The sequence below is a fragment of the Chionomys nivalis genome, chromosome 20 (genome assembly GCF_950005125.1).
Source record: "Chionomys nivalis chromosome 20, mChiNiv1.1, whole genome shotgun sequence".
Lineage (NCBI taxonomy): Eukaryota > Metazoa > Chordata > Mammalia > Rodentia > Cricetidae > Chionomys > Chionomys nivalis.
Window position 1 is genome coordinate 50559291 of NC_080105.1, and position 72089 is coordinate 50631379.

Below are 72089 nucleotides of genomic sequence, written 5' to 3' on the forward strand. Positions count from 1 at the left end.
GGAAGAAGAGCAGGCAATGCTCTTAACATCTGAGCCATCTCTCCAGCCCCTCAATGTATTTTTTTAAACTTTGCTCAATACTTAAAAAATATTGTAGCTTTATAAATTCAGAATTCAGGGCTAATCACTAAACCTTTTACATGCTAGAAAGCATGTGAACCCTGAGCCATGAAATGTTGGACAGCACAGACAGGAGAGCAACGAGAGCTTTTATTTCCTTACTTTCATCCAAATACCCTTTTCAAGAAACATAAAAGCATGCACAGTGATGGCACTCTTATCAAGGAAAGCTATAGTAGCCCCTAAGCTGCAATTCAACAGTAATATTTATTTATTATAACAGTAATATCTTAAATTATATTATCTGAAAGGATTCACAGGTAAGCTGTTAATTTTCAGAAAATAGTTATGTCAAGTCAAAATTAACATGTTTAAGAGACGCTTCTAGTTTTCCAAACATTTTGATATAATTTATTTCCAATTTTATAGACTGCTCTCGAGAAGAGTAATTACAGTTCTAATGTTCAAAAGACCATATGTAGACCACTTTGCCCTGTTTAAAAAGAATCAGTTATATCCATGTAATTCTAATGGTACTGTCTTCTAAAACTCAAATACACAGCACATACATAATTTGTTTTAATGTGTGTACATATATATGTATGTATGTATGCATGTGCATGTGGCTTCCCACACAGGCCAGAGAATATGTCCGATTCCAACTGAGCTGGAATTATAGGCTTTTGTGAACCTCCACGCAGGTGCCGGGAACTGAACCCTCTGCAAAAATGGCAACTGCTCTTTAAGTGATGAGCTGTTTCTCCTGTCCTCAGCCATGTTTAAAGTCTCCTAGCTTGTACTTATTTTGATCTGGTCAAAATAAGCTCTAATAGGACTGTTTAAAAAATGTATTTAATCAAAATGTGAGATTGATTTCAACTTCACTTTTTTTTTTTTTTTCCCCGAGACAGGGTTTCTCTGTGGTTTTGGAGCCTGTCCTGGAACTAGCTCTTGTAGACCAGGCTGGTCTCGAACTCACAGAGATCTGCCTGCCTCTGCCTCCCAAGTGCTGGGATTAAAGGCGTGTGCCACCACCGCCCGGCTCAACTTCACTTTTTAAGTAAAAGACGATTACAATTTGGCACAGTAACATGACGAACAAGTTTTTTATTTGCTTTTAGGCCACTATATTCTTTGGATGTATGTGTACTGTGTATGAATATACATATCCATATGTGAATATACATATCCATATGTAAATATGCATATTCATATACAGATGTACATACTCATGTGAACATACATATCCATATATGAATATACAAACGCATAGAAACCAAGTGACAGCACATAACTCTTCGAAGATGTTGGCTATGGCTCATTTTCTGGTTTCAGGAAAACAATATAAGAGGCAAAATTTCCCTCAATTAAAAAAATTTATTTATTGTGATTCAAATGGTCTATTTCAACTCAATCATTGGTATAATTTGTGACAAAAATCTGTATGCAGAATTAAAGGACTAGTACAACTAAGAATACAGCAAATCAAACTTTAGAAAGTCTCCTTCCATAGGATACACTGTTGCATACTGAGAAGAGTGTGAGTTGGTCCTGGAAGGCAGCTCTTGTTCCCAGGTGATATGTATCAACAGTGTAGCCCCATGAAAACTAAAGAGAAATAAAATTTACCCAATTCTGATGTTACCCGACATGAACAAATGCAAAACGCTTCTTCAGTAGCCAAGGAGGCTTACCCATAGTCAGGGAAATGCCTCTCTGAGTCAGGCAGCACTGCCTGTACCCCAACAATGAACAGCACCACTGGAGGACACCAAGCCAGAAAGCAAGGGCTGGGAGAAGCAGCAAGCGACCATGAACGCACACGCTCCAGACCAAATGCAGTGCGAAAGCAAAGGGAGACAGGCAGAAGGCACGTGCTAGGACAGACAATCAGGATGCTGGCAGACTTCCATCACTGTGGTTGTCCGTGCTGTTATGAAAATAACAGGGCCCTTATGTTTATAAGCACTCACAGCACAGACACTGGGAGGCGCTAACTCAGTAGCTCAAATGCTGGGCTATTTAAAGCTCCACCAAATGAGACAGTCACAACAGAGCTTCAACTCTACTCTGACACTTTACACATTATTCTCTGTAGAATAGGGGGTATGCAAATTAAGTAATTTTAATAAATATTAGAAATGTTTGTTATTTTGTAAATATAAAGAAAACTAGCTAAATAGAACAATATAATAAAAATATATGCTAGACAGTTTTTTGCCATGAATACTTCTCACCTCTTTCTTTGAACATTAACACATAATTACAGTATCTTTCCATGACTTGCAGAATTTAACAAAAACCCAGTATCACATAGCTTCAAAATATAAAATACTTTAGTGATAAGAGTTTGAGCTGCCAAGTAATCAAGATGGGAGATAACCAATATAGTAAAATATGCTAAAAAGTAATGTTAAAATACAGCCATCTGAATTATAAACAACATCAAATTATACAATCCAAATAGTCTTTGCAAGTGGACATAAGTTCATGAAGAACACAAAAACAGCAAAAACTCCACTTAGCTTTCATTTTTCCAGCAACCCCAGCACCTAAAAAGCCATGTGTGTTTGCCCCAAATCAACTGCCTGTTGGGTGTGGTCACTAATTCTATTTTATCCAGAGTTCAATCACCAAGGCTTTAAAAAAACTTCTTCTTTAATTCAGGAAACAATGTGACGTAATGTGCAGCCATCAGTAAGAGACAATGACTGGAGCCCGCAACTGCTTATGTCTTAATAACAAACCACAGGCAGCCAAGGAGGGTCCCATACAACCAGGTGCCCACATACAGTTTCCGTCCAGACTCTGTCATGAGCATGGCAGCAGTCAGACTACCCAGCATCAACACTGATGGTAAAGTCTTCTTGACACTTATTCTGGAGTGAACACTTTTCCCAGGAAATTTATTTCTTCTTTCTGGATCTGGTGAATCATAGAATTCTATGAGCAACCTATGGCCAGAATGAAAACAACAGAATTGATACTTTCAGTTTTGCACATTTTGGTTTTGAAACAAACAAATAAAAAATCATCTATTGGATACTAATTACTTGCTTGAGCAAGTACAGTTCCTTAGAACTCCATCTGAGTGAGATATTAGAGACAGCGTGGTAGGGAATCCACCACGAGTTTACGGTATCATTGTAGTCTATCCTTACCACATGGGAAGTGAAACTCTAACACTTGGTTTAAGTGTCTGATGAGGACGTTCATGTGGTTGCTGGGAAAGGAACCCAAGTCCTCTGGAAGAGCAGCTAACGCTCTTAACTGGTGAGCCATCGCTCCAGTCCCATTTTTGTTTTTCACCTCTCCATCTGTAAGAACTTACAGCGCCCTGACTCATGTGACTAGTGGCCTACCAGCCTCACTCCTTCCTCTCATAGCTCTCATCCCATCCAGACTAAAGAAAAGGGCTGAGGCTGTAGCTTATTGGTAGAGCACTTGCCTATCAAGTGTGAGCCCCTGGATCCAATCTCACAAAAAGCTTTCAAAGAAGTTAAAGAAAAGAAATTCGTACAATATACATTGAGTTTTCACTCTGTGGCAGTCTGAGTAAGAATGTCCCCACATTTCATATATATGAGTGCTTAGTTACCAGGGAGTGCTGACCATTAGAGAAGGACTGTAAGAGGGGTGTCCCTGTGGAGGAAGTGTGCCACTGGGAGTGGGCTTTGAGGTTCCCAAAGTCCATCCAGGTCGTCTCTCTCAGTCTCTATTGCCTGTGGATCAGAATGTAACTCTCTACAGCACCATGCCTGTCTGAGTGCTCCAGTGCTCCCCATCAGGATGATAATGGACTAAATCGCTGAAGCTGTAAGGAGGTCCTTAATTAAGTTCTTTCTCTTACAAGAGTAGCTTTGGTCATGGTGTCTCTTCACAGCAACAGAACATTGACTAAGACACCTCCCAAAAGTTCATATTCCCATGTAATTATAAAAACAGAAGGGACAAATAAAGAGCATAGTGTGTTAATTCTCCCCTCTGACTTAAACACGTAAGGATACAGCAGCAGGACAGGACCTACAGTACAGGAAGCATTCCCATTGCCCTGTGGGCACATTCATAGAGGTAATGACAAGTACATGTTTGCTGTGAAATATTATTTTAAAATGTGTTACATTTGTTTGTGCTGTGGAACATTTGTTTAATGATGCAAGGATGTGTTACATTCTTTTATGTTGCATTTGTTTAACTCTGTGAAGCTGTATTACTGTGCCTGTCTGAAACACCTGATTGGTCTAATAAAGAGCTCAACGGCCAATAGTTAGGTGGGAGAAAGGATAGGCAGAGCTAGCAGGCAGAGAGAATAAATAGGAGGAAAAATCTGGGAGGAAAAGATTGAGGCACAAAAGACAGGAGGAGAGGAGAACTCCTGGAGGCAGCTACAGCAAGCTACGGAGTAAGAATTAAAAAAAAAGGTATACAGAAGTAGAAAAAGGTAAAAGCCTGGGAGCATAAGGCAAACGGGATAATTTAAGTAAAAAATAGTTGGCTAGAAACAAGCCAAGCCAAGGCTTCATCTTCATAAGAAAGAATAAGTCTCCATGTGATTTATTTGGGAGTTGGGTGGCAGGCCACCCAAAGAGCAAAAGAGTCAAAGAGTAAAAACACATGTTTAGTGTCTATAATACAAACAGGTGGGTATTAAACACTGTTCAGTCCTTTTCTGAAAACACATTTTCATATTAAGGTACATAGGTCTTACACTGATCCTATCACCAAAGCAATCCTGAATTGATGGGTTGAAAAAATTATGTCAGGTACTAACTACTTTTTACTAACTCAAGAAAGGTGATAATTTCACTCTGAAAATATCAACTGCCCCCTCCTCCTCCCACAAGCACACAGTGCTTCACTATCTCCATCTCCACAGTCTTGCTGTTCCCTGCGCAGCTAGCACAGAGGAAAGGCTTCTCCTTTACATCACACAGCAGTCTACTCAGAAAACACTGCAGGTAGGCCACCTGCCCACCATCTTCACAGCAACTCAGGATAGAGTAAGATCTGAGCTGGGCCCGCGGGAAGCACCCCTGAGACAGCAGAGTCTAGTTTCACCGTAGCTGTGCCGTCAGCTGAAAGAAGCCTCCTAGTTGGCCGTGCTCAGTTGTCATTGTACAGAAACAAGAGCCGTGCTGACGCAGAAACGTTAAGGGTTAATGTTTATACAAGAGCAATTAAACATGGCACACAGGAATATGAAAGGTTTTATCTATGTGAGTTTGATTAGTATTTCGTAAATAATGAAACACCTCTTTTTCAAACTGGTTACTATAGTGAAATCGAGTTGAACTGCAGCTTTGAATGCTGGAACTGTTACCACTTACTTATCTTTTATCTCAAAACGCTCATGAAGCCATTTTTTCATGTGTTCTTGTTCCTCTGGAACTTCATTTTTGTCTATGCGATCAAAGTGAATATGAAGTTTGGGACACTGTTTGCAGAGAAACTCTAACGAAGAAGAAAAAGATTTCAGGTCTTACTACTCTAGAATTCATGATTATATAATGTAACTTACAATGAAAACAAAGCGATAAAGACCCCAAAAAGTTGGAAAAAACCCTCTAAACTATGACTTGCAGTATTAAGCTCAGGTTAAAATCTGTATTAACACACAGCACTTGCTAACCCCGAGTCAGCTATCACTGACTTCTAACAGCCGAACTGAAAAAGCAGCCATCTCTCATCTAGGTAGAGAAGTGACAAAATGAAACCTATCACTTTGTATACTAAAGTTTTTTTTTTTTTTTTAATATTTAAAAGTTAAAAATCTCTTATATTGTAGGGCTTTTTCTCTTTTACTGTCAAAGTATGTTTGAAAGCTGGCTGGTTCTGACCATCAAACCACTTCATGTTCCTAGGGTTAGGGTTGCATGATTACAATAGAACTCTTCTGTCTGTGACAAAGTGTGTTTCTTCCCCTCTCTGCTCTCTTCTCTCTCTAAGATGAATACTCTGAAAGGGGCCAGACTCTTCCAGCATTCCTTTGTTCTTCTGTTCCCATGTTCAAATGAAGAGGTTGTGGCTGCAGTTACTTAAACTATTGATTCAAAACCCTTTGGTTATGGCACAGGCAACATTCTGAGTCCTTAAAATCAGTGCATGCTTGAAAAGAGTACAATTTCTCCCTTGTCCAATAATACAAACGTCCTTCCCAAGCATGCTATAAAGAAGGCTTAAGATAAAAAAAAAAAAAAAATTTTAAAAAAGGGTGGGAATAGAGGGAAGCTAAGTGTAGTGGCTTGAGTTCAAGGCCAGCTTGGTCTACACAGTGAGTTCCAGGAGAGCCAAAGCTACACAGTGGGACCCTGCATTGAAAAATAAAACCAAACCAAGTAAAACAAAACAACAAAAACAGCAAAAGAAGTTTCAAGGTGGGTTGGTCAATGGTGGCGCAGGCCTTTAACCCCAGCACTCAGGAGGCAGAAGCAGGTGGATCTCTGTGAATTCGAGGTCAGCCTGGTCTACAGAGCGAGTTCCAGAACAGACTCCAAAGCTACAGAGAAACCCTGTCTTGAAAAACAAAACAAAACAAAAAACAAAAAAACAAAAAAACAAAAAAAAAAGAAAAAGGAAAAAAAAAAGGAGTTTCAAGACTACCACTGACCATGGCTATGCCTCTCGACACTGCTAGCTGAGCAGCTTGTCCTCATATCTTTGTAGATCTTCCCAGTCTCATATGTGAACCTCTGGCAGGAAGAAGCCAGGCTAAAGACCTCCACAGACTCATCAGAAACATAAAATTTAGAATGCTGAGTGAAATTTCAAATGCTATACATTAGTAACCACCAGTAAGTGAAATAAAGGAAGGCCAGCTGCAGGGCTATAAAATCTTAACACAGGGTGGCTGAATCAGGAGGACTGCAAATTCGAGGCTAGAGCTAAATTCAAGCACCACACTTCTTCCACAGAAAGACACTGACTAACTGAAAAAGGAAGAATGAGAGAAAAGAGTTTATGTCTTACCTGTACCATGTACTGCTCAGACTCTAATACACAGAAATATGGACTTACCAGTCATGGACGGTGTATTTGAGTATTTTCCTGACCCTTTCTCATTCCCTTCGTAAACCACTGTGACATCATAAATTGCATCTAAATGACTCTTCATAGAATCAAAAGCAACATGAGTTGCCTTAATCCTTGGTGTCAGCACGTGTTTTAATACTGGAAGGCCTAGAAAGCAGAAGGATTCAGTGTGGTCATGATCGGGAATACATTAAGTTCAACATCTAAATTACTTATCAACTACCGCAAATAGACAGGAATTAAAAGTTTAAAGCCTTAACGTCACATCTATGAGCTGGCCACGGGCTTAGAATGCTCTCTTGCATTTCCATCTTTACTAGGTCAAACTGCACTGAACAAATATTCACTAAACATCTACATGAACGAGACACCCTGATGGAGGCTGGGAAAGGCTGGCCTCAGGAAGCTTGTGACTCCCTTGGACCTTTCTCTTTGGTAAGCCCTGGAGGAAAGATACACAAAGGGCAACGACATCTTGCCAATCGCTCAACTTTTTCTAGAAGTAGAATTCATCATTCCCTCCACTATCTTCTGCTGTTTTCTCTGCTTGACTCGAGTATATACTGACAATTTCACAGGAAACACAAGGTCTCGCTGTGAAATCTGAACAGTGACTAGGGAAGTTTCTACCGCCTCTCTCCAGGGAAAGTGGCTGCATAAAGAACAGTTGCAGTATGGTGGGACTGTCTACAGAAGAATTTTTAAAATGCAGGGTGGTGTGGGAAAGAAAACGATTCCCACAACCACATATCTGACTTCAGTCCCCAGGGCAGAAGGAGTATAATTTATTCACACACTTGTACCAAAGTCTGAAAAGTCAACCAAGTTGAGAAACTTTTCTTGTCAGCTAAGTCCTTTTTTGCCACTAGAGGCCATCCGATTTCAGGACTTTATAGAATTACCCCATCAGACCTGCAGGTTGCATGTTACCTTAACCAGGATTATTAATTTTTTGACAGACCCAGGCTGGCCTCAAATTAATAAGCCTCGCACCTGAGATCCCAGGCACTGGGTTCATGGGTACGCACTACCAATTCTGGCTCAACCAATATTTCTATTAGATGATTAGAACCGGAAACCCAAAAAGCAGGTTAGAAGTGATAGCAACATATAAGAAGAAATGCATGCATGCTTGTCTGTACCTATTAACACCCAGTCCTCCAGCGTCTAATTATTACAACCACACAAACAATGCCCGCAAGTCAGACAAAGCCTAGCCTTTTGTGACTGCCCAGAAGGAAATTACCATCCTTCTGGGATGTCAGAAAGCATATCCTCCTCTAGTCTTCATGCAGAAAGAACTGTGATCCCAACCAAGTGCTTCTCAATTCTGAAGCATGATATAGCTGGCACACACTATCCTGAAACTTGAAGTCATTAACTAACTGATTCTTCCTAGTGTATTTATCCAACTCCTAGATCTATACTCAAAGAACTTGAATGAAAATGTGACAATGAACCCGTATTTTATGGACTAATTTTAAAAATAATTAAAAAAAGAAAATTGTCTAAAATGTAGACAAGAATAAACAAACTCTCCTTGTGGATTATCTAGCACTTGCTCTGGCACTGACTCTGTCTTGTTTTTATCTCCACTTCACAGCGTGGGAGTATATGCCACAGCAAGCATGTGAATCTAACCTCTGCGACACAAATTACTAAGAATCTACTTAACTCTGTAAAAGTTCAGACACTCTCTCATTCAGTTCTTACAAGAAATACATATTCTCACGGGCTGGAGAGATGGCTCAGAGGTTAGGAGCAATGACAGCTCTTTCAGAGGTTCTGAGGTCAATCTCCAGCAACCACACATGGTGGCTCACAACCATCTATAATGAGATCTGGCGCCCCCTTTTGACATACAGACAGAACACTGTATAATAAATAAATAAATGAACAAATAAATAAATAATCTTAAAACAGGGAAAAAAACCCATATTCTCCAGGAAGAACCTAAAGAAAACAAAGATAGTTCTCCCTAAAAAGTACTTTTCTGAATACAGTCAAAATTCTACTTACCCCGTTGAGCAGCAAATGCCTGACTGGCTGAAAGGACTTTTGTCTGTGTTCTATTATATCTCGTTCCCTCTGGAAAAATCACAAGATACATCTGTGGGGCATAAATAAACTTTAGTTTGTGTGAGTCCACTGTTGTAACCACTAACGTAGCAATTCAAACTGTGACTGTTGAAGTAGATCTTCACATGGTGAGAAAATGTGTATTCATTTACAAACAACCTTTACTTTCAGCAAAGTTACCAAAATGCGGAGATTCAAGTAAGGCTGATCACAACATAGACTACAATAAAACATAGCTCTATGTTTATGGTAAAGCAAATCTTTAAAAATCTATAACTATATCAGGTAGTGGTGGCACACACCTTTAATCCCAGCATTTGGGAGGCTGAAGCAGATGGATCTCTGTGAGTCAGCCTGGTCTACAGAGTGAGCTCCAGGACAGGCTCCAAAGCTACACAGAGAAACTTTATCACGAAAAACCAATAAGTAAATAAATAAATATTTTTTAAAAGCTTTAACTGTTTAAGAACTAGTTTTAGAACATGCTAATAGTCACTAAGAAAAAATTTGGACACAAAATGCTGCCTTGTGATTAATGACCCTTCACTTCCCCAAAACAAATCATGACATTTTATTTTTGCACATATTAAAATTTTATTAGCACATATTAACTGTACATGTTAGTGGAATCTGCTGTATATCTCCACAAACACACAGAGTGCACTCATCATATCCAACCTCAATCTTCCACCATACATGGGTGCAGCTAGCAATGTCCTTTAGTGTCAAGGCTAACAATACATCTATTTAAAAACTGCCTATAAAATTTAGTACTTGTGTTTCAAAAGTCTTATACAATATTCCATTTTATAGAGCTCCCGAGGGCATTTTACACCACTTTTTTTTACAGCAACCTTATACTCATTACATAAAACTGAGAATACACTATTTGTAAACAAAATGAGGTAGCCAGATAGATATAAAATCATCAATTGATAGAAGATTTTATGCTTAATATCTTGGGAAAATAAAAATATTAAGACCATATAATAAGAAAACTTCTTGAGAACTGAATAGTGTAAAAACATTTAACTGATGGCCAACAGACAAACTCATCAAGTAAACAGAATAATATAGAAAACAATAGAAGAGGGATTCATGAGAGAAAACCATACCCATTTATCCAAGCTCAAATGACACCTAACAATACTATTTCCCTACACAGCTAGTATAAGCAATGTTTTTTTTCTACGCAATCTGTAGATATAAAACTCCTACTGAATGAACCTATAGGAGAATATAAATTTGTTTATGAACAAGTTCACAAGAAATGCAGTGTCATCTAAAAAGCTGGTATAATGTACAAGAACATCTCTGCAATTCTCCATTTTCAGCTCCTTTTGTCCCAAAGCACTGGCTGGCATTGTAAACAGCTGATCCCCAGCTGTGGCATTATGCTGAGAGCTTGTAGGGCCTTGAAAGTATGGGGCCTAACTGAAGGAAGTCACCAAGGGGCAGCAGGCCTTGAGAATTATAACCCAGTTCCACTTCCTGTCCCACTCAGACAGGAGCCAACAGTATCATCCTCTGGTGGCCTCAGCTCTATCGGAGTACCACCCCTGCATGATGGAATATACCAACAAAACACAGGTCCAAATAAAGCCTTCTCTCAAGCTGCTTATTAGAAATTTAACTAGGGTACTAACTAAGGGGAGGGGTAATACAGAAAAATAATACAAAGAGTGGGGCTACTGAAGTTGGACTAGAAAGGTTCTGCATTATAAGACAGCCATGAACCTACAGAGAGCTAGGGATGAAGTGTGCCTGTTAGGATGTAAAGTATCCACCCCAGGCTCAGAAATGCCAACATTTGGATTCCAGGTGGCAGGTGCTGTTCTGGAACTCATGGAACCTTCAAGACATGGGATCCCGCGAGAAGAAGTAGAGCTCTGTGCAGTGAATCCTGAGATTTACAGCCTGACCCGGCTCCCTGCCCTGTTCCCAGATCTACAGAGACCTGAGCAAGCAGCCTCATGTTCTTGCTGCCACCGCTATGTCGCCACGCTCTCAGTCATGATACTGTCAAACCACACACCAAAAGACACCTTCTTCCTTTACATTGCTTCCTGTCAGGTATTTGGTCATACCTATGAGAAAGTAATGCAGTGCCCATGCAAAATACATTACTTTTTGCTCAACCAGAGAAGACTCTTTAGAATTCATTATTACTGCCAAATTTGTTGTTTGTTTGGGTTTAGGATTCCAGGGGAAAAGGGGTCCAACATAGGGAATTGTGGAAGTAGACAGGAGATACGGCATCAGAAAGAGTGAGAACTCGCATCTCCAACTTTGAGCAGGTAGCAGAGTTTTAACTGGGAACAGTGTGGGGCTTTTAAATCTCAAAGTCCTTTCCCAGTTATAAACTGACTCCGGAAAAACCATGCTTTCTAAACTGATCCAATCAGCACGACTACATGAGAACCAAGTATTCAAGTATCTGAGCCTCAAGGGGAAATTATCTTGCAAACTATCACGTTTTTGTTTATGTGATGTGACCTGGGCATGTGGACCTCTTTTGTTATTTCTGTATTTGGTATGGATGAAGGAAGCTGGGAAAGCCCACAGTATGTGAAGGAGGACTGAGTCTGAACAATGGGCACAGCATAGAAGAGATGAAGTCAGACAGACAAAGGGAACTGGGTTGGTGAACAGGATGTGGATCCTCATATAATCCTGAAGGTTAGGGTTATTCTGGACAAGACAGGTTAGGGTTATTCTGGACAAGACAGGTGGGACTAGGCTTGGGCACAGAGTCTGGCATTCAGGCTAGAACTGTTGATTTAGAAGAATAAATGAAATGGGTAGAGTTATCTGGGTTGTATAGAGTGGAGTTGGTAAGTAGATTATCTTCCCCAGTTAAATATGAGGGCAAGCAAGGGCTCTTCATAAGTGTGCTAAGAGTTAGCAAGGCAAATTACATTCCCTACTATAAATGAAACTGACCAACAGAGGCATGTGAGCATGTCCCCAAGACGTTGGTGAGGGTGTAAGGAGATTCAGGTATGGGTCTAATGGCCCTCCCTGCTGAGAGGCAGTCAGTCCTACAAATTATGGGAAAACAGTCCTCAGATGGGCAGAATCTGGTGTGTGTTTGGAAAAGGAACTCAGTCTTGATTGACGGAATGGTTTTGAGAAGGAGTCCAGGTTACTCAGCTAGGAATGAGGCTGACTGTGTCTGTCCATAAGTTGGGTAAACACACATGTTGGGACTTCCTAGCTTATGGTAGTATGCAGAAAGTGAGACAGAGCCTGCATGGATCTGCACTAGGTCCTCTGCATATATGTTATGGTTGATGGCTTGGTGTTTTTCTGGGATTTCTAACAGTGGAGATGGGGGTGTCTCTCATTCTTCTGTCTGCTCTTGGGACCCTTTTCTTCCTATTAGCTTGCTTCACCCAGCCTTGATATGAGAGTCTGTGTCTAGTTTTATTGTATCTTGTTTTGCTATGTTCAGCTGGTATCCCTGAGAGGCCTGGTCTTTTTGAAAAAGAAACAGAGAAGGAATGGATTGGGGGATGGGGAGGAGTGTGTGTGTGGTGGGGGATAACTGGGAGGAGTTGAGGGAGGGCAAACTGCAGTTAAGGATGTATTGTATGAGAGAAGAATAAATTTAAAAAGAAGCAGGCAAAATAAGTGTTCCTAGGGTAGTTGCCAAGGTTGGGCTAGTTTCAAATCTTATTCCAACAATCTTTTTCTAAGTTTGCCTGTTATACTATATATATAAGGCCAACCCAATTTCCCGGAAAATTAGGAAACAACCTTCCTCAAGACCCAGCAATACCACTTTTGAGTAAATATCCAAAGGATGCTCAATTGTGCCACAACGACATGTGCCCAACTATGTTTACAGCAGCACTGTTTGTCATAGCCAGAACCTGGAAACAACCTAAATGCCCCTCGACCGAAGAATGGATAAGGAAAATGTGGTACATTTATACTTACTACATAGCATAAAAAAAATGACATCTTGAAATTTGCATGCAAATGGATAGAGCTAGAAAATATCATTTTGAGTGAGGTAACACAGACCCAGAAAGACAATTATCATATATACTCACTCATAAGTGGTTTTTAAACATAAAGCAAAGAAAACTAGCCTACAAATCACAATTCCAGAGAACCTAGACAACAATGAGGACACTAAGAGAGACATATGTGGATCTAATCTACATGGGAAGTAGAAAAAGACAAGATCTCCTGAGTAAATTGGGAGCATGGGGGACCATGGGAGAGGGTTGAATGGGAGGAAAGAGGCAAGGAGCAGAGAAAAATAAAGAGCTCAATAAAAATCAATTAAAAAAGCGTAAGATAAAAAAAAAAAAGCAAAAAGAAAGCCATTTAAAAAAAAATATGGCCAACCATTCCAATAGAAAATCATGATTCTCTTTCTGTACCTCCTCTATATTCATAATATTTTTCTTCCCCTCTTTATCAAAAATAGTGGTGGCACATGCCTTTAATCCCAGCACTTGAGAGTCAGACACAGGCAGATCTCTTGAGTTCAAGTTCAGCCTGGTCTACAGAGCAAGTTACAAGACAGTCAAGGCTATACAAAAAAAAAAAAAAAAAAGAAAAAAGAAACCCCAAAACACTAGGAAAAAACCTTAAAATCATTAGTAGCAATCTTTCCTGCCAGCTAAGAGGACAGTTTATCTCAACAAAACTCTGAATTAGTTATTCCACATGTGGTAATATGTTTTTTAAATGACTGAGATTTTAAGTTCTTAAATTGCAAACTGAGTTGAGGAATGGAAGCGGGCACTCTTACTGGTGTTCCTGCATTCACGTAGCTCTGAAGCATGTTTCTCATTTCTTTCTCATTAAATTTGGCACTTCGTTTTACATAAATTCCTCCATGCTGGTACATAAAAAAGAAAAAGAAAAGAAGCAATTACTCTTTAAATAACTAATTGTCATAGTCATCAAAAAGGCAACTTTACTCCCAATGAGTAAGGAATAAAACTACATTTCAGAACTCAAGCTACAGTTAATATTTAATTATCACCATCTATACAATTCCATAAAAATTGATGTGGGAGTCCCCTCTGTATGCTGTGAATATGTTTTATTACCATTGGTTAATAAAGTAGCTGCTTTGGCCTATTACAGGGCAGAATAGAGCTAGGCAGAAAAACTAAACTGAATGCAGAGAGAAAGAAGGTGGAGTCAGGGAGATGCCATGTAGCTGCTGAAGGAAAAAGACGTCAGAACCTTTCTGGTAAGCCACAGCCTTGTGGTGGTATACAGATGAAAAGAAATGGGTTCATTTAAGATATAAAAGCTAGCTAAAAATATGGCTAAGTTGTTGGCCAAACAGTGTTGTAATTAATAAAGTTTTTGTGTGATTATTCAGATCTGGGTGGCCAGGAAACCATAGAACAGTCTCCAATTACAGAAAATTCTATTTCTACAGAACCTGAATAAAACTGTGTGTTGCACTGTGTTGAAAAAAAAACACACAATTAATTTTGTCAGCAGTTAAAATTTTCTTTCTTTAAAAGATTTAATTCAACAACTTTTTGTGATGGATCTTAACTCACTGATTTCTACTGTCATTAACAAAGTTAATTAAAAGTATCTTTAAAATGTCCACACTCCCAGGACTAGAAAGATGGCTCAGTGGATAAGAGCACTTGCTGTTCCTTCAGAGGACCTGGATTCAGTTCCCAGCACCACATGGTTACAACTATCTCTAACCCAGTTGCAGAGGATCTAGCATCTTCTTCTGACCTCCATGATCACAAAGAATACATATATACAAGACACCCAATCACATAAAGTAAATTAAAAATAATAAATAAATAAATAAATAAATAAATAAATAAATAAATAAATAAATAAAAGAGGCCACTGGCCAGGAGGAAAGAGCATAAAATTAAAAAAAAATCTACACTTACAATCTTTGGAAATTAAAATATGGACAAAGCGCCAGAAATACATATATAGAAGACAGTCAGCCACACAGAATAAATTAAAAGGAAGGAAAGAAGGACGCAAGGACAGAAGGAAGGAAAGAAGGAAGGAAGGAAGGAAGGAAGGAAGGAAGGAAGGAAGGAAGGAAGGAAGGAAGGAAGGAAGGAAGGAAGGAAGGAAGGAAGGAGAGAAAGAGAGAGAGGAATGAAGAAAGGAAGGAAGGAAGCAAGCAAGCAAGCTGGTTACTGGCCAAGGTGGAAGGGCATTAAAAAATAATTTTAAGAAAAGTCTACACTTACAACCTTTAGGGAATTAAAATATGGACTCAGCTACAGAGATTTATGTGACATTACAGACTACATTTTATTCCCCCAAAATCTTATATTGAAGCCCAAACTTTCACAGCAACTGTATATGGAAATAAGGTCCTTAAGAAAATAATTACAGTTAAGTGAAATACACTAGCTAAGGCCCTGCTAGAATGTGCATATGTGGGAAAAAGGCCAGCTCAGAATACAGGGAGAAGGCAAGTCTGCAAGTCAAAAACATGGGTCTTGGGAAAAAGCAGCACTACATACACCCTGATCTTGAGGAGACTTCAACCTTCTTAACTGTGAGAAACACATTCATTTACTGAGCTCAGTTTCTGGTTTTATTTCCTACAGATCACTAACTACATTTGAATCAATTTTTTAGCTTTTTAAAAATAATTTATTTTTGTTTTATATGCGTTAGTGCTTTTGCCTTCATGTATGTCTGTGTGTGGGTGTCGGATCCTGAGGAACTGGAGTCACAGAGAGCTGTAAGCTGCTATGTAGATGATGGGAATTGAACTCATGTTCTCTGGAAGAGCAGTCAGTGCCTTTGACTGCTGAGCCATCTCTTCAGCCCCTTGAATCAACTTATTAACATAACTGATTGTCAAATTCTATGTCTTTTAATTTCCTATTTGGCGTCTACGTATTTGTCTTTCTGCTATTTTATTTAACTATCTGGAAAACCAGACATGTAGAGAGTCCCCATTAAGAATGAGAGCTGCAGAGAGCTTAGTTGGGAAAGCACTTAGTCTCACAGCAGTCCACACTTTTAATCTCAGTAACGGCAAGGAGTTAGACAGGTACTTGGGGCTAACTGGCTGGCTAGCCTGGCCGACACGGCAAAGGTCTGACTAGGAGACTGTCTCAAACAAAGAGTGGAAGGTGCCTGACCACGACAGTTGTGCCAAAAATCGTCCTGACCTCCACATGCATCAATAAATGCACACAAGCATGCACGTGCATGCACACAGAATTCTAAATAAAAATACTTAAATTTAAAATAAGCCATTAAAAATCATTCTAAGAACATCTGTATTGAAGCTGTAACTAAGTAGAAGGCTATTTGCCTAGTATGCACGAGGCCCCACGTCCATTCATTAGTACCATACATAAAACAAAGAAAATCAGATATATTTTCACTAAATTGTGTTAAATATGAAATAAAAGAGCAAAGACAAAGGTTACCTGAGCAAAGTAAAACCCATACAATGGAATCCATTTTAACCTGTCTTTCAGCACATAGCGCACATGTCCAAGGGCATTCTGTCGGGCAGCCAGCATGTCTGCAATAATCCAGTCAACTGTAAGACAGAACCCAGTCAGTACTAGCCAAAGTCAACTCCAGCCTTCCCCTCACAGAAATAAAAACTCTTTCTCATAGCACTGTCTTCACAATGTAATTGAAAACATGACTGGAGTCAGAGGTAGAAGGATACAAGCTCAAAGCCAGTCTGTCTACACAGCAAGTTCAGGCCAAGTAGGGCAACACAGTAAGATCTGTCTTAAAATAGCTTTTTGTTTTTAATTTTTAAAAAGAAATAAAGATTAAAATGCTTAAAACAAAGCCAACTCCAGACACATTAAAAATACATAAATAAACCTTAAGTCAAAGAGAAGTTATCTTTTCCCATTTCTTAAAAGGACTTTTATTTCAGGAATAAAACACAAAAGCTATTTTTTACATACGGCTGGTGAGATTTTGCTCAGTGGTTAAGGACACTGCTAGCTACTCTTGCAGAGGACACAGGTCTGGTACCCATACAGTGGCTCTGCCTCTAACTCCAGTTCCAGGGGATGTGACACCCTCCTCTGAGTTCCAAGTGTACCAGGCGTATGTATGTATGTATGTATGTATGTATGTATGTATGTACGTACGTATGTATATGCGGGGACTCACACATCCACATAAAAATAAAAAACAAATGTTTAAAAACATTCAAAATATTAAGTAATCCAACAACAGAATATACAAAGAATAAAGTCACTTTTAATTAAGGCTAAAAATCAGAAATGTTTCTCTTTTAACGAAGAATGGGAGATTATAAACAAAAGTGGCAAATGAAACAAGTGCAGCTAAATATTCTACATACACAAGGTCTGACAGGCGGCCACCACACTGCATCTTCACTAGTGGCTTCCTAGATGCAGTGTGCAATTGTAACGAGGATCTCATGTGACTTACGACAGTGCTGAGTAGATATACACTCCTTATTTCTTATTTTTGAAACTGTGGGTTGCATACCCATAAGGGTTCATATAAATGATTGTAGGGGTTGAAAAACTTTGGGAATAAAAGTTTTTTAGCAATGACCAAAAATTAATTCAAAATCAAATGCACAATGAACCAGGTATCTCTGGCATCTCTCCCGACGCTGTATTGTGCAATGCCACTGCGGCTTTCGTTCTGAACACGAGACACGTGATTCTTACCACGCATGCTGTCACACCATGCAATGCCAACCAATGGTGCCAGAAACATGACTCAGATTCAAGACCAGTAGAATATTGAGTGTAGTGCATTTAAGAGAGAGACAGACAGACACATACATACACAGTTTCCTGCTGACACAAAAATATAATGGCTTAATTACAGAAAATATTTAATATTTCACCACTACCATTCCTCAGACTGTAAGTACCAAACTAGTATATCTTTCAACTATACTGTATTTGAATGTTTGATTTTAAAAACTTGCTTAATTGTTTTTATTTTTTTTTTGTTTTTATTTATTTTTTTATTTATTTATTTTGGTTTTTCGAGACAGGGTTTCTCTGTGGTTTTGGAGCCTGTCCTGGAACTAGCTCTTGTAGACCAGGCTGGACTTGAACTCACAGAGATTCGCCTGCCTCTGCCTCCCGAGTGCTGGGATTAAAGGCGTGCGCCACCAACGCCCGGCGCTTAATTGTTTTTAAACAATTGAGTTTCACTAAACGAATTTTGGCCTAGTAATAGAATGGAATTTCAAACAATTTCTGAAATGGCACTAAACATATTATGCATGTTGTACTGTGTATTTATGGAAACATTCTCAGTAATAACAACTACAAAATCAATCCTGATGAATTCTGAAAAACACTGGAATGGTCTACATCCTGTAGTATCAAATACTCAGCCAAAGTCAACTAATTCCTTATATACAATTCACCCATATCATTAATATGCAGATTGCCTTTCATCTTTAATTATATGTATTTAAAAATAAATTTTTCTACTATTTATTAGTAAATGTTGGCCATATTATACTATGTACTTGGGGGTCATGTAAAACTTTCTCAGGTGAAATGAATAAAGAGAAATAAGAAAGTGTCCTAAAAGGCAAAAAAAATTTAAGACAAAACTAAATGGCTGCTGGGACCATTAAATGGCTAACTCCTCGAGAATGGAAACATCAAGGTGATAGGTAAGGAAAAGTCTGCTGGGACTTAGAGGAATTCAAGGGTATACAACAGGGATGTTGCTGAGAATCTGAAATGAAGTGTATTCGGGGCCATCAAAATGAGACCAAAAGGAGTCAATTAGAGGAGACAATAGTCCATTTAAAGCAACAAATGATTCCAGTCACTCCAACAGTGCAGGTCTGCAGTCCTACCTATTTGGAAGACTGAAGCAGAAGGTTCGTGAACTCAAGGCCAACCAAGATAACTTAGAGAGACTATGCTTCAAAATAAGAAATAAAAAGGACTGGAGATGTAGCAATGGAGTAAGTGCTAATCCTGGGCTCTATTGCAGCATGCAAGTGTGTGTGTATGTGTGTGTGGGGGGGGTTGTGGCAAACTATAGGAAATATTATAAAGCATGGAATTTAAAATCTTATCAAAATGGGGCACTTTTCTACAACTCTGGTATAATTCTTGATCATTTAAAATTCTTTTCTAATGCACACAAAAATGGAATATCCTAAGATTTTTTATCCCTTTAAATGAATAATCAACTTTCTAGAAATGTTTTTTTTTTTGGTTTATTTAATTTTTTATTTTATGTGCATTGGTGTGAAGGTGTCAGATCCCCTGCAACTGGATCTTCAGACAGCTGTGAGCTGCCATGTGGGTGCTGGGAATTAAACTTGGGTCCCCTGGAAGAGTAGTCAGTACTCTTAACCACTGAGCCATCTCTCCAGCCCCTTAATTAAATATTTTTAAGTTAGGGATTATAAAAGTTATTTCTAGTTATATCTTGGAAATATAACCAAGCCTGTGAGAAGAATACTTAATGTATTGTTTACATAAGTACTGAGAACTTACTCTGTGAAGGCTCTATTGCAGTGGTTCTCAACGGGCCTATGCTGTGACCCTTTAACATGGTTCCTCATGCTGCGGTGACCCCAACCATACAATTATTTCATTGTTATGTTACGATTATAATTTTGCTACTGCTATGATTCATAATGTAAATACCTGATATGCAACCCCAAATGGGTCACAACCCACAGGTTGAGAAACACTAATCAATGGTGTTTCCTTGCCAGTGTATATACTGGATTTAGATGAGATAAATAGCTAAAAGCCAAATTTGATATCTTTTCCTGATATTTTGTTTTTTTTAAAACTTAGGGAATAATAAACCCATTTTTATATTTAAATAAGCAGTTATATTTTGGACTCTGGTTCACTTTCTAAGAACTATCAAGAGATTATATAAATATTTCAAAATATGTCATGTGTACAAGATAAATTGCCCTAAACCATGACTTTTAATTTGAAAACTTTAGTAAAAACACTTAAATAATTTACAAGTTGGGCATGGTAGCAATTCCTTTAATTTCAGAGCTGGGGAGGCTGAGGCAGGCAAATCTCTGTGAGTTCAAGACCAGCCTGGTCTACAAGGCAAGCTTCAGGTCAGCTGGGGCTGTATAGTAAGACCTGGTGCAAAATAAAAATGTAACTTAGATAGTCAGAAGATACAGCATAGATTCACCATGTCTATTCACACTGAGGCTTCAGAGATAACACTGGATTAAAACATAGAAGGGAATGTATTACATTCACATACATATTTACATTTTATGCTCTAGCAAGAATAATTTAATTTGGTTAAGTTAGGATTCTTCAGTAGTGATCTAGATAAGTAGAATCATGCTTCCCTTAAGAAGCATGTTCTTGAAGAGAGAACAAAAAATAAATCTTATTCTCCTCATCTGTATAGCTGTGTCTCATTCATTTCTAATTCTTAGGGTTACATACAAAATATGGCATATAAGAGCTTATGCCCATAATCCAGCACTGTGCTATACCCACCATCATCCACACTACTGCTAAATGCCACCCATGTGCCAGGCACTCTACTGGAATTATAAATGTAACTATTTGTAAAGCCTCAATCAGTAGGTATCACTCACACCTAATCCACAGGCTCAGAGAACCCAAGTACTCTGCCCGCTGGCACAGAGTCTACAGCAGGAGCACACAAACACAGGGTCTCCCAAACTGCAAACCCACAGGTGTTTATGACCACCCACTCAACCATACATAGTATTAGTCAAGAAACTGCCATCTAAACTAAATGAGCAGTAATGAAGTTTAAAAGGTAAACAATATCAAAAGCAGACAAGAGGGAGGGGGAGGGTCAAAAGTTTCCATAAGTAAGGATGTAGAGACAGTAGGACATCAAATAAAAGCAGTAGCCGAGAGACAAATGGAAATGTCAACTCTACATGAGCATCAGGCCAGCAAGTGCTAGGTGAGGGTGCGCAAGGCTGGACCAACATTCTTAGATTCTCTTTTCCTAAAGACACCAACCCACACTGGGTGGCTGAGCTCTCAAAGCCTCTGCAAACCTAGAATTACATGCAAATTCTTACAGGTGCAGTTTTCTCAGAGCAGACTCTACACCTTTCTCCATCATACACAGACTAACATGCAATTCTAATGCAATTCAAAGTCATCCCATTGGTATGTTCCCAAATTGTGGGCTTTTTAAGGGTGTCCAAAATGTAGCCTTCTTAGTTTGTGGTATATGTATGTGTGACTCAGCAGAGTTCTTACCTAACATGCAAAGCGCTCTGGGCACTATCTTCAAGTTGACCAAAAAAAAAAAAAAAAAAAAAAAAAAAAAAAAAAAAAAAGAGTATTTGCTGGGTGGTGGTGGCACATGCCTTTAATCCTACCACTTTGGAGGCAGAGACAGGTGGATCTCTGTGAGTTCGAGGCCACCCTGGTGTGTAGAATGAGTTCCAGGTCAGTCAGAGCTACAGAGAAACCCTGTTGGGGAGGGAGGTGTTCTTGTTAGAAAGAAGAAAAAAATCACCTTGTCCTTGGTACTGCCATTCTGACTTCAGACTCCATTTTACCTGAAGGGTGAAACAAAGTTCAGGTTCCCAAGGCCTAGGGGAACTGGGAACCTTCAATAGCTGAACCATTCATTTCTAATCCATAGAAACACTCATTATGTATCTTTGGTTCTCTAAAACAATATGGCTGTCCTTAACAACAGAAGGAACAAATGAATCTGACTGGTTGGACTGAAAAGCTTGCACTGTTTGACAATTGACAATGATGAAACTTCAAGGGAGTTCCTAATCTCTAAATCCTGATTGGTGAAAATTGCAGCTGTAACTTGGCAACAAAAGTCTGTGATTGCTGTGTGTTTAAATACTTGCTTCAGCTGACATTCAGCATAACAGTTTAGCTCCCCAATCTGCAGCCTCAACTGATCAGACCCTCTCCTTCCCCACTTCTTCTATGCTGCCCTATATTAAATCTTGCCTTGCAGTAACCTCTTGTGTCTGCTTGGTTGATTCAGAGCCTCAGACCACAACATTCTCAACCCACAAATGTTGGCTGTTATCAGGCATCAGTCCTAGAGCACAGTCTCTTGGAGGCGGGGTGGGGAAATGTTCCTCTAGACTAAGAAAGGAACTAGCTTGGTTAGTATGGCCTGGCTTAGATCTCTTGCTTCCCAGGTTACCTTCAAATTCTAAACACCAAGTAGGACTTTTATCTGCTGCTCACTTACAATGCTTTTCCTGAGGTCTGCTCTAAAGAAATGCCCATAGAGGCCAGCATGGACAACAGTGAAATGGTAGCTGCACCCTGTTACTGCATGGCCCCCAGGGGTGCCGGACTATGTGGTTTCACATGTCTCTGGTAACACTGCAGTTCCATTAGGAAAAGGTTATTCAGAAGAAAGAAGCTGAAAAAAACCTGCATGGGATCAACCTCTGATCAACAGAAAAGGTGAGGTGGAAGTTCTGGGGACATTTGAATATCTGAGCCAGGTAGAACCTCCCCTCCACAACAACAGGAGGCCAGACTGTGATGAAAAAGGTCAGCATGTCTGAACAGGCCAATTAGAAGCAGACAGTCATCCTGAGCTGTCTTTGGCTTTGCTCAAAGTAAAATGCAGAGTCTGAGCCATTCTCATAAACATGATCCAAGATAATATATTTGATATCAAAGTCCCTATCAAGAGAGACCTTGGAGCTTCAGCCACTGTCCAATCAATCTGAATAAAATTACCAATGTGCCAAGCAAAGAAAAACTCATCTTAATTCCTTTATCTCTGCACTGCTTATGGCACAAGTAGTATAAAAGCAACAAAATCCTGACAAGACGGTTGATGGGCAGGAAATAAGGCCATAGGCACAAGTGACTTTCCATTCAGAATATTAGCATTGTTGTGGTTTTAGCTTTAGGCTTCTAGGTACTGTACTTCCCAAAGCAATAAAAACAAAACACAGAAAGTATGTATCCAAAGCAGCCATGGGTTTGAAACATTCATGAAGTGGGATTTTTGGAGGAAGTGAATTATTGGAGCTTTAAAGCACACTCTAGCCAATCACTGGACCCTCTGCACCTGTCAAACGCCCCATGTTGAGGAACTTCATGAAAGGACTGCAGGGCTCAATGTATATCACAATTTATTGATAATTACTTAAAAATACACACTTTTAAATATTTGACCTGACTGAAACTAAATAAAGTTCCACTCTGGAAACTCGTCTTTGCCTTCTCCGATGGAAATTAAACCACTAGGACTCAAGAGGCAACAGGAACTGCAGATGTGTGAGCTGATTATAACACAACACTGCGTGCAGGAAATGAGGGGTCACACACCAGCACACCGAGAAGCGACTTAGTAATCAAAAATATAAAGTGCAAACAGTAGTGGCATATAACTGCAATCCATTACTTCAGAGACTGAGGAGGAGAATTGTGAGTTTGAGGTCAGCCTTGGCAACATAGTAAGAATATGTCTCAAAGTAAATAAAAGCCTAGACAAAGAATTAATAATTAAAATTTATACACTTGGATCCACCAATTCCATGTCTAGAAATACAACTTACAAGCAGAAAACTCAATATACTAAAGAGCTATCCCAGGAAATGGGGAGAAGAAATGACGTATTCTATGCAAAAGAGAAGCCTAGAAAAAAATCCATACCTTTCACATTATTGACTTTACCAAAAGAAGTAAAAATTTCATAGCCAGACACAATATCTACAGAAAATTCATATGTTAACAACAACAAAAAACCCAATACTCACTTTGTTTAAATATAAAAGATTAATATTTTTAAGGCTGAAGCCACAGTTTAGCTTCCCATACCCACACAGGCAGCTAATAATCACCTATAACTAAGGTTGTGGGGCAGATCTGATGCTCTCTTCTGGCATCCACACGCAAGTGCACTCACATGGTCTGACCCACAGAGACACACACACACATAATTAACCCCCAGCACCACCTAAGCCAGGTGTACGAAAGACCTATAACTTCTATGCTCGGGAGGTGAAGGCAGGTGTATCCCAAGCTTAAAATCATCCTCAACTATTTAGAGTATAAGGCCATTCTGGGTTACATGATTTGGTCTCTAAAACATATGTATGTATATTTTAATGCTCATTTACCATTTGTAGAAAAACCCAAATTTCATGCAAATGAAATACATACCTGTGCTTTGATGATTTGCTAAATATATTACATTTTCTTTATGTTTTGGCAAGTCTCCATATAACAATATCTAAAAGAGAATACAAAAGGAACCATTACTTTGATAATTTAAAGCATGTGCATGAAATTACAAAAAAAATGAATGTGAAAGAAAATTGACAAGCACACAATATAACTAGCTCTTTCCACGACTAACAAACAGCAGAGTTCTCGAGAGCCCCACACATCATAAATAGCTCATGCTTATAAAGTACTTAAATAGAGGACAGTTAATGATCATAAGGTAAGACAGAATGATTGATATCCCCGTAAGAAAATCCACAAACTTATTGATTGCTAATATATAAAACTTCACAGCACAGTGGAAGAGACAGGCATATTCATAATAACTACAGTGAGACATAACACAAATAATATGAAAACACTCTACAGTTTAAGGATCTATAAAATGCAGAGCTGGTGTATTCACTGGGTATGGTTTTAGCGAATGAGATGAGAGGTTTTTGAACATAAGACCAAATGAGTCCTCTGTTAGCACACCAGTGTGTGGAACGATACTCAGGTTGAGGAGCAAGGACACTAGAACAGCGAGGCAAGAAGGGTCCCTCTGAGATGTAACTTCAAGTCAGGGTCTCATGCACCCCAGGCTGGCCTCCACCTCCGGAGGTCTGGGACTGTAGCACGTGACACTATACCCACCTGGCTACATCTTAATTTTAAACCGAGTGATGAGGACAGTTTTCACTGTACTAGTTCTGTTGTGTGCATCTTAAGTATTCGGTGATAAAGAAAGGGACCTCAAGGGAACGAATCAATGTCAATGCTCATTTGTTTTCTCTCTTTGGAGCATCTTTATTTGGTGTTGTTCTCATACTCCATCATTAAGGACTGTGCAAGAGTTAGCTAAGGTTTTGGGGTCTACAATGCCTGAAGGGATTACATTCTTGGTTGTGAAACTACTCACTAATATCTTAACAACAACAAAAAAGAAAAAGGCATTTATAAACCCTTTATGAAAATAATAGAGCTACATGGTATAAAGTTAGAATGTCAAGGACTTAGACTAAGGTTTCTGCTATCTTTCTTAGAAAACTGTAATGACTGTCCACATTTGTCCAATTATGTCTAATGAAGTTTACAAAAGCATAAATAAATAAAATAAATAAATAACCAATGATCTGTCAGGGTTAACACTGAGGTGCCAGCTCATGACCACCCACCCTCCTCTTAGCAATAGACTAGAGCTATTTGAGTACTATTGGTACACACTGGATTTAGAACTACAGATAGTCAGCAGTGTTTTGGGTTTTATTGTTATTTTGATCAGATATCTATGATTCTTTAGAGATAAGCCTGCTTCCATGCTGAAAACAGCACCCAAACCATCCAAAGGTACCTTTCTACCAGTTGTAGTGGTGCGTGCCTGAAATCTCTCACACTTGAGTGGCTAAAGCAGGAGGATTAGGAATGCGAGGGCAGCCTGGGCTACATAGCAAAAATCAGCTATTCACCCAGTCTGCTTACCTGCCCCCCACCCTTCTCTCTCTCCACTCATCCCTCTCCATTTCCTATGGATGGTTTGGTTGAGATTACTAAAATCTATCTTTTGAGCGTAGATTGCAAACAAGCTACTAAAAGGCAGTTCTCACAGGATTAAAAGACATAGAACTTTAAGGCCGTCCTTTATGAGACGATCTAGTTTAAAAATAAAACAAGCATAATGAGGACTAGAAAGGAAACCACAAAGTGAGCGCTATCCCCGCTACATCATGAAATAACACCACAGCTGTGGCTTTCGCTCACTGGTTGAAAGCTTGCCGTACATGCTAGAGGTCACCGTCCAGCAACACACACACCCCTCTTGCCATAATATATTCAATACATTCAAGGGCACTAGGAGAAAAACGAAGACTACCTGATCCAGCACCGATTTTACATGCAGGCGAGCTAAGGCATTAAAGCAAAAAGTTTCTTGCAGGAAAATGAAACACCAACCTCATGATCAGTTAATGGCACAGGTTTCTTATTGAAAAAACAAAACAAATCCAAAGATCAGTTCATGGCAAGGTCAGTTTAAGATTCCTCACCTTACCGGAAAGTGGTGGCACACGCCTTTAATCCCAGCACTCAGGAGGCAGAGACAGGCGGATCTCTGTGTGTTTGAGACCAGTCTGGTCTGCAGAGTGAGTTCCAGGACAGGTAGAGCTGTTACACAGAGAAACTCTGCCTCAACCTCCACCCCTCAAAAAATAAAGATTCCACACCTCTACCTTTAAAACACACAAATATCTACTACTGTCTTTGGACACAAGCATGATTGTAAAGCTTGGCAGAAAAGGCCATCTATTCTTAGATCAGTTTCTACAATGAATTTCCTAATCTTAAAGAAAGAAAACAAGAAATAAAAGTAGCATCAAGAACTTAATTCATGAGGCTGAGAATGTAGCTCAGTTGAGTGCTAAGTCCAGGGTTCAGAAGGCTCCTGTTTACCAGACACAGTAATACACACCTGTAATAGCAATACCAGGGGGATGAAGATGGGAGCATCAGAAAATGTCAAGGATATCCTCAGCTTTATATATACTGAATTTGAATACAAGAAACATAGGATACAAGAAAGCCCATCTCTCAAACGAACAAAAAAAAAAACCAGAACTTAATTCACATGCCTTTAAGAGATTTTATCTGTGTACTTATTTATATAAACATACAAGAAACTCAAGTGTGTCTATGTGTGTACACATAGATTTTAGGGTTTTTGCCCATAAGCACAACAGCTTACTGAAAGGGCAACTGTTTCTGGCTGAAACATGAAAAGAGGCCAAAAACCATTATCTAAGGAAATATCTGAGCATTAGTCTCTTCTTTTAACTATTTCATTTAGACTACAGTTGCTTGGAATCTACAGAAATAAAAAGTTAGACCACAGAGCAGTCCTTGATGTGCAAAACTACAAAATATCTGAAAGGAAAGTGAAAAAACAAATTGCAACTCTTACAGAGATGCAGATCATTACAAATACTTTGAACAGACATTAATAAATTAAGAAAATACAAAAATAGCACTTATATATCTAATATATACAATTTTAAAGATTCTATATTTCTAAAGTTCCAAGAATGAATAAGCGCCTCTATCTAAAATAATTCAAATTTCTTCCATTCTTTGAAGACAAAGGTTAGGATGTGGTTTTACATTTATTAATATGAAGGGGGAAACTATTTTAAAGATTTATGTTTAATTATATGCACGCATATAATTACATATACATGCAAATGCTGTTGACAGTCCAGAAAAGAACACCCATCACCCAGAGCTGCAGCTATGGGTGGTTCTGAATTGCTGGAAATGGCTTCTGGAGACTGAACTCTGATCCTCTACAAACGTGTTCTTAATCACTGAGTCATCTCTATAGCCCTAAAAGTTTTCATTTCAAAGTTAGAGATTTTAGCTAGGGAAGGGTGTTGGGGTAGTGCACTGCTTTAATCCCAGCACGCAGATGGCAGAAGCAGGAGGATCTATAGAGCAAGTTCCAGGTCAGCCAGGACTACACAGAGGAACTCTATCTTGAAAAACCGAATAAATAAATAATTCATATATACATACATAAAAGATTGAGAATTTTATAGGTGAGGCTCAGTGGGTAATGCACTTACTACTGCATATGGACTAGACTTTAGATCCCCAATCCACTCATAAGAGCAAGGCAGGCATGGTGGCCTGCCTGTAATCCCAGCTCTAGGAAAATAGAGACAGGGATCTCTAGAGCAAGCCAGTTAGCTGTATTAGCCAAATGCTTAAACTCTGGTGTAGAGAGCTGCGTGGAGCTGCACCTGATGGCGATGTGTAGAGAGCTGCGTGAAGCCACACCTGATGGTGCTGGCTTCCACCCTCCGCGATCCCGAAAGTGAGTGCTCTCTGTAATAATCAACTCCTTATATGGCTAAGACCTGACTTATGCGCTATTATCACGCAATGATCGTCAGCTGCTTGCATATGCGTGGACCTATGGACAGTGCCCACGTGGCAATCCGGAGTTGGCGGCCCGTGCCTTTTAAGGGCTAGGAGAGGTTTGCCCGAAGGGAGAGAGAGAGAGAGGGAAAGAGAGAGAAGCTGTAAATAAGGTCCTGAATAAACTGCTTGCAAGAAGAGCTCCGGTGTTGCGTCTTCCTTGCTGGTCGAGGTGGACGCGACACTCTGGGTTCAAATGAGAGACCTGTCTCAACATATAAGGTGGAGAGAAATGCGGGAAGACACCTGACATCAACCTCTGGTTGCCACGTGTGCCTGCATACAAGTACCCACATACATGAAAACATGCTTATTATATACATGTACACCATATATATGCAAAAAATATAAAATTTCAAGATGTTATCACTATCATTTTTTAAATAGTTTCATGTATGTGGATGTTTTGTTTGCAAATGTCTATACACTTTTGCATGGTGCCTGCAGAAGCAAGAAATGGTCATCAGATTCCCCTGGAACTAGAGTTGCAGATGGTTGTAAGCTACCATGTGACTCATGGGAATTGAACCTGGGTCCCTCTGGAGAAGCAGCCAGTGTTCCTTATCCCTGAGCCATCCCTCCAGCCCCAGTTACTACTATTTTATTAACAAATATATAGCTAATTAGATGGTTGTCGTGTTTTCAAATTTTAAAAAGCTTAGAGCCAGGCATAGTAGCTCATACTTGTAATCCCAGCACTTGGGAGGCTGTATCAAAAGGGTTATATGAATGTGAGGCTGCCCTAGGCCTAGAGTGAGGCTGGGAAAAATTCTTTTTAAGGGTTAAGAACTTACACCTATCTACATATAAGAGCTGGAGGTCACATGAGGTTGCCTATGCACCTGACTCTATGATCCTCTCTGGGGTGGCTCTCTAAGGTACTCACTTCTCCCTGATGTCTTTCCACCTTCAACCCAACCACAGGCTTCATTCATCATAGCTGTTTTGCACCACAGCCTGACCCGTTCACAGTCCTAGGAGGGTCAAGGACACCTTGTACAGGCTGACTACAAGTCACAATCCCTGTGGCCTGTTTTCTAGCCTGGACTTGAGCACCCGGATAGTTTCCAACAGACAGATGTTCACATAATTAGTAAGTTTACACTTTTGTTTTGCACCAAGTAAAACTGTCTCTTTTTAAATATAAAAGACATTTTAAAATCAACATAAATAAAACATGCTAAATATACTGGAGACTTCTAAAGACTTTATTCTGTGAACCTTCTAGCTCTCATTTACTTTACTAACTCTAACCAAAATATTCCACAAAGCATTTTGAAAATACGTTTTTAAATCTTACATAATTATTTAAGTAACTTTAGATTCATCCACTTTTTTTCAAAACTTTGTATAAAGATATCTGTCACTAAGCTTGATGACCTCAGTTTGATCCCTAGGGCTCACATGGTCAAAGAACCAACTCCTGAAAGCTGCCCGCCCTCCCTCCCTCTCTCTTTCTTTCTCTCTCTTTCTTTCTCTCTCACACACAAATACATATTTACATACATAAATCAGCAAACATAAAGTTCATCCAAAGTCCCTTTAGAGAAAGGATTTATTCCTTTTTTTCAATTAATTAATTAGATGGCAGACAATCAAGTACTTTAAAATAATTTTTTTTTCTTTAGTCAAGCCTGTTGACCTGCACGGAATCTCTTCATCTCACATAGATCAGTTTTCTACAGTTTTAAATTTGTTCCATGACATGTAAATTACTTGGGGGCTCTCTATCTCCACATCCCACGCCCAGACAGTGTTTCTCTGTGTAACAGTCCCGATGGTCCTGGAACTGGCTCTGTAAACCAGGCTGGCCTTGAACTCACAGAGATCTACCTGCCTCTGCCTCCCAAGTGCTGGGATTAAAGGCGTGCGCCACCACTGTCCTGACTCTATCATAAAACAGAATTTAATACCCAAGATCTCCATCTAACACCACATTTTTGCTTTACTACTGTCATGATTTGAGTCTGGTATGGTCCCCACCAGCTTATGCTTTGGGTGTTTGTCCTCCAGTTGATGACATTGTTTTGAGGGTGTGGTGGGGAGGTGGAAGGGGGGACCTTCAACCTCTGAAGGTCATAAGCTGGCCCTAGTTGAGGCTTTGCTCTCCACTTCCTAGTCTATCACCATGTGAACGTACTCCTGTTGCCATTGCCAGTCTTCTCTGCTATAAGGGACTAAAATCATCATGATTGGGAGCCAAAGTAAATCATTTTTCCCTGTCAAGTGTTTTGGTCAAAGTGACATAAAAGTTTAAAAGTAACTTCTTCATTTATCTCTGCAAGGTCCATTACTTTCAACATGCAAAAGTTGAAATATAATACATATTGAGAAAAAAAAGTCTCATTGTTCTCAAATTTAAATGATGTTGAAAGAAATCATAACTCATCCCAAAATATGCTCCTTTAGCATAAGAATAATTTGAGTGAAGACTAAGCTAAGAGGCACAGGTAGAGTTCTCTGCCCTCAGTCTTCTGCCTAGAAACAGATGATAACTTCCTATTAAGGGGACGTAAAGTTCCCATAACTAAAGCAGTTCCCCTCCTACAGCAGAAGCCCTGAGCTGCCAGTATGAGCATGTATGAGAATGCAGGTCCTCAGACTCTGCGGGCGCGGAGCATTCCTTGCAGCTCGCTGTCCTTGTAGACTCTCTCCTCCACACCAGTCACTGTTCATTTCATCACTCCCGGACTAGGGTTCATTTCTTCCAAGCCGCCCCCCGCCCCCGCGACCATGTAAAAATACTAACATCAGTAAAACTGACATTTTCTACAGTTCACCCGCCTTTGGCCGTTTAATTCATAGGTCTTGTGTGAAGAAGAGGTTGCCCTTCACGTACATGATCAGTGAGACCACAGGCTGCAAAGTATTGGACAAAGACTTAGATTTGAATTCCAGTCTTCCAGCTTGCACAAGCATTGATGTATCTGCTTTCTCCACATCTATATCATTAACTAAAGTATAACATACTAATTGCTCCTCATAGGATTACACTGACATAAATGAGACTACATAAACTACTTTATACACACCTGGTACACCTGGACAGTTATCATCTGGCAAAAATCAATGGTTAATGCTCAGTAAGGAGGCATGCGGGGACGGGGAAGATAGGTCGTTAAATTATTCTTTGTATCTAACATGCTTTCCATTCAAAACTGTTAACAAGTGAAAGAAACAGCTAACTAGTCCACATCCCTCCAATTACACTGAAATGCAGCAACAAGGACAATAAGATAGTGTGCACAATTTAAACTCTGTTACACGATCATTTGAAATGAAGTCTTAAAATGTGCTTTTATGTCCATGAAGCAGTCGTGCACCATGGACAACATAGACAACTAGAGCAGTAGTCCCCAGGTGTCAAAAGAGCTGAAAATCTTCCAAAGCCATCCTCTAGAGATTGTTGACGTAAACAAACCTATTCTGCCTCTGCCGGTCACACAAAAGAATGGCCCATGCTACTGCACAACATTTTATAGCAATAACTTACTGGTTTGTGTACTTACTGTACTAGTTAGAGAATTCCTACATATTAGAAGAAAACATGCTCATACATTGCACTTATGGCTTTAAGAAACCATGCTGACTGGTTAGGCTAACGGGTGCAACCATACCTCCTCCTGTTTGCTTAATGAAATCACCGAAGAACCTGTTCTAGGCATGTCCTTGTAAAGAAACATTGGATTTTGACCTCCTAGTTAAAAGATTTCTACTGTAATATGTACAAAACCTGTAGTCTTTTTCTGAGCCCAATTTGAAATGTTTCATTAAGTAAATAGTAAATTTACTAAATTACTAATTAGCAAAATCATACTTTGCAACAAGACTAAATTAGTAAACACAATTATTTGATTAATGATCAGAATGCAAAGCAATTGCCCTGTGATGTGAGTAGAAACTTACACATCACAAACTCATACGATCAGCATGCATGTCTCTTGACTCTGTCCTTCAGAAGAGTTCATTTTTTTATCATCTATGTATGACCTACTGTTAAGTCTCTGAACTAGACAATATATTATCTCATTTAATTTTTTATTTATTAGTTCTCTTTTGGTTGTGTTAAAGTATCTTACAGGAGAAATTTAAGAGGGATTTATTTTAGCCAGGCATCGTGACACAACTCCCTTAGTCCCAACACTCGGGAGACAGAGGCAGGTGGCCCTGAGCTCCAGGCCAGCCAGGGCTACAGAAGGCTGTCCAAGGGGATGGGGTGTGTTCTAGCTTGAAGTTTAAGAGGGGATAGAGTCCACTAAGGTAGAAAGGCCCAGCAGCAGGAGTGTCCGCGATAGGGAAACAGATGAATGCTGAATGCTGCTGCTCACCGGCCTTCCCCACCCTATGGGATGAGATACTCAATAAAACCATTCTAGAAACAGCCTTGCAGGCAGACCCAGAAGCATATCTCCTAGGTGATCCTAAATCCAGTCAAGTTGACAATGCAGATTAATCACTAAAGTCTTCAAAACAGCATGACAAATATATTTAATTGAAGGACAAGAACACCAAGATTGAACTGACTTGATACAGTGTGATAAAGGAAAAAGAATAAGACACAGGCTTCTCCAAGGTTTGTAAGTCTTACAAAAGTCTTCTCTACAAAGGTTCACATATGAGTCCTGGAGATAGTTCAGTTGGCTGAGTGCTGGCTTAGCATATATGAAGCCCTGGATTGGATCCTAAGCACCACAAAAATTCCAGCACTCAAGGGGATCAGATGTTCAAGGTCATCTTACATAATAAGGACAACCTGGGCTATCCTATCTTAAATAAAATGTTTTGTTTTGTTTTTAAAGAAACTTATATAGTTGTTTTCACTCTGGATGCTAACCATTAAGGATAAGATGTAAGAAACCCTTCAGAATAAAAGACTAACATTAAAAAATGTCTTACGGCAAAACATTCTCAGAAAAGGAGCAATGCATTCTATAGGTGCACAGAGAAGTGGCTTTCACCACAATCCATCCAACTCAGAGAGTTATCAAGTAATGCAAAGAACAGCCCCAATCCATTTAAAGAAACTCGGGGATTCAGTTGCATTACTCCTTATTTCCAACGTTATTTGTCTATGTCTTTATTTTGGTCTTTATCTCATTACACAGTTATTGTTTTTTCTTATTAACTGACTTCTTTCTATCCCAAATAACAGTTATTTTATCAGTGTAAAACACTGGTCCCTAGTTGCGGTTAGTACCTACTACACGCATGGCTGGAACTTAACGTAACTCTTCTAGATGTGAACTCGTTTATTTTCTATCCTTGAATTCCCGGCCTACGATGTGACAGCGAAGCTGTTTGCCTGTGAACTACGTCTCATATGTACACACAGGTGTCTTTCACAAAACTTTTATCTGTAGTTGCCTCTAATGCTGTGGGAGAAAAAAAAGCAAGTATTGGTGTATTGCAGTTTTAAAAATTCAAAAACCACAGGCTTTCAAATCAGCAAACAAATGTTTTTCTGTTCCTTGAAGTCCCCGAATTCTTTTACACTGTCTTGCTTTACCCATTTCATATTCCTGAGGGTTCAATAGTCTAAGTAAACGTGAACCTTGCTAGATAAACATTTAGCCACTTTAGCAGTCCATTCTAGAATCCCCATTCCTTCAAAGTAAGGTCTCTCACATGGCCACAGAACCTCTAGAGTATTCCCTGAGGGTATTCTGCCTTTACTGTCAGTTCCAAGGGACTACAATCTTGAAAAAGAGACAATATACACATTACAAAATACTAATTTCCTGTCAAATGATATGTTAATGATGCAAAAGGTAGGGTGTGATGACGGCTGATGAGGACTAGCACAGCTCTGAGCTACACCCTAAGAGAATAAAAAGTCCACTCTAGAGATTATTTTTATAATGCACAGCAGGGCAGGACAGAACTGAGATGGCCTTAAATGCCATGTCTGAAGTCTTCACGGTAATTCTGCTATCACATTCCCTCTGGTATCAACTGAGAACCACCTTGCCTATCTCAATCATATAACTAAGTGACTTGTATTGGTAATGAAGACTCAAAAGAATTTGTCATCAGCAGTGAAACATAGCTGAATAACCCAAGGAAGAAGTTTTTCTTAAGAGTCCCTTTCCCTCTATTTGGAAGAGCTAGTAAACAACCACCCAACACTTTCAAATATCAAACATTTTTCTGCAATTGTTTCTCCATGCTTTTTATGGCAGGAACACCCCGAGAACAGGGAAGTCATTTCAGTCACCACTGAAAAAGCATCTTCAAACTGGGCTGCCACGAAGACTACACCTGTGAACTGCCTGGACCTGTTTTCTGTCTATGAAAAGCTAAGAACGGTGCCTACTGTGTAAGGATGAATGATCTTCATAAACAACACTGGTATACAGCAGTACTCAGTAAAGCCTTTGCTACTAATCACAAAGTCATACCTGCTTTCTTCAAAAGATTTTTTTTAAATTTATTGTGTGTACAAATATTCTGGCATGTGCACATTAGTGCAGGTGCGTGAGAAAGCCTGAGGCACTGGATCCCTGTGGAACTGGAGTCACAGATGGTTGTAAGCACCTGACATGGAGCCTAATCGGGTCCTCTGGAAGTACAGTACCTGCTCTTACGCTTTGAGCCATCTCTCCAGCCCCCATACTGGCTATTTTTGAAAGGAACCTGGGAGGACTCTTGTCATTCTCTCCACATGTACTTTCACTTCCCTGACCAGCATCTCTAGCTGGAAGACCCTAATAGCTTCCAAACTGATCCTTTTTTAGAGCGCCACACACAGGTGCTTGTTCCCTCTCCCTCTCCCTCTTTCTCTCAATGGCACTTGCTCAGAAAAGCTTTGTAAACCCCTCCCTCCACCCACTAGGGTAAACAGGATCACACAGCAGTCAAGGAGAATCATCTTGTTATGCTTGTCTCCCCACCAGAATTCGAGCTCCATTCTTCACCCCTTAGAGCCCAGCCCAGCACCCGAAACAAAGAGCACACGTGAATGGTGATGTATGGACACCCAGATGGAAACCCAAGTTCTGAGAACCCTTTGGGAATATTACTTAGTGCTGGATTCTCTAGCTATCAATATCAACTACTGCCTAAGAAACTGTAAGACGAAAATACAGAAAGAACCTCTAATTTCATTCAAAAGTATCAACTTCTCAAGCACACAGTCATATGCAACGACACACCACCATAAAAACTTATCCAAGACATCACTGTCATGGAGGCAACTCCCCCAACTCCCATATTTATTTAAAGTTCTTGGAAGAAGTCTAAAGTTTCACACCAATCTAGTTACAGACCTAAGGAAGATAGATATGTGTAGGGTAAGCAGATGTGTAAACATGGCTTTCTCAAAATGTCTCAATGTTTCATTGCATCTGTGGTATGAAAGAAAACAGCCCGAAGAGTAGCACTATAGGAGGTGAGGCTTTGCTGGAAGAACGTGTCCTTGTGGGGACTCGGTTTTGAGTTCTATGCTCAAGCTGCCTGACTTCCTGTTGTCGTTTGATCAAGATGTAGCCAGCACCATGTCGGCCTGCACACTTCCATGACTGTAAGGGACTAAAGCTCTGACATTGTAAGCTGCCACCTCAATTAAATGTTTTCCTTTATAAAAGCTGCTGTGGTCTTGGTGTCTCTTCACAGCAACAGAAATGCTAAGACAGCATCTGTTATTTAAAATAGAAAAATGAGGTGTTAAAGACTACACAAAGGCAGAGGATCTGGGAAGAACTGGGAAAGGAAAAATATGGTCAAAATGTATTATATGAAAAATTCTCAACGAATAAACAAAAACATTGTTTTACAAAACACTCCACAAATGAAACATTAAATATAAAATTTGTTTTATGTTTATAGAATGTATAAAAATAAAGTTTTAGTTACATTTTTCTAAAATTGTCTTATAAATCTCTTAAGTCTAGCCAATTTCTTAGCCAGATTTAGGTGTGTTAGACTAAAATTACAACTTGAGAAATGTTTAATTTCCTGAACCAAAGGTTTTGCTCATTCTGCTTAAGCAAAGGCACACCCAGGTCCATCTAGTTCTATTGCTCCCAGCTAAACAAAGCAAGTAGTTTAGTGTGTTTAAGAATCACAAGAAACAAACTGAAGCATAAACAATTAGCATTTTTTTAAAGATCACTGATAGTGGAATGTGGAAACAATTCAGACCCAATACAAGGGTCAGCCTGGATGACCTGTAAGTCCCCTTTAACTCTAAGTAAATATATTTCATACCAGAAGCTTAGCTGCCTTCAGCAAGATTCAAGGCAAACTTGACTCAGAAGTTTAGGATGCTTGATAAGCCAGAAAGAACAAACCAGCTTTCTATGGCCTCCAGGTAGAACGCCTGTTTTTCTGAGGACTTGAAAGAAGCTTCTGTGCAAGGTACAAAGCCAAGACATCGGGAGTCTGCACATACTGAACAAACAGCTGCAACACATACCTAAACACCATCTGTTTCCAGTACCTTCAAACTATTCTGTAGCGTAAAACAGGTCCATTGAAAATTTTAAACTTATTTTACATAAAAGATCTCAGCCAAGAAGTGGTGGGTGGCACAGCCTATAATCCCAGCTATTCTGGAGACCCGAGGAGGATATTCAGATTCAAGGTTAGCCCGAACCAACCGAGACTCCATATCCCAAAATAAATTCGTAAGTAAATAACCTAAGACTTATTGTTTTTACAATTTTATTATTACAATACTAGTATTTGAACCGGAGATTGGCAGTCAAGACCACTAGTGAGAAATATATTCTAAAATAAATTCTGTTAATAACAAATTTAAGCAGAAATACAATGGTGACAAAAACATCCACCAGGTATTAGAAGACACATGCACCATATCACTAGATGGCTGGCCTGCAAATACCATTAACCAACTTCTACTGGATTTCACTGCAATGAGAAGAGAAATACTCTAACACTTGAAAACATGAATTAATTTTGGGATGTGGGTGTGAGTGGTGTATACACACGTGTACATGCATGCCCATGCACACTCCTGGAGGCTAGAGGGGAACCTCTGGTGCCCTGTTCTGTCATTTTCTACCTTATTCCCTTGAGTCAGGACCTTTCACTAAAATTGGGAGCTAGGGTGGCAGCAAGCGAGCTCCGATGATCCTCCTGTCTCCACCCATCACAGTGCTGGGGCTACAGGTACACACAGCCACGCCTGGCTTTTTGTGTTGTTCCTAGGAATTTGAACTCAGGACTTCATGTGTTAATTGTCAAACCCTGGACAAATGGCTGAGGTGCCTATTTAACATATCAAATTGGACCTGGCCTCCAGGTTCTCCCAGCATCCCTCAGTCCCTACCTGTTACAATGGTATGTTTGGCATACTCTTCCCTCTACCCTGAACTCTCCAGCCTGGTCTGGGCTGCCCTTCCCCCAGAGGCTCTTCCCTATATAATCCAGATATTATGGTTACTCACCCCTTTTGTACCTTTGGCCTCCAGGCTGCTGCACCTATTTCCCCCTCTCCCTTACCCCACTTCCCCCATGGCCCAGTTTAGTGTGATTATGTTCCCATAACTAGAAGCAGTCATGCCCTTTTCCTTTTTTTTCATCCACTCGGTAAGCACTCTTACCCACTACGCCATCACTCTAGCCCCATATCTGTTTGCTTGTTTGTTTGTTTATGGGGAGGGAATGGAACCTGAGCTTGTGCTTGTTAAGGCCAGAGACGACTTTCAAGAATAGTTTTCCTGTGTTGTATGAAAGGAGAGAAGGTTAGTATTCCCCTTGACAAGGATGGAAGGGGCCCTTGGGCCTAACACGTATACGGTTAAGGCATTACCACCTACTTTGTGGCATCTAACCACTGTTTTAAAAACAACAATATATTAAAAAAAAAAGAATAGCTCTCTTTTTCTACCTTGTGGGTCCTGGGAATCAAACTTAGGTCATCAGACTTGGTGGCAGGTGCCCTTGACCACTGAGACATTTGGCCAACCGACTCATATTAACTTTTAATAACTTCAAAAAAATATGGGGTGATGATTCAACAGGTAAGAGTACTTGCCCTGCGAGAATCAGGACCTGAGTTTGAACCACAAGTTCCCACGTCTTAAAAAAAAAAAAAAAGTCAAACATGTCTGCACATGCCTGTAATTTCAAAATTTATGGATAGGCAGGCAAATTCCAGGAGTGTGCTGGCTAGCTAGCCTAGTTAAAAATGGCAAGCTTCCGACTGAGTCAAGAGACCCCATGGTAAAGCAAGAAGGGAAGAGCAACAGACTAAGACAATGCCTTCTTTTGGCCTCTGTAAGCAGGCACATGGTATACATACATACATGCAAAACAGTCATACACACATAAAAAAATTAAGAGAGCACCAAAACATGAGCAAGAAGTCAGTTGATATTCAGAAGTCAACTTGATCTGAAAATTAGACAACCAATCATATGTTCTGCTTAAGGAATCTGTGAGGTAAATTTACAAATTTATAAATATAAGAGATTAAAGTATTATAAGAGATTATTTAAGCTAACCAGAGCAGAGGAAGCCAGCCTTTTACTTGTATATCAAAGAAAGCAAAAACAAATGCTAAGCTACAAAGCTAGACTGAGAAACAACAACAAAATATTGAGTATTTAGAACTCATTGTTGTAAAGGACTGAACGGTGGCCCCCAAGCCAACACCCACACCCTAAGCCTTAGAAGCTGTGCACATTCCCTTTTGAAAAGATATCTCTGAGGCTGGCTAAATGGCTCAGCAAGCAAAGGTGCTTGCTGCTAAGCCTGACAGCCTAAATTCAACCCCTGGGACTTACATGGTGGAAGGCAAGAAGGGACTTGTGAAAGCTGTCCTCTGGTCTCACACACAGACACCACGGAACATGTGCACCCACAGAGTAAATAAATGCCTTGTTCAGTCGAGAGGATGTAATTAAGACTCTCCAGGATATCGAAGTTATCCTAGATTATCCAGGTGGGCCTAAAGGTTACAATCCAATGACAAATGTCACCACAATACAAAGGAAGATGGAAATTGAGACAGAAAAGGGGAAACGACACTATGAGGCAGATATGAAGGGGCCGCTAGTCAAAGAAAATGGCCAGCATCCAGAAACTGAAAGAGACAAAAATCCTAGAAAGAATGAAATCACAACATAAACCGTGATTTCAAACTTCTGGTCTCCAGAGCTGTGAGAATAACCTGACCTGTTTAAGCCACTCAGCTCAAGGTCATCTGTGGTAGCCTTAAGAAGAAATGAACTTTTTACAACGTTAAAAAGACTCCAGGCCAGGCGGTGGTGGCGCACGCTTTTAATCCCAGCACTTGGGAAGCAGAGGCAGGTGAAATCTCTGTGAGTTTGAGGCCAGCCTGGTCTACAAGAGCTAGTTCCAGGACAGGCTCCAAACGTACAGAGAAACCCTGTCTTAAAAACAAAACAAAACAAAACAACACAACAAAGACTCCAGCTGCTTTCATTTCCCTTTTTTTTTAAGATTAAAAATAATAATGTTAAAGTATGTACACTGACATGTGCATGTGAGTGCTGGCACCCAAGGGGGTCAGAGGTATCAGACCCCCACCCTGAAGCCAGAGTTACAGGTAGCTGTGAAACAGCCAATGAGGGTTCTGGGAAGCAAATTCGGGCCTACACAGCAGTCCGTTTACCCACCAATGTCTCTCCATTCCTCCAGTCCCTTTACAGTGGATTTTAGATTAGTAAAACGTAAGCATCCCATTACTTACCCTAAAGGAATAAATGGTACAGGGGACACACTGCTCACTTTCAGTAGTGATAGACTACCAGAACCTGAGCAGCTCTACATGGTGTGGGCAGATGACTCAGTGGGTAAAACACTTGTCACAAGCATGAGGGCCTAAATTCGGATCCCCACATGAAGCCAGACATACCACTGTGCAATCCATTGCTCCTTTGCTCCTACAATGAGATGGAAGCAGATACAGGAGAGGATCTGGAAACTCAAAAGCCAGCTGAGCCGGCACACATGGGGAAAGCAAGAGACCTTGACTCAAAGTACAAGGAGAAGCTCAATAGCCAGGGTTGTCCTATGACCTCTATATGCATGCCACGTATCCCCACAATTATGAACATGAATACCTTTGTACATACACACGTACATGTACACAGATTTTTTAATCTGAAAGGATGCACAAATTATTCAGAATTTTAGCAATGAATATGATCTCAGAAATGAGAATGGGAAAGAACCTATATTTACATAGGATCCAATGTAATAACCATACAATCTGCTTTTGGACAGCAAAAGAAGCCCCCTCATCCTCATCTTCTCCCTCCTCAAATGGAATTGATTGACAAGAGTTTGGATACAGGCTGGGCGGTGGTAGCGCACGCCTCTAATCCCAGCACTTAGGAGGCTGAGGCAGGGGGATCTCTGTGAGCTTGAGGACTATGAGGTCTATGTAAAGAGTCTCAGCCCACCGGGACCACACGGTGAAACCCTGCTTTGTCTTTAAAGCTGGATATTGAGAAGGAGTAGAGGAATACATTTTTTATTTCCCTTAATCTTAGCTTTAAGATTTCCTCCTTCAAACCAGTAACTCCAAAAGCCCTAAAATCGCCCCAACAGCAGCGGTTGTAGCGCTGGTGCACGTTCCACTCTGCTGTCCTCAAACGCATGTCCTCCCTTCCAATCAATAAACTCGCTAACTCTGCTTCACTCTGACTCATCCCGAATGTCTCTGCAGCAAGAATATGGACTTGAGCAAAGGTCCCTGAGGCTCTGAGGGGTCTTGCCATGTGCAAGGTCAGCAACTTTAAGGTACATTCCCAACTGTCCCAACTGCTACTGAAAATATGCGGAATTAAATGCTTACCCACAACTAAACATACATTCACATGGCAAACTTAGTAAAGTAAAAGGGAGGGAGGAAGCCATCAGCCTAGAATTCCTGAAAATTCTATATGAAATCCCATTCTAAATGTCAATTGCTCAGAAAACCTGGACGTGGAAAAGAAAGTGGTTTTTGTGATTCCTAGCCTCTCCTAATTCCCCTCCTCAGACAATTTCCTACAGGAGCAAACTCAATAAGGGAGCTGCCCCCAACTGCATCCCCTGACACAGAAAGCGCTGCGAAATGGGGGAGGGGGGGAAGAACATAGATGATACAGCTCCATTCTGCCCATTCTGAACATTGGGGAGAGCCCAATCAGCGCTCTTCTCTCAAACTGAAAACTCAAAGGGAAGCAGATCTGGAAGTTTGAGACTTCACATAACTTAAGTCACGTTAGGAGGGCTTCTCTACTTTTGCTGTTTTCCGAGTTCAACCTCCCCAGGAAAAAGAAACAGTAGCAGGCAGAAAGCAATCTGACATGAGATCAGCCCCACATTGAAGCCCAGGCGAAGCTGGCGGAGAACTGGAGTCACAGTGAGGCTCCTATTGTAACCAATGTATTCATTTCCTCGCCAGGCTCTCGCTTTTCACCCGGGAGGAACGCGAGGCGAGAGGTGTCCTTCAACCGCTGTCACTCCGGTCAGCGTCTAGAGGACTTCCTAATCTAAAAGCCCTCGGAAGTGCAGATGGGGCCAGTCCCACCATCACCACCTCGGACTCCATGCTCTACTTTGCCGGGCACCGAGACGGACAGGAACAGCCGACCCGGGGCGGGGGTGGGGCGCTCCCGGGGACACACTCAGCCTTCAGCAGGACCTTCCAGAAGGAACCCCAAAGTGAGCACCAGAAACTCCTCCCCCTCCCCACCGCTGCCCGCGGCGGGAGGCCGGGTGCTGGGGCACGTGCTTGCGGGGGGGGGGGGGAGCTGCAAAAGCTGCGCCGTCCGGGCCGGACCTCACCTGGACCCCGGTGTAGTTCTCGAAGAAGAAGAGCACCATGTTCTGGTAGACGCAGTAGAGCCGGTCGTCCACGCGCTGGTACAGGCGGGCGGGCAGCAGCGCCGACAGCACCCGCCACAGCGCCCAGGCCAGCAGGTAGGTGGGCGCCGAGCCCAGCAACACGACGCCCGGGAGCAGGTAGCGCATAGAGTACGTGTGGAGCACCAGGGACAGCAGCATCCTCTCTGCTCGCCGGCCGCCGACTCCGCCTGCGCGGCCCGCGCCGCCGCCAGGACCTCAGCGGCCGCCGGCCGCCCGCCCGCCAATCACCGCGCGGGGGCCGGCCGCGCCGCCGCCCTCCGGCCTGGCTCCGCCCCCAGCATGGGCCGCGGGGCCCCGGGACCCGGCGGGGACTGTGGCGGCCCCCGTTCGCCGCCGCCACCGCCACGGAAAGGGCAGGCCTCGGCTTGCCCGGCGCGCTCGCCTCGGGGCGCTCGGCTCCGTGCGCTCGCTCGGCTCCGCGCGAACCGCGCCTGCCTGTCAGCGGCCGGGCGGCGGGAGGCGGGACCGAGGCAATAAGACGCCTCCTGATTGGCCGATGTACGGACGTAACGCGCGCTCTGATGGGTCCGGATCCGTTTTCGTCACTACGCATGTGGGGCTGCGGATGTTGGCTGTGGATGAGTCCCGGAAGATGGGAGAAGATGTGTTTAGGCCTCTGCGGGCTTTCGGCTTCGGTCCAGCCTGAAGAGAGCGGCGTGGGGACATGAGGGTGCTCCCTGCAAGACGCGCGTGAGCCGACTCGGGTCGTGGAGCTCAGGAGGAGCTCAGCGCCGCAGGTTACGGGCTGCTGCAGCCCCTTCGTGGACCGGGCGCCACCGGTGTCCCCAAGTGCAGAGGAAGCGTCCTTCCCGCCCGGCTGTTGCAGATGAGGCCGGGTCTGTCTCCCGTAGCCGTGGTTCACCTTCCGCAGGACTGTCCCCTCCTTTTATTAGACCCTTCAAACCTCCACTCTTGCTTCACTTTAAATTGTTTAAGCTGCTTGCCCTTGGTTTCTGCTTTTTTTTCCCCCAATAGCCTATGTTTCTTCTTTTTTTCAATGTGTAGGAAAGTACTTTCCTATACACGTAGAATCCATAAGTTCTGTTCCCACCAAAAACTAGAAAGGTTAAGGAGCAGTTAAACTTATCCAGAGGCCCAGGTTCTTCTGCCCTAACTAGTGGAGACCAAGCAACTCTCCACGAGAAGGTATAGAAGAAAACAAGCCCTGTGCAGATTTAGATCTGTATTTTAGATGTGTGTGTGTGTGTGTTGATTTCTATGAATGACGCTGAGGTAGTTACTGGCTGTTTTCTCCCTTTCCGATCCAGACCCCTAAATCGTTTTCCCACCTCTTGTCTCTTCCTCCGTGTCTTGCATTTTCTTTCATCCCTTGCCCCAAGTTACTCCCCATCACCTCCGTGATGTGCTTAAGGCAAACAGGTGACTGCTGTCGTGTGCATGCCATGTCAGAAACAGATGGGCATGCGTATGTGTGTTTAGAGTGTCGGGATTTATTCAACTAGAACAAATTCCACAAGTACGTGGTTTCGCTGGGACCAAAGAGTCCCACTTTACGTGGTAGCCCTGGCTAAGGCCAACCCAGGTTCTTTTATTGCAGGAGTAATTACTAATATTAACTCTCAGATCACACACCACTCAGTTTATCATCTATGTTTTTGTTTGTATATATGTCATTATGTACGGTTATATGACTACCCGGGCTTCAAAGAGGGCAAGGAGTTTAAAAAGCCTTGGGAAGCCAAAGCTTGGGAAACTGATAAGGATACAAGAGTCTCTGCATTGATAACATGCAGCCACAAACCCAGCAACAGGGAAGAAGCTACTGTGCTTGGGCCATGGATTTGACAAACTGTCCAGTTTACAGATGCAGAGATGAAAGGACAGAACTTAGTCCAGACAGGAACTGTTAGGCAGATGGACAGCAGATTCAGACTGGCAGACCAGCAGTTGAATAAACCACATCAAAAGCAGGGACTGAGCCAACCTGAAGGTCCCTGGAAGTTCGGGGTTCTCTGTTGGCCAGTGATATACACATGATAGATGACCATCGGTAGGGACATTGGCATCTCAATGTCAGATGTCAGCTTTGTCGACAGAGACACAGGATTTCCAACACAGTTATGTACCTGAGGCCCTCTCTTCCCAACCGTAAATTTCCACTTCTAGGAATCTCACTAGAAAAGTCATTTATAGAGAAAAGACATGTATTAAACCCTTTATGTAGCCTTGGTGGCTTTTTCCCTTGTCAGAGTATAATCCTGGCTATCTCTGTAGCCCCAAATTGATACAACCTAGATGTCTTGATCAGGTTTGTTGTGGTATTGGAAAAATCTCAAACACCACACAGACAGAATCAGCAGTTAAAAGGTGCTATTGGGGATGAGAACATACATGCACACAGCAGACATACAGAGGGAAAAACAAAAAGACACTACAAAGTAAAGCAGAGACTCAGCCAAAACAAAAAAACAAAAAAATAAATCTCTTCTTGGAGATGGTATTTTAAGTCTTAAGAGTTTTCCTCTCCTAATTTAGGGTTGATCAGTTTGAAGAAATATAGGATGGTTGATTGGCCAGCCGCCACGTAGTGTAACACGTCATAAAGCCTTGAACTTGGTTGAGCTAATCCATCAGTAGGGACTAGCTGTTGCGGGACAAAGCCAACAAGGCTTTTATTTTCAGCTTCCAGACTTCCGTTTCAAACTAGAAGGGCCAGGAAGAAGCCAGCCATCTTGGAAATTCTCCACCTTTAATATCTAGCCATGGTCTTTCTCCTTATCTGTTTACCAGGGAGTCTGTCTAATTCCTAATCTCTTCAGCTGTGTCTTTGACTCTGTTTCCTCATTCCTGAGACAGTAACTGTGTTTGCTCCCACAAGCCTGACACCTTCTGTTATCACTGAGGAACACAGTATTTCAAAGCGGACTCCGGGAGGAAATTCAAGGACAGTTAGGTTTGGAGGGGGAAAAAAGGTAGGCAAACAAGATGTTTTCTGAGTTAGAGGTCAAGAAAACACGCATGCTTCAGCAATGGAACTGGGGTGGTATTGATAGAGAGGGTCTTCAGGAAGCGAGAAAACCTGGAGTGTCATGTTGTAGGCTGTTTTACTCTTGGCTTTTTGAGGGGCCCACTGCCCAGCTCCCAAATAAACCTCACACGCAGAGGCTTATCCTTAATTTTAAATGTCCGGCCTTAGCTTGGCTTGTTTCTTGCCAACTTTTCTTATATTAAGTTATCCCGTCTACCTTTTCCCTCTGGGGTATCTTTCTTCTGTGTATTTTTCTTTCCTTCTTACTCCGTGGCTGGCCCCTGATGTCCTCTTCTCCTTGTTCTATTGTTCCTCATCCTCTCTCCTCTCTATACTCTCTGCCTGCCAGCCCTGCCTATCTTTGCTCCTGCCTTGCCATTGGCCATTCATCTCCTTATTGGGACCATCAGGCATTTTAGACAGGCACAGTAACACAGCTTCGCAGAGTTAAAGAAATGCAGCATAAACAAAAGTCAAACACCTGAAAATAATATTCCCCAACAGTGTCAGAGCAAGCAAGTGTAGGAGTTTGGCTGGTATCTAAAGAAGCTAGAGGAAAAGAAAATGTTCTGGTTTCAAGTGGGCAGGCTTAGCAGTGAGGGGCTATAAAGAGTCGAGGGAAGGGTTTATGAGGTGCACGTCCATGTCAGGACATGCTTTGAGGTGTACCATGATTTCTTTTCCCCTCTGGCTTCAAGCTGTCTTCCCCAGATTATAAAACAGATTTTCTGCTCATCACAGGAAGTCTTTGGCTTTGCCCGGCCAAGGGAAGCTCCTGCTGTCTGCATGAGAATGTGTCATCAACCACTGACCACTTACAGAGAGGGTTTAGTGACCTTTAAGATGCTCTTAGCGTCATTACCACACTGGTACTTACATGTCCCAAATGGAGCCCGGGAAGCAGCTGACTACCAATGGCCCTTTGATTCCCCTTCTCACTACCTAGCATCCCCTGTTACCAACACTTGAACTTTTTTGAATAATGTTGCCATAGCAACTGTTGTGACTTTCAGAGATGTGTGATGAAACTGCCTAACTCAGTGAATAGTGTCTAAATATCCCAAGCATAGTGTTTACAGACAATACTTGAGTGCATGGTTTTTTCTGAATGTCTTTCTTACATTTGTTAATTAGCAGTACCAAAATTACCTCATCTTGAAGAAGCTATGAGTTCCTGACTTTGGTACAATATAAGAGAATGTTCACATTATTTGAAAAGGCTACTAAAATGTTCTCTCTCCATTTTTTTTTCCGAATCTGCATCCATATCTGAATGGGGCCAGATTTTATTCATTGGCTCCCACCAACTGTTGCAAAATCCTCCACCCTCACTTCAAAGGGAATAAGAGACAATTTATTCTAGAGCCAAATAAGAGTGACCACAGCAGGGAACACAGATTTGGGTTACTACCAAATAGCATTCTTCAACATGGTAACCGTTTCCTGATGTTTTTATAGTACTCAAAAAAGGAAAGTGGTCAGTCAAGTTATTTTTCAGATAATTTGGTGGATGCATGATGATGATGATGTCAGGTTACAGGGAAGTGGGTAAATCTGCGGCATGCTTCAGATGTTATCTGATGACATTCATAGCCTTTGAGTTCTGGAAACTACAGGTCATGATTGTACATTACAGAAGTATTTACCTAATCATCATGAGGGTGTTAGGTCACACGGGTGGGCAATAAACGGCTATTTAGAGAGCTAAGGATAACTCAAGATAATGGGCTCTAGACCTGCAACATTCCAGTTCCCCACAATTCAAATAACTTCTAATCAGTCAATCAGACTTGTAGAATGTTTCACGTAAGTGTGTTCCCCTCCCAGTGTCAGTTCATAACCAAGGAACAACACACCCAGTATCATCTTTTACACCTGGCAATAGGGAGATTGGCAGAAATAAAAACATAAGCAGAACCATCCTTCTTACTTTTTGCTGTTTTAAAAATATAGTTTATATACATATATGTATATATATGCTATTTAAAGTATAAAAGGTTTATTATTATTTTTAAAAGAATAAATGACATGAAGGAGGAAGCCATTTTGGAGGTCCTCTTGTTTTAGGATAGTCTCACTGTGGCTAGTTTCTCATTCCTGAGCTCAAGCAGTCCTCTCACGTTCTGGGACTCTAGGCACATACCAGTGTGTCTGGCTCAAGTCAGGGTTTGTTTTGTTTTTTTTTTTTGGTTTTTTATTTTTATTTTTCGAGACAGGGTTTCTCCGTAGCTTTTTGGTTCCTGTCCTGGAACTACCTCTTGTAGACCAGGCTGGCCTCGAACTCACAGAGATCCACCTGCCTCTGCCTCCCGAGTGCTGGGATTAAAGGCGTGCGCCACCACCGCCCGGCTCAAGTCAGGGTTTTTATTGTTGGTTTGTATTTGGTTTGTTTGTTTGTTTCCTCCAAAACAGGGTTTCTCTGTGTAGCCCTGGCTGTCCTGGAACTCACTTTGTAGATCAGGCTGGCCTCAAACTCACAGAGAGCTGCGTGCCTCTACTTCCCGAGTGCTGAGATTAAAGGCACATGTCCCCATCACATGGCTCAGAAGTCAGTTTTTTATTGAAGACAAAAGGGAAAAATGAAACCTTTGATGAAATTCTCAAGTCTGTAATTTTACCGGCAGGAGCCCTAACAACACAAGAAACAAGGCTACTGTGGAACCCACCCTCCAGTTACACACACACACACACATGCGCGCACAAAAATGTTATTATGTTATTTGTTTATTTTGCATCAATTTGATGAAGTACTGGACAGAGACAAGTGAGTAAAGTTTTATTTTGGTTCCTGGTTTCAGAGGATTTCAGTCCATGGTAATAGGGAAGACGGAGGCTGTCACAAGTGAGGAAACAGCAAGTAAAGCCAGACACAGGGCAAGGCTATAGTCTTTAAAGGCCTGTCTGTATTGATACACTTCGGCCAAAAGATTCAGGAGCCTCCCAGAATAGTACCACCAGCTGAAGAGCAGGCGTTGCAGACATGACCCTGCGGGGACATTCAAATTTAGGCCTGAATAATTCATATCAATTATTAATCCCTGTTTGAAGTAGGATTATTACCCATCTTACCATCCACGATAAAACCTCCAGCTTATTCCGTGTCGTCCCCTAATTCCTTACCTGCCCATATTTAAGCCAGCACCAGAGAGAATTGTTAGTTCTTATATGCCTGATACTGATTGGGAGTCTAGTAACAGATTTCTAAAGTCTGCTTGGCAGAAATTAATGTCAATGGTAAGAGACAAAAGGTGAAACTATGAGAATCAGTGATTTGAAACTGATGTGTACAGTAGAGTTTATACAGTGGCATCTTTAAACTCTAATACTAAAGGATGTTCAGAATAGAACACTGACGTTAGGAATGATATGATCGTCACACAAAGATGAAAGACCGTCTTCCCAACTGAGGAATCACAAGTGTTGAAGTCTTGAGGAAGAAAGGAGGTCAATGAGCAACATGCCCAACTCTTCACCCAACCCATCAGCAAGCTCTACTGGTTTCACCATCACCATACACCCTATCCACCCTGTATCAGTGACCACACTTCCCAGACACTAGTTGGTCCTATAGGCATAAGTATAACCACCTCTGAACTAGTCTCCTTGGCCCACACCCATGTGCCTGTTGCACTCGGTTCACTAGATCCTCTGGATAGTAGCTGGTGGGGGCTAAACTGTGCTTTCCCAAGTTCATGTAAAATTCTCCCTCCTGCAACTTGGAAAGTGGCCTTATGTTTAGAAGGCCTTCATAGAGGTAACCAAATTAAAAGGAGGTGAAGAGGGTAACTTTAACAACAAAACTTTGGACTACAGACTCTCAAAGCAGATGTCTTCGAAAAGAGGACAAAGAACAAAGGCATCTTTAAGCCAAAGAGAGAAGCCAGGAACAGGCCCTCCCCTGCCAGTCCTCAGAACTCTATCCTGCCAGTCTCGCTTTCCGCCCACTACTCCCAGCATGGCAACAGTAGACCTCTGTTGTTTGAGCCCCAGTATGTGGTACTTGGTTACCCACACCGAGCCAACAAATACAGGAGGCACAGATCCTGTGACTTCTCTGCTGGAAATGCTCCTGCCTCAGTAAAATCTCCAAGTCCTGACTCTGATCTGCAGTGCTGTGTTGTGGACCACATCTATAGCTGCATGGGCATGGGACTGTCAGATTCAGGAGCACAGCATCCAGCCATTCAGAACTGAGCCACTTTCCACTCTTTAATTTTTGTCCCAGGAGTCTGCTCCCTAGGAAGATCAAGGTGTAAGCAGTGCATGCATGATAAGGGGGCATGTTTGCTACAATACGTGTGTGTGGATCAGAAGATGACTTCATGGAGTCAGGTCTCACCCATCTTCACACGGCTTTTATGAACTTATACCTACTGAGTCATCGTTTCAGCCTAGAACTAGAATTTGTGAGGCAGAGTATCATATCTATGCCTTCAGGATAAACTCCCTTCTTCTGCTTCTGTCTTACTACATGTCTTCTGTGTGACATGATGGCGAGAATGGCGGATCCTGGTGAAGCGCTTTATTTTGCTCTTGCTGTCTTTCTGTAGCCTGGACCAATGCACAGCAAGTAAGTCTATAAAACACATTGACCAAACTTCAGAGGAAATCTGCACTCTAGGAAGCTGTGCTTTCCTGGGAGTTACTTAAGCCCTTGGCAAACAGCTTTATTTTCTGGGAATGAAGTTCCTGGAAGAAGTTGACTCAGTCTGACAGGTCAGTTGCTGCACACCTAAAATGCTAATCCCGACTTGTGAGATATTAATGGAGAGTTTCTCTGTCCATGTGCCTTCTTTTGGAAGGCATTCTACAGGCACTGCCAAGCAAGGCAGCACTACAGTCATCCTGTTCTAAAGACTCCCTCCCCTCCTTCCCAGTAACTGGATCCAAGGTGATTAAGTCCTGGGCCAGCTGAGACACCGTTGATGGCCACACACAGCTAAGCACTGGATCTCAGTAGGGACATGACTCCAAATCATGAACAAGGCCATGCAAACCCAAACCACAAATGCCACAGAAGGCCAGAAGAGACGAGCTTGGAGAGAGAGAAACAGCCTGTGTGCCTGTCAGGAAGGAAAAAGTCAAATGCTCTGAGGCATCCCATTGACCGCCAGCAAGGACATTACATGGAAGTTATTGATTCTTCATAAAACATGACCTTCTCCTGTTGTACTAGAGTGGCCTTAAGATCTTTGCACAGAAGCGATCCCTCACCAAGCAAGCCCCTTAGGACAGCACTCGGCTTTCTGCAGCCTATCTGAGCTCTCATCCTTGCTGGCTTTCCAACACTGATGCTTCACACAGACTTTTTTGTTCTCTAGAAAAACAACAGACTGTTTCATCTTGTAGTATCTGAACACATACTGTCATGTTAATCCCACAGATGCAAGGAGAAAGACCACTGGCCCAAATGAGGCCAATAAAATTGATCATTTTTTATTCCTGTACATGGGCTGTCTCCCACTAAGGCTGGGGTTAGGTGGTCAGCATTGGATGTGAGGAAGATAAGGTTTTAATAGCTCAGTTATCCTGAGCTATAAATATTTAGATTTTAATAGTTAATATAGATAATATATAATATAATAATATATGGCTAATATAATATAGAAAATAGGGGGTTTCCAAATGGGAAATTTATCAGGCAAATAAGCAGGGATCGCAGAAGTAGAACGTAAGGAACATAAGCATAACAAGTTGGTCATAGCAACCTTTTTTTTTCACAAACCAGATTTTGTTTAATATTTTGCAACAACAGAAAACAAACCCAAGCACTAACAACATAATACAACCCCGGAAAGAGGGAATGTAGAGGCTACAGGCATAAGCTAAGTCTTTAGAGTGGACCACAGAACTGCCTGTGACCCCATTGGCGGTGACAGGACAAGCAGGTCCTACATCTGGAGATGCCATATTCCCGCCCCAGGACCCCCTGGCAGCAAAGCCTATGGTAGGACACTTTCCTGTTTTCACACAATAGTAGGAGGCATAGCCACTTAAGAGTATGCAGTCCCCACAATGAGCAGAGGTGGACCTGTTGCATTTTGGTGGCTTCACTGGCTCTTTTTCCAAGCTGCTTGTACTACAGCAACGACTAACAAACAAGGTCCCATAGTTTCTGGGTTCTTCGGGCACCTTTAAGTGCACAGATGTGAATTTCCATCAGTCTCAGTCTTAGCTACAGTTCCGTAGACCACTCACAAGAGTGGGTGATGACAGCAGCTAGCCCAAACCTGAGATCCTCCCTTATACTTAGAGGCTCTTATTCAAGCCCTTGTTCCTGTGAACACACGTGGGGCACAGCACATTGTCCTCCAGGTGGGTGTGGGGGAGGGGGGGGTTGGAAAGGTGCAAGCTGGCAGCAGGAAGAGAACAATCACTTTCCCTTCTCAGGTACCCAGGCTCGTCCAGCACGGAACTGCAGCCGAACCCAGTCACTTGAGTCTGCAGGAAAGCTTCCCCCGTGGACCACACATCACAATTTCCCATAGGTCTCTGGTGTTGCCATGGACTGCAGGGCCTTGTTCTTCTTAGCATTGGCTGCAGTTCTGGCCCTAGACACCAACACTGCCTCAGAGGCAGTTGTCACAACAGTGGTGCTGACCTCTTCAAAGAGGACAGAAGGTACCTGCTCCTTGGCTTCAGGGACCACTTCAAGGGGAACTGTCACCTGAGGACAAGGCACTTGTCCCTCCTCTGTCTCTGTCTTCATATTTTTCTGAAATGTTTTCACCCTGGCTTCTTTTGGTGTGTCAGGAACATTTTTTAAATCAGGCATTTGGTCGGGGAAAGTCCCTGCAAGGGGTCGTTTATAAGCCTCCAATTTCTGATCTTTGCTGTTCAGCTTCATCTCCTGGCACCATGCCCACAAAACATCTTGGTGAATCAGGCTCAACGGGGGCTCGGGGCGGGCAGATGAACCTGTAGAGCAGGAACTGGTACCTTCCTACGAGTGGGTCTTAGAGTTTCAGCATCTCCCGCTTCCTCTTTTGGTCTACACCTGCTCTCCTTTGCTGTCTTGTTTTGTCTTTTCCCTTTGCAGGGCTCTTCACAGAGGATGTTCTTGGCTGACCAGACATCTGGCAGTCCACTTCTCTCAGCTCTCCTGTGCGGCTCAGATCCTTGTTTCCAGCATGTTCCATCTTCAAATTAGATGAAACCGCCGAAAGAAAATTCTTCCTGCTTCCAAATGACCTCTGGCCTCAGTTGACTTTTTGGTCGTAACAACCTTTTGAAACAAAATCATGGCTGCAAGGTGGTTATAACAATCTTTTGAAACAAAGGCATGGCTGCTGTCTCTGGAGCAGGCAGGCAGTACAGAACCATTTGTAAATTAAGGTGACGAGACATAGCCCAATCCTTATGAAACAGATTTAATTATAAATAGTAATAAACCTAGATTGTCTTTAGTATAATATGGCTTTCAAACCCAAGATGGAGGCAGGTTAGTTTATCAATCTGTCTTGGCAAGCTCTTCCTCTCAGCCTTGTACTCTGCCGCCAACTTCACACTGTTTTTCTTCCTGCCAAGAGCATGCCCAGGCTTGTCTGTTCTGGTTCCTCTGCTTGCACAACACTGTGGGGGTCTCCACTAGAGGACTGACCATAACTCCCTGCAACCGACTTAGGAAAGGCTAAGTTCATTCTTGAAAGTCTCCAGCTGTTGCTGCTCTCCGCCACACCTGCTACTCAGGTGTTTTTGCCTGAGTCTAATTCTCAGTGTGGGTTCTGATGCTCTGATAATTGATGCCGACTCTCCGATGCACAGATTAGTTCTCTCGAGTTGCTAATGTTTATAAAAGAAATCTTCCTACCAGACATCTAAACCTGGAGTGTTTAGAAAAAAATGTTAAGGTTCATAGCAGAATGTACCACTACAACCTACAACTTCCACCATGTTCCTTCTGAATCAGTGTCAATCTCTCTCTCTCTCTCTCTCTCTCTCTCTCTCTCTCTCTCTCTCTCTCTCTCTCTCTGTCTCTTTCTTTCTCTGAGGCTAGAGAATTGGCTCAGTGGTTAAGAGCACTGACATGTTCTTCCAGATAGGCCTAGGTTCAAGTCCCAGCATAGACATAAAGGTAGGCAAGCACCCATATATAAAAAAATAAAAATGAGGAAGTTTCTAAAAGCCTTCTCTGTTCCTCATCATTAGCATCCATCCTATGTATGATTTAATGGCTGGCAGGAGTTGTCAACGCCTCTGTCAAAAGCACCTATGAAAAGTACCCTTCAAAAGCAACTCAAGGGAGAAAAGGTTTGTTTTAGCTGACAGTGCAAGGTACAGTCCACCACAGTTGGGAAGTCAAGGCAGCAGGAGCTTGAAGCAGATGGTCACATTATATCCACAGAGAAAAAAACAATGGGTGCAGGCTTGCCCGTGTTCAGCTACTTCAAGCCTTCAGCAAAAGATCTGTTCTCCCAGCATCGATTCAGCTTCAGACTCACGGCATGAACTGAGTTCAATTCTGGTTTTGATCACTTTTATGTTTTGTTGTTCATTCTCCCTTTGGCAGTGAAAATCCAGTATTTGTGTGTGTGTGTGTGTGTGTGTGTGCATGTGTGTGTGTTACCATGGAGCATGCAGTTGCCAGGGTCACCATGGAGAAGAGAGGGGTGCTCACCTTCACAGACTCAGTGCCTTCACCTCTGTTTTTCATTCAGCAAGCATGTTACTACCAACCTGGTTCACTGGTTATGAGTAACATGGAGGGAAGCAGCCACTACCCGGAGACTTTAAGAGATGAACAACAGGCAGGTAGAAAAGAGGAATAAAAGTTTCAAAAATAGGGGCCAGAGAGATGGCTCAGCAGTTAAGAGTGCTGGCTGTTCTTCCAGTGAGAAGCCCTGAGTTCAATTCCCAGTACCCACATGGTGGCTCACAACCATCTATAACTGTAGCTCAATGGGATCCAATGACCTTTCCTTATGTGCAGACAAAACACCCATATACGTAAAATACATAAATAGATCTTAAAAGCCTATTTTTCAAAAATAGGGCTTGGGGGTGATGGCTTATCGAGTACAGACACTTGTTGTGCAAGCCTGATGAGCTGTGTCTGATCCTTGGGATCCACTTAAAAAGCTGAGTGCAGTGGCTCTCCTCTGTAATCCTAGCACTTCTAGTAAGAGATGGGAGAGAGAGTCAGGAGCATCGCCCAGCGGTTCACAGGCTCGCTAGCCTAGAGTAAGCAAAGGAGAAGTAGAAAGAACAGGAGAGATGCAGCATCACAGGCTGGGAAGAAAGGATGGACTCCTGCAAGGTTGCCTCCGACGTCCACATGCATGGTTGGTACATGTTCGTGTGCATATTCTCTCTCTCTCTCTCTCTCTCTCTCTCTCTCTCTCTCTCTCTCTCTCTCTCTCTCTCATGTTCGTGTGCATATTCTCTCTCTCTCTCTTTCTCTCTCATGTTCGTGTGGATATTCTCTCTCTCTTTCTCTCTCTCTCTCTCTCTCTCTCATGTTCGTGTGCATATTCTCTCTCTCTCTCTTTCTCTCTCATGTTTGTGTGCATATTCTCTCTCTCTCTCTCTCTCTCTCTCTCTCTCTCTCTCACACACACACACACACACACACACACACATCCTAGAACCCACCACCATTTTTTTCTTAATTACCAGAACCTGTGGGTAGTACTTTTGGTACAGAATCACTGTATTTCTCAGGCTAGCCTTGAATTTGGGGCCCCTTGCCTCCTGATGGCTGAGCTTACAGATGTATGCCACCAAGTACAGCTTGAGTTTTCATTCTCGCTTTTACCCACAGTTGCCCTGGCAGATTGAGGTACAGAACCATGTGATGTGCATAAAAGGCACAAGGTTCAAGTTTCGGGAAGAACCTCTTGTTCCCATTAAAGAGCCTAGCAAAGCCTGCTGTGAGCAGAAGATTGTGAGGGGTAAATCCAGCTTTTCCTTCCCCTTCATCCTCACCCCTTCCTCCTCCACTCTCCTTTCCTCTCAGCCTCTCCCTCTTCTCTTTCTCTGACATCTCCCCTCCTGCTCTCTCCTCTCTCCCACTTTCCTGTTCCCTCCCTTCTCCTTTCCTCTCCTCTTTGTCTCCTCCTCCCTCTTCCTTTCCCCATTTTTCTCCTCTCCCAGCCCCTCCACCTTACACATCTACACAATTGCAGTGGAGACACAGACAGCGAAAATGCCAGTGGAAAATGATTGTTATGACCAAAGACCCTGGAAAAGGAGTTTGGGAGATCAGCAATGTGGGAGAGTTCAGAGAGAGGGAAGTCTTCTGGAGTCTGAAAGCATAGAATAGGCCCAGAGGAGTATAGAAAAGATTTGGAGACAGGCAGTGGTGCCGCATGTCTTTAATTCCAGCACTCAGGGAGGCAGCGACACACAGATCTCTGTGAGTTTGAGGTCAGCATGTTCTACAGAGTGAGTTCCACAACAGCTAGAGATACACAGAGAAACCCTGTCTCAAAAATAATTTTTAAAAAAGATTTGGAAAACCAGACTTCCTTATAGAAGCAACAATTTCAATTTATGGAAACAAACCACAGACTGTGTTATGTCACAACACCAAGTGTCCCATGAGATAATGCTCAATTTGCCCAAGATACAGTGCAGAATTATTTGGCAAAACAAAACATAAACAAGACACAGTGGCTGTAAATGCCAACCATGATAAGGCTCAGATACTGAAGTGAGCAGACAGTCTAAAGCATCTGTTCCAACCACGTCTGAAATAAAAGAAGAGATGGGTCTAGATTCCATTTCATTTTTGTGGTACTGGGCATAAGCTGGATTTTTGAACCCAGGGCATCTCAGATGCCAGGCAACAGCTCCACCCCTGAGCTATACACACCCTCTGCCCTAGGAAAAGATTTCACCAGAGAATAGGAAGATGGAAAAGAGAAACATACTCTAGGAGTGAAAGACTTGGCATAACCGGAGAAAGAAAAGTTTACTCGGTGGCTCAGAAATAGATGCAAATGCCAGAGAGACCCTAGGAAAGGGTCTGCAGAATTTGTCAAACATGGAGGTGCAGAAAAAAGAATTCCAAACAATAAGCATGGTGTCGGGCAAAGTCAGTAGTCAAAGTCATACATCAATACAGTAGAGAGATGGTTGAGCATAGAAAAGTTATTTGAGAAGTAATGCCATGCTCAGAATTTAACAAATTTAGGAAAACATAAACCCAAGTGAACCTCAATCAGAACAAACTTGAAACTGCTAAGAAACCACATACGCGAACTGCCACAGGGAAAAGGAAGAGGAGGAGGGTCAGATAAAAACAACCAATTACATAGTAGAATATTGGGAAAGAAAGATTTGAAGCTTTTCCTCAGAAGAAAAGCTCAAAGACAGAAACACAAAAGCTAGTCAAGCCCCTGAAGCACACCCCTCAAAAGAACAACTTCCTGCCACTCCCAAATTCTATGTCCTTCAGGTCACGTAATTATGGTGAGAGCTTTCCTGTACGTGCCTAAGACCAGGAGACCCAACATGGCGAAGAAAGAGCCCTTCAGAAATAAAGGCAAGGTGCAGTTCTGCCAGGGGAGGCAGCATCTGAAGCCAGACACCTGACCCCATGGTGCTTTGACCCTAGACATTCCACCTGCAGAGCCATGTGCCCTCTTCACAAAGTCCAGCCAGTCTAAGGCACTCTGTTACATCATCCTAAAAATAACGAGCCAATTCTGATGCCTTCTGCTACTGCTTTTGAAAAACAGGGTGTCAGTCTAGCCCAGGCAGACCTGCACTGTGTAGCCAAAGACACCCTCAAATTCAGGCCAATCCTCCTGTCTCAGCCTCTCAGCTGGGATTACAAGTGTGAGCCACTATAACTAGTTTCCAATACTTTTTTTGTGAAGAAAAAGGAATTATAACATTAAAAAAGATGTGCATATATGTATGTGCACACATGCATGTAGGTGCCTGTGCAGGCCAGAAAAGGGTACTGGGTCCCCTGGAGCTGGAGTTAATAGCCAGTTGTGAGCTACCAGACATGAGTGCTGGGAATGGAATTCAGGTCTTCTGAAAAAAAAAAAAAAAAAAAAAAACAGCAAATGCTCCTAACTGCTAAGTTATCTCTCTCCAGCCCACCAAATAATTGGAAATAAAAGGGCAGGAGGCCCTAGCACTTGATTCCAAGACTTCTGATAAGTAAATGAAGATGAAGGCATGACCACTCCAAGGGTATGCTTGTGGGGAAGGTTTTTATTGCAGATATGAGGAAGAGAACAGCCAGAGACATCAGGAAGAGTACAGACTGAGCATAGCCAGCAAAATAGACCAGACCGTGAGAGGAGAGAGAGGGGAAAGAGAAGAGACCAAGATCCAAGAATAGAGAACCAAGAGGGCAAAAAGAGAGTATGTGGCCAAAACGGCGGGTTTTTTATAGGAATCAGATGCTGGGGGAAGGAGAGCAAAGCTCAGGAGCTGGAGAGGTTTAGAGTTGGGGGTGGGGGTAAGAAGAGCAGAGAGGAGCCAGGACTCTGTAACAGTGCTTGTGATGCAGAGGAAGCCTGGAGGCCAGTGTGAACCTCAATGTGTTAAATAGGCATCATTGTTACTAGTCATTTGTCGTGGGTTTCTTTGGGACCTGACAATAAAGGTATGTAAGACAGTGTAGTTTCGGTGAAAGAGTTAAAAGATTATTTGGACAGACTGTTACTGAAATAAAGTCATGTTGAAATGATCAGTTAATTGTGTGCAAAAGGGTGAAGTAGTTGGAGAGAAAATTATGATGTTGCAATAACGGAGCATCCATACTGAAAATAATGAGCTTGGCCTCTGTCTCACAGCTTATGCAACAACTAATTTAAAAAGTATTACGGATATAGTGATGAACCATCCTGCCTCCATCTTCAGCTTAAAAGACATTTATAGTAAAAACAAAATAGGGTCATTCCTGTTTATGATGAAATTTCTGCTTTTCAAGGACTGGGAAATGCCCTGCCTATAACCTTAACTACAAATTGTTCTGTGCTGCCTATTTCAGGCAACGGCAACCATATCTTTGCTCCAAATAACCATCTTGCAACCTCATCTTTGTTTCCAAAGGTTGTTATGACTACTAGTTGTAATGCCTACTTTGTTATGACCATTTTGTAATCATGTCTTTGTTTCAGGTCAAGGTTGTTATGGCCAACATATTATGCTTCGGTTCTGCTCCTGTAACCTATTGTGCCTGCCAGATCCCCATTGGAAACTACCTACCCCCGAACTGTAAGAACCTTGTCTTCTTCACATCCAGTGCTGACCACTTGAGTCTCACTTTACAAGGACGGAGTCCATGTACACAAATAAAAAAAAAAACTGTTTTAATAAGTTGTTTGTTTTAATTAATTTGGCCATGATGATTGGGACAGTGGTATTTCTCCTCCCATCTTTGGGATTAGCATTATGGCTTATAAATGTTCATGGAAGCCTTATAAGCATCTAATTCATTAAACCATGAGCAACTGTGATAGTCATAAAACAGAATTCTGCTTTCAAAGCAAAACTTGGGTCTCATATATGAAGGGATACGAAAGAGCTTATTATGAATCAAATATGAGTGACCATTGGCTGGGAATGGGATGCCTCCAATAACATGTTCCAACCTGAGAGTGGTTACATGAACCTATGTAGTTACAAAACAATAGCCATAATGAAGGCATTTCTAAATACATTATGGGAACATCAGATAAGTGGGTTTCAACAAAGTGTAGGAGTCTCTGCAATAGGGGTTATCTGATGACACCTTTCTTTCGGGCTTGTCTTAATGAGAAGTTAGTACATTCCAAAGATGCTACCAGATAGGAGGCTATTAGGTCAGATATAGAAGTGTGCAATAAATGGCTATTAAGAGGGTTAATGATATTCCAAGATAAATCTGGTTCTAGTTCTGTATATCCCTAAGCATAGAAAAGTCTCCTTCTAGGGTTTGATGAAGTTGAGGCTGGGCACACAGGAAAAATCTTCGTGGGCAGAGGCAAAAGCCTCCAGATCTTGTTAGCATTATTAATCTTCTTGATCTGGGTCTGATCTTGTTTTCTATTTCTATCCTCCTTATCTGACATACTATTTACAAGTATTTACCCAATGTTAAAATTCTCAAGAACACAGTATCACCTAAAGTAATAAAGATAGGGGCTGGCGAGATGGCTCAGTGGTTAAGAGCACTGACTGCTCTTCCAGAGGACCCAGGTTCAACTCCCAGCACCCACATGGCAGCTCGTATGTCTGTAACTCCAGTTCAAGAGAATCTGACATCGTTATACCAATGCACACAAAATAAAGTTAAATAAAGTTTTTAAAAAAAGAAGTAAAGATAACAAATGAGGAAACCATCACTTTTAGGAAGCAAGAGTCAAAATCAAATTCTTGAACCAAATTGGAGAGTGGTGAAAAATAAAAATACTAGAAATAAAAAATTCAATGAACCAAATATGAAACACAGTAGAGAGTATAATAGGCTCTGTCAAACAGAAGAAAGAAGACTGAAGATTGGAGTTCAAGGTTGGTGAAATACTATATTTAAATATCAGAAAAAAATAAATAAAGGTCCATGGCTACAGTGTCCAAGAATTCTGGGATACAACAAAGACACCAAACCTAAGAATCTATAAGACAGAAGAAAGAGCTAAGTAAACATTAAAGTAATAGATTCTATAGAATTATAGCAGAAATATTCCAAAACTATGAAGAAACAAATATAATTTAGGGCATTTAGAACCCCAAATAGAAATTGCCAGAGAAAGGCATTTCCAAAACATGTCAAGATGTCAAAAATACAAAGAAAAAAAAGGGAAAATACTAACTCACCTACAAAGGTGAAAACAGCAGAATAACATAGATACCCTGTCATCGACCTTAAAAGTCAAGGAATGAAGCCTCAAAACTAAACAACTGCCAACAACATTGAGACATCCAGCAAAACCATTTTTCAAAATTCATAGAGATGGCTGGTGAAATGGCTCTGTGGCTAAAGACACTGACTGCCCAGGCTGATGAGCTGAATTTGATCCACAGCAAACCCTTGGTAGAAAGACAGAACTGACTACTACAAGCTGTGCTCTGATTTCCACATGCACACCATGGGATGTGTGGTATATTAATTAAAAATTAACAGGAGGAGGAGGAAGAAGAAGAGGAGGAGAAGAAAGAGGAGGAGAAAGGGGAAGAGGAGAAGGAGAAGAAGAAGAAATACAAATGGCCAATAAATATTTTTAAATGTTCAGCTTCACTAGATATCAGAGAAATGCATGTTAACACTACTTTGAAATTCAATCTCACCTCAGTCAGAAAATAAAACCCAATCAAGAAAACAAAGGGAAAAGCAAATGCTAGTGAGGATTTGGGGAAAGACAAACACTTACTGTTGCTGGGAATATAAACCGGTGCAGCCACTATAAAAATCAGTGTAGAAGTTTTTCAAAGAGCTAAAAAGAGGACTACCATCTAGCCTAGCTATGTCACTTCTGGGTATTTACCCAAAGGACTCTATACTATATGCCACACATCGGCTTTCTTTACAATAGCTAGGAAATGCTGTCATCCTACAAATCTATTAACTGAATCATGGGGGATGATAATGTGGTACATATACAATGGAATTCTGTTTGTCTCTAAAGAAAAATAAAGTTATGAAAATGAATAGACCTAGGAAATATACCAAGTGATGGACCTGGAAATACAAAATACTATTCTGTCTCATATAAAGACACTTTGAAATTCTTAGATTCATGTGTTTAAGTAGGAATGAGTACTTGTAAAGATCAGGAAGCAAGAAAGTGTCCTTGAGATACTGAGGGGAGCATCTGGGGGTTGAGGAAACCAAAATACATATGATGTGAAAGTAGAGGTGAAGAGAGCAGAGGGGTTTGTATGGGTATGGGGTAGAGGGATAGTTGGGTAAAGGTCAAACTAAACTAAGAATGGATGAAAAGACAATGTGGAAACCTGATTCTATATAAACTAGAACATACAATTTTTAAAAAGAGTTTGAGTGGCAGTAACCTACATGACTTGATAATAATGATCCCAGAAGGCGCCTTTTTAAAAATGAAAATCCCAGGACCAGATGTAGAATACTTGCCCATGAGCTGTTAGCCAGAGAGCCCCAGAGTCTCCCAAAACAAGATAGGCTATCATCACTGTTCTCAGTTACCTACTAGAACTAGATGGTAAGACCATATTGCCGAAGACTACAGATACTTTGGATAAAGGATACAGAGAAATCAACCTAGAACCTAGCTGAAAACTTTCACCCTGCTAGCTAGGATTTATAGGCCCAGAAGGTTCTCTGTGGGCTGCTGGGGAGAAAAATCAATCGTGGTCTTTCCCAGCTGTTTATCCCATGTGCTAAAGTACTTAGTCTGCCAGGCAAGATGTACCCTGCTGTAGGATAATGCTCTTGTACACTGTAAAGATTTGTCATTCATATTGGTTTAATAAAACACTGATTGGCCAGAATCCAGGCAGGAAGTATAGGCAGTGTGACCAGACTAGGAGAATTCCAGGAAAAGGAAAGGCAGAGACACAGCTGCAAGCTAGATGCAGAGGAAGCAAGATGAGAATTCCTTACTGAGAAAAGGTACCAAGCCACATAGATAAGAATTATGGATTAATTTAAGTCATAAAAGCTAGCCGAAATAAGCCTGAGCAATAGGCCAAACAGTTTACAATTAATATAAGTCTCTGTGTGTTTATTTAGGACTGAACAGCTGCAGGACCAGGTGGGACAGAAACTTCTGACTATAGTACCCACAGGTGGAGTAGTGAGAAGAGTGTTTGGGGTTAACCAACTGTTATAATAAGGAATGGAATCTGGGCTGGTTGGTGGTTTAAATGAGAATGTCCCCCGTAGGCCCAAATATTTGAATGTTTGGTTCCCAGTTGGTAGAACTGTCTGGGAAGGATCGGGAACCATGTTGTTGAAGGAGGTTTATCATTTTGAGGTTTCAAAAGCTCATGCCAGCCGGGCGATGGTGGTGCACGCCTTTAATCCCAGCACTCGGGAGATAGAGGCAGGCAGATCTCTGTGAGTTCGAGACCAGCCTGGTCTACAGAGCTAGTTCCAGGACAGGCTCCAAAGCCACAGAGAAACCCTGTCTCGAAAAACAAACAAACAAACAAACAAAAACGCATGCCATTCTCTGTTAACTTTTTCTGTCTCCTACTTTTGGATCAGGATATAAGCTTTGCAACTACCACTTCAGTACTATGCCTGCCTGCCTGCCTATCTCTCTGCCTGCCTGCTGCCATGATAGTCATAGACTCACTCTCTAGGGCTGTGAGCCCCAATAAACTCTTTCCTTTGTGAGGCGCCTTGGTTATAGTGCTATGTCACAGCAGTAGAGAAGTAATGAAGACAGCTGGAGAGATGGCTGAGCAGTTAAGAGTGCGTGTAACTCTTGCAGAAGACCTGGGTTCAGTTCCCAGCTTGCCTATCAAGCATCTCAAAACTGCCTAGAACTTCAGCTGCCGATGACCCCAGTGCTCCTGTGGCTTCTGCTGGCATCTGCACTACTGAACATACTTCCAATATATGCACATAATTTAAATAATACATCTTTTATTTATTTATTTATTTTATTTATTTATTTTTTTGGTTTTTCGAGACAGGGTTTCTCTGTAGCTTTGGTGCCTGTCCCGGAACTAGCTCTTGTAGACCAGGCTGGCCTCGAACTCCCAGAGATCCGCCTGCCTTTGCCTCCCGAGTGCTGGGATTAAAGGCATGCGCCACCACCACCCGGCTATAATACATCTTTTAAAAAAGAGAATAGGTGCTACCATTAAGTGGAAATGTGCTATTGCCTTCTTCCATAAGAGTTAATCCAGTTGGGTGGGCTCACCTTAAGCCATGCTCAATAGACAGGCAGAATAACTATTGCTTTACTGATGTGAGGTCAAAGTACCCACCTTTGAAGAGAACTGACCCAAGGATAGGTTACTTATCTTTGAAAGACCTGACCAAAAGATAGGGTGCCCAACTTTCAAAAGACATGACACAAGCACAGGGTACCAGGCTTTGAAAAGGTCCATGAAATGAGGCAGAAACAGAGAATAGGCCAGTATTAATCCAGATTACCCAGGTATAGATAGCCACAACACAGGGCAGAAGCTATAAGAAAAAAATATAATTTGACTTAGGGTATTGTGACCAGGTGCAAAGGAACCCACAAGAGTGGAAGACTGAAGGAACAATCCAGAATAGGTCCGTGGTTAGACACCAACACATGGCAGATACATGGAGATACACAACACATAGCAGAGGTGACAGAGCAAGGAGCAGATTGGAGCTGACCTGTGATAGGGTAGGTTCCACGGTCATAGGGAGCCACACAACACAGCGATGATGAAAACACGGACTGGCCAAGGTTAGGCTGACTCCTAGTAAGGGGTTGTTATTCCATACAGTAGCTGCCTCTCTTGGGATGACTAGGACAGAGCCCAGAGCCTGGAGTGCCAGTCTGTCATAGGAAAATGACACCTTGGTCCCTCTACAACTTAGTACTATGATTAAAATAGCAAACTATTCAATGGAAAAAAAGAAGAGACGCTTGGACAAAAAGAGACAGAAAACAATAAAAAAAGAAACTATGATTCTCATAGTTACAGATTTTAATGAGAATGACTTAGAACTCCAAACATTCAGAAAGCAATTGTGAATATACTCATATTCACAGATGCATTCCAGGAAAACAAAACAAAGATCTGAATGAAATAAAGAATTTGATTCAATCCAAGATATAATAGAATTCAGTAAGAGATAGACTTGCTGAAGAAAAGCCACATTGAAAAGATTTTGGAAACCAAAGTCAAGGAGAGGCAAATAAAAATATCAGTGAAAAGTCTCCCAGATTCAGCAGAACATGTGGGAAAACAGAATGCCATGGCTTGAAGACAAAGTACCAGAATTGGATGATTAAGTAAGGTCAGCATGAATCTTTTTCCCTTAAAGATAAACAGATCACTTTGTTTCTGAGATTATAATTGAAATACATTTCTCCTCCCCTTTTCTCCCTCCAAACCATATACCCCCTCTGCTCTCCTTCAAACTCAAACTCAAGGCATATATTTATTCATATAAATGTATTTTTCCTAAATATAATATATTGAGTCCTATAAGTGTTATGTGTATGTATGTTTTCAAGACCAGTCTGTTTGGCTCTGAACAACTAATTGGTTTGCTCTTCACTGGGCGGGACAACCTCTCCCCCCCGCCTCACCTTTCCTCCATTGCCCAGAGTTCTTTGTGTAGAGTTGAGGCCTTGCGGGATTTTCTGTGTCCAGTTTGACATGTTTACTGGTGTCATCCTTGTTCAGCTCATGTTTGGGTGGTCACGTTTGGGAGACTTTATGGGTATAGTTTTTGATGTTACTAGGAAATATAATCTCACACTAAACTCCCTAATCTCTGGCTCATAGAATAATTTCACTCCCTTTTTCTACAGTGTTTCCCGAGCCTTAGGTGAGGGGGTACTTTTTAGATGTACCCATTAGGACAGGGAAGTCTAGGGCCTTTGGAGAGGTGTATTATCATATCAAGTGGTATAATATGTATATTCATATATGCCATATACATATCACATACATATTTTAAGTAAATATAAAACGTTTCCATATAGCTCTTTTATACATCTTTAGTGTTAGTTTTTATTCCTCTCCTCTACATTACCTTTATTTCTTATTCCCTGTTAACTCCATCCAGTCTTTCCCAAATCCCCTTTCCTAGCACCTGTGTCCTATTGTCCTCTTCTCTCGAGCTCCTCCCCACCCTCATGATCCATTTTTAGGTTCATGGCTTCAGTGATTAGAGACATGATCCACAAAGAAGACAGGCCATGTGACCATTTCCTTTCTGGGTCTGGGTTACCTAAATCAGTATAATACTTTCCAGTTGTCCATTTACCTACATATTTCATTGTTCACTTTTCCTTTGAGCTGAATATAATTCCATTGTGTATATTTATTACAGTTTCATTAGCCATTCACGATCTAAAAAACATTTAGGTTGTTTCCATTTCTTAGTTATCATGACTAGAGCAGCAATTAACAAGAGGGTTAGGATGGGCGTAGGGTGCTGTGCCCAGGCCATAGACTTCTAGGTATCTTTTAGTTATCAGATTTGGAGTCCCATCTGATTCCAGGAATTAGGTAAGCTTCCAGGAGATTCTATCACATCACCTACACGAGAGCGAGGCTTCAAAGTTCAACATTATTCTCATGAGAACCAGCTTGTCCCTCAAGTAGTGAGGCTTGCGTGGGATCATGTCATAGAATCAAGGCTGAGTCCATGACCAAAGAGACCTCTCCTTGGCCAGGACTGCATAAAATCATGATTCCTTTCCCATTTTTCTCTCATATCAATACCCTGGACAGACTTGGGGTTATTGGACCCCTCTCTCTGTTCCACCCCCAACATGGCCACATTGATTGAATATCTTTTCTTTAACCCTTGTCATTATTCTGTCTTTTTAATTGGCATATTGGTCAGGTAGCTAAGTCTAGCTTGTTGGACTGCATGAGTATACTATGCAAAAATATGCTATGAACTAAAGAGAATATCTGTACTGATTTTATACTTCCAATTCATGTAAGTAGTCACTTAGCCTATTTAGTAGCTGTTACCAGTACACAGACAAGCACACACAGGGACTATGTATTGATGCACAGGTGCATATAAGACCCAATATTACTGCGGATGTCATTTAGCTTTACGATTTGCAAGTTTCAAAAAATTCTTTTTTAAAAATATTTATTTATTTATTACGTATACAATATTCTGTCTGTGTGTATGCCTGCAGGCCAGTAGAGGGCACCAGACCTTATTACAGATGGTTGTGAGCCACCATGTGGTTGCTGGGAATTGAACTCACGACCTTTGGAAGAGCAGGCAATGCTCTTAACCTCTGAGTCATCTCTACAGCCCCCAAAAATTCTTTATGTGACAAATTTACATATATGTAGCATATTGATCATATCTACCCTGGCTCCCTCATTTGCAGGTCTTAGAGTTATATTACTGATCAAATTATACTCCCTCTCCAGCACTGAGCTAACCTAATCCAATATCTGTAGCCGCAAAAGCTCGGCTCTTCTCAGAGACAAAGTAGAAAATGTGTGTCTCAAAGACATAAAACCCAACCCGAGAGCTGATAAGATTCAAGCTAATGCCCTGTGAAAGCCAAAACATGACGTTTGTTGTCAAACTTAGGCTGATATCAACCTCCAGTTTATGAGGCAGTCGATAGAGAGAAAGAAATCATCCAGAAGATCTCATTTTGTAGGGCAGAAGGTGTTCTGAAATTCTCTAACAAATCCCACAGTCCTGGTGACTTTGGAAACCTCAGGGTCAGAAGTTTTCAACCAGAGATGACAGATAGTGTAGATCACTTCTTATCTAGGTGTATCCTAAAAGAGACCATAACAATCCTTGGTTTTCATACAGAATGGTGACCCATTTGGGGAATACTACAGAGAGGATAATAGAAAGAGATGACGTCAGGAAAGAACAAATGAAAGTAGGGGGACGAGAGAAGCTGACACAATCTCTGCAATTGTCTTGTTTCCTGTTTTTTATAACATCTATTTTTCTTACCTTTGATAGAATTTTTCAGAACATTATTTCCAAGCTAGCAATTTCATTATTTCCTTTCTTAGATGCTTAAAATTTCAATGAAAGTAGGCTAACCATTATCTTTTGCTTTATTGTGTAGGAGTTCTAGGATACTGTGAATAAAGCAAAAACATACATTAAAAAACTAAAGAATCCAATTTAGGAACATCAGTTGCGTCCTGTGGAAGAAAATATAAAGCCAAGTTACCTTCAGAGTCCCCCATTTTCCCTTGGAAGCTGAATTATAATTACTAATGCCACATTTTCCACCTTGGAATGTCTGTTTTCTCTTCTGCTAGAGGTATCTTTTCTTCTGAAATCCGGAATCTTCAATGACAGCTGGTGGGATCTGGATCAGATTTTATCCTGCTTAAGGGATTAGACCCTTTGGCTCTCATCCTGAGGTAGTTTCTTCTAATTGCATTACAGGTTTATCCTATACACATGGGATACATGTGTACAGGGAGCCTGAGGGAGCTTAAGGTTCTGGGTGGTTAACCTTCATGTGTGCCTCCCAAGGGGGTTCTCTCCAACTCCTTTTCTAAGAGAGTTTTGCCTTTGAGGAAAAGGTTGTCGGGTTTCCACACGAGGCTGTTGCACGTTTAGGGGAGGGAGCCCCACCTCCGTCCTTTCTGTCCTATTGAGCAGGAAAGAACAAGTGTCTCTTCCCTTCAGTTATTAAAATAAGACACTCCTAGATTTTATAACCCCAAAGAAGGAAGGTGACACAGGACAGAGGAGCCACACAATGCAGTGTTGAGTGTTGGCAGGTGGCAGTAGAAAGAGGCCAAACACTAGCAAAACAAACGCTGTGAGAGCACAACTGGGAACAACCAGGACATCCCAAACCATCCCTGAATAAACCATTTGGCGATGGACCAAACCAAAAGGGAGTCCCTGCCTCAGAAAAAGCTCACCAAGGTGAGTTGGCAACAAGGACGGTTGGGTACAAGGAATCCCTTACCAAGCCAAGAGACTTTTCTGGTGAAAGTGGATCATCCCTGGGGCTTCATGGGTGGCTGTCAAAGCTGTTGATGCAAAACATAGCTCTTCAACTGGCATCAGAGAGTTTATTCTGAACCAAATGTGAGAGTTGTGGCTTGGGAACATAGACTCAGCTTGTCACAGCAACGTGTTCCAGCATGAAAGAGCTTGCATAAACTTTCATAGTCACAAAAGAAGGTCACAAGTTAAAGCATTTTGGAAACACACTGGTGGATTACAGCAAAGTGAGATGTACGTGTTACTGGTCTCAGATGCTATCTGATGACTTTCTAAGTTTTGGGGACAGTGAAGTCTGTGATCTGCTAAGTCACTACATCCTAAACGTTTTATTCCATAGCTGAAAGTTGCTAGGTCAGCCAAAGATGTGACTAACAATTGACTACTAAGTGAACTAATGACAGCCAAGGTAATTTTGCTCTGGATCTGGAACATTCCGACTTCCCACCATCCACTAAGTTCTAGTTGTCAGCCCCTAAAATCGCTAGCATGGATAGTTCGCTTTTGATGAACTTCAGTTCACATTGCTGTGTCACACAAATAAAGGGAGAACGCGGAGCCGCCACATCTTGCTAGAGTCACAGCTGGATTGCTCTACATGGGAGGAGCCACGTCCTGTGTGATCCTATTTCCACCATACTTCAGGGCAGGTAAGCACCAAGGGGATTGCTGACGGTGGTGTGTCTACCTCCATCTTGGTGTGACTACCTCCATCTTGGTTGGGCAGTTTTCACATACCAGTATGCATCTGACCACCTCACGCTACTGCACTCTCAAAGAGTGAGTTTTACTGCATATACTGCATTGAAAGTACAGTCATAACAGAAATCAGTGTGGAAGTCGTCGAGAAGATAAAAATAGAAATTCCATAGGGCCCAGCTCATCACTCTTGGTCTCACACCTAAAGGACTCTATATCCTACCTCAGAATACCTGCCCATCCATGTTCAAGGGCTCTGTTAGCATTACCTAGGGGCTGGAATCATCCTATCATCTGATGAATGGGTAATAAAAATGTGGTATATGTGCACAATGGAATTTCATTCAGCCACAAAATTAAATAAAAATTGGAGATAAATGGATAGAACTAAAAAATATCATATTGAGTGAGGTAACCCAGACCTGGAAGGACAAACACTATTTGTTCTCTCTAATATGGGGGTGCCAGCTTCAGATGTTTAGATTTCTTAATTTAAATTCGATTGAGTATCAGTTGAGGCCCGGAAGCAAGAAAGGAGTCTGGGGGCAGGCCCTAAGCTGTGGAGTGGAGGTGATGAAGCCATGGAGGGGTTGGACAGAAGGATTTCCTTCTGTAGAGAGTGGGAGGGAAATGCTTGGGGAGTGCCCTTTCCCATGGGAATGCATAGCAAAGGCTTTGTTAGTCGGAGAGTTGGCCAGGCTCCTCAGCAGCGCTAACTCTTGCTGTCTGTGCCCTTGCTGTGTGGTGGATATAGCAGTCTACCCCTGTGACGTTCCTCCCCCAGGGCCCTTCCCACAACCTAGTGGAGAGAAAAAGCACCCTGCAGATTCCCGAAAAGAACACACTCCAAAATACCCGATTAATCCTCTGTCAAGGACATCACAAAAAAAGGACCTGTCACAGCTAAGTGGAGCAAAAGGAGACAAAACAAAAGAATGCACTGGGGAGCCCAGACAGGAATCCAACCCGATATCGGGGTGCACGTCTGTCCTAAAAAGAAATGCAGTATCAAGTCACAAAATGACACCGAGGAAACGTAAATGCAGGCATGCTGCTAAGGGAAAGAAGCTGAGTCTGTCACTGAGTGCAGCTGCATGTCATTGAGTGCAGCTGCATGTCATTCTGGGAAAGACAAAACCACTGAGGACCTGACTGATGAATGGTTGTCAAGTATTGGGATGGAGAAATGAGTAGTGGGGAGTTAGGAGTTTGGGGGAGAGAGTAATCTATTAGTTTGTATAAATTTATAACATGGCTGTGTTATTTTATACTTGGCCAAACCCGTGGAGTATCCAATACAAGCAATGACTCTTAAACTATGGGCTGGATTTTAATTAATAAATTAAAATTATAGCCAGTACAGCCCATGATATTGCAAGATTACAAACAGAGGAAATTAACAGTGCTGAGAAGGCACATGGGAACCTTATCTGTTTATTAAATGTATTTACTTATTGCTCAAGATTTTCTGTAAGCCTAAAACTGCTCAAATACTTTGTTTTAAGAATCACTAATATTGGGGCTGGAGAGATGGCTCAGTGGTAGGCACACTGGCTGCTTTTCCAGGGGACCAGGGTTCAATTCCCAGCACCCACATGGCAGCTCACAACTGTCCGTAACTCCAGTTCCAGGGGGTCTGACACTTTCACACCAGTGCACATAAAATTGAAAAACAAAACAAAACAAGACTCCCTTGAGCACCCTTTGCAGCTCTTCCACTGCTCACCTTTAAACAAAGCACAAACCTGGAGCCAGGCTCAGGGCTGTCTCAACCTGCCCTTTCTCTGCTTAGCCCTTTTTAAAGTTTCATTTCCTTCCCCGTTGGAAATAACAACCAGCAGAGGTTGCTAGCAGGCAGGCATTGGACACGTTCAGAGGCCTTGCTGAAGTGCTCTGCTTCAAATTCCCCTAGCCAGCATCGGGAGCTCTCTCTCTCTCTCTCTCTCTCTCTCTCTCTCTCTCTCTCTCTCTCTCTCTCTCTCTCTCTCTTCTCTGTGTGTGTGTGTGTGTGTGAGAGAGGGGGAGGGTGGGGGGGAGAGGGAGAGGGAGGAGAGTTGGGGCTCCATGAACATTCTCAAGAAGACAGACTTTCTGAATGCCAGGTAGCTAGGCAATCTCCTCCTTTTCTGGGTGGTGTTGTGACGGTGGCGTTGAAGGCAATGCCCCTTTGTCACACCCCACTGTGGCCCACCTAAGGAAGGAAAGCAAAGTAAACTTGTTTCACTTCAGAACTGGTAAAGGATGAGGCTGAGGCTTAATTTTGGTTTTAGAAGAAAATTCCCAGGGACATGAGAAAGTGGATGCAAATATCAACAGCTTGCTCATGTTGAAACGTCTTTTCTAGAACTATGTTTACACTTAAATCTCCGTGTAGCTGAGCACGCTTATGAAATATTTTATCCGCAGGTTTGTTTTCATATTTGAGGGACACTCGTACTTGCTGGTAGGCTCATTAGCAGTCCTGTCAAAGCTCCCTTAATAAAATTCTGAATGTGGCCTTGCTCTATCCCCAGAGGTTATCCAAGAAGGGAAGTAGAGAATGTTCTTTTAGAAAGCATGAAGTGGGAAAATGTCTGAAGCTATTTATAGCAGGCTTCAGCCGTGGAAACCCCAGACTTCACGTCTATTTATAGTTAGTCTTTGGGTTAAAAGGGTGAAGCCAGAAATCTTGAAAATGCCGCCGCTTCCACCCCGCAGTGAAGACTGATCAGCTGTCTCTGTGTGGTTGTGATAACCAGAGCCTCACTGGAGTGACTCCGGAGATGACAACAAACACAGCTTGACCTAGAAAACAATGGTTCCTTAAAATCGAAAAAGCAACTTTCTCTGGTTATGGGATACATACCTAAGTTTCTTCGGTTTGCAAGTGACCTTTGAGTTGGAGTCTGTCTGTGGCATGTGGGGTTTCTAATAACCCAGACACCAGCAGTGAATTTCCAACATTGGCCCGTCATTCGGATAAAAGGAAGATTGGGGAAAAAAGTACTCCAAACATCACTGTACTCCAACACACTGTGTGTGTTGCGTGTGTGTGTTATGTATGGATTTGTGTTGTGTATATGTGTGTTATGTGTGTGTACCTGTGTGTGCACATGTGTGTTGTGCATGCATGCATGTTGTTTACGTATATTACGTGTATGTGTCTGTGGATGCACGTGTATGTTGTGTATGCATGTGTGCTGTGCATGCATGTGTGTTGTATATGTGTGTTATGTGTGTATGCCTGTGGGTGCACGTGTGTGTTTGTATGTTATGTATGCATGTGTTGTGGATGTGTGTGTGTGTGTGGTGTGGAGGCCAGGTTGAGTTTGGGGGCTTCTTCAGTTGCTTCACATCCTGTCTTTGCAATGGGGTCGCGCAGAGCCTGGCTCTCATGGATTGAGCTAGCTGGTGGCTCATCTCCTCCTCCCCGGCTCTGGGGTTATAGACACGTGCCACTGTCCCTGGCTTTTCACATGGGACATGGAAAGTCAACCTCGGGTCCTCAGGCTTGCACGGCAAATGCTTTACCAGTATAGCTGTCTCTCCCAACCCCTCAAACAACAGCCTTTAAACCTTCCCCGAGGCTTAGCAGTTTTCAGACATTCTCCCAGAACACAACGGGCAGCCCTGATGAGGCCTACACAGCATGGGATTTGTACGAAGTCTGTAACCTCTGAACCTGAGGAATTTGTGTACTAGTTCCTTAATATGCTCC

The 72089-nt window shown here is 41.8% G+C and overlaps 1 protein-coding gene, 1 non-coding gene and 1 pseudogene across 2 annotated transcripts; 1 reads left to right on the top strand and 2 right to left on the bottom strand.

Annotated features, from left to right (window-relative positions):
• Positions 1-1427: 1427 nt before the first annotated feature.
• On the bottom strand, positions 1428-42585 carry Agpat5 (1-acylglycerol-3-phosphate O-acyltransferase 5). Its single transcript, XM_057752536.1, has 8 exons — positions 42063-42585; positions 24288-24357; positions 16584-16699; positions 13937-14026; positions 9109-9199; positions 7075-7236; positions 5388-5511; positions 1428-3014 (listed from the first exon to the last, which is right to left on the bottom strand). Exons 1-8 carry the CDS (start codon positions 42279-42281, stop codon positions 2789-2791), a joined length of 1098 nt encoding a protein of 365 aa, XP_057608519.1. The 5' UTR covers positions 42282-42585; the 3' UTR covers positions 1428-2788.
• On the top strand, positions 37981-38103 carry LOC130863284 (U6atac minor spliceosomal RNA). The gene has a single exon (XR_009055713.1). It is a non-coding gene; the product is annotated as a U6atac minor spliceosomal RNA (small nuclear RNA).
• Positions 42586-51381: 8796 nt separating the features above from the next.
• On the bottom strand, positions 51382-52271 carry LOC130862646 (developmental pluripotency-associated protein 4-like; annotated as a pseudogene).
• Between the last annotated feature and the right edge of the window lie 19818 nt (positions 52272-72089).

Excerpts from the sequence above, each read along its gene's own strand:
- Agpat5 (XM_057752536.1), bottom strand. The coding sequence starts at position 42,281 with ATGCTGCTGTCCCTGGTGCTCCACACGTACTCTATGCGCTACCTGCTC. Across the intron at positions 16,700-24,287 it reads AGCAAATCATCAAAGCACAG|TTGACTGGATTATTGCAGAC; the intron begins GTATGTATTTCA and ends TCTGTCTTACAG. Across the intron at positions 3,015-5,387 it reads CGTTTTGAGATAAAAGATAA|GTTGCTCATAGAATTCTATG; the intron begins GTAAGTGGTAAC and ends TTCTGGCCATAG.